A 72,089-nucleotide genomic window follows, 5' to 3' on the forward strand; every position below is an offset into this window, starting at 1 on the left:
CGGTCTTACGGTCCGTAAGGGAAGCAGTCTATTTATAGGGTGGCTAGGTTCGGGACTAGGCTTGCTGAGTTGACAGTTTTATAAATCTCTATTGTGACAACGAAGTATTTTAGATAATCGTCAATAGGGTTTTATCCCCCCTGAGTTTTAGGGGCCTGATCCTGATTCCGATTGTTCTGGAAATTTTAGGGTTTATGTAAAATCACTTGGGTGTCTTAATTAGGGTTTCCTTAATAGATAATTACCATCCTAATTATTAATTTTCATGAGAGTTGTTACATCCTCCCCACCTTAAGAAAAGTCTCATCCTCGAGATTTACTAGAATAGATGAGGGTATTTTCGCTTCATTTCTGATTCTAACTCCCACGTATATTCTGGTCCTCTCTTTGAATTCCATTTGACTTTGACCAGCACTAGTCGTTTATGTTTGAGAAACTTGACTTTTCTATCTTCTATCTGTAGTGGTTTTTCTACAAATTTTAGCTTTTCGTTTACCTCTACATCTTGAAGAGGTACTACCAGGGATTCGTCTGATAAACATTTCTTGAGATTGGACACATGAAATACATCATGTACTCCAGCTAATTCTTCTGGTAGTTGTAGACGATAAGCAACTGGTCCTATTCGATGGATTACTGGAAATGGTCCTACGTATCTTGGACTCAACTTTCCTTTCTTACCGAATCGTACTACTCCCTTCCAAGGAGAGACTTTCAAGAGTACTTTATCTCCGACTTGAAATTCTAACGGCTTGCGGCGATTGTCTGCATAGCTCTTCTGACGATCTCGAGCCGTTTTTAGTCTTTCCTTGATCTGAGTTATCTTGTCAGTGGTTTCTTGTACAATTTCTGGACCTGATAATTGACTTTCTCCTATCTCTGCCCAACAAACTGGGGTTCTGCACTTGCGTCCATACAGTGCTTCAAATGGAGCAGTTTCAATGCTTGAATGATAACTATTGTTACAGGAAAATTCAATTAAGGGTAGGTGGTTATCCCAATTACCACCGAATTCTATTACACATGCTCGGAGCATGTCTTCCAGAGTTTGTATCGTCCTTTCACTTTGTCCGTCTGTTTGAGGATGATATGCAGTACTTAAATTTAGTCGGGTTTCCATTGCTTTCTGGAAACTAGTCCGGAAATGGGAAGTAAAACGACTATCTCTATCTGATACAATGGAGAATGGGACTCCATGTAAAGATACTACTTCATCTACGTACAACTTGGCTAACCTTTCCATGCTAAAGGTTTCCTTCATAGGTAGGAAATGAGCTGATTTGGTTAATCGGTCCACAATTACCCAAATCGCATCATTACCTTTTCTGGTTTTGGGTAACTTAGTAACAAAATCCATTGTTATGAGACGTTGTTTCAGGTGATCTGTTGTATTCACTCAGTATTTCCCCGCTGACAAAACCTTTTTCAAACATGTTTCAGGTGATCTGTTGTAATCCAAGAAAAGTGTCGTGAAGCACTACAAGCTTAGAGAAGTGGCTCAGTATAAATGAATAAATGAAACATGTTTTGAGAAATAAAGATTTCCTAGTGAAATCATGTATTGTAAATTACAGGGTTTTATCCCCAAATTATGTAAACGGGCATTTTTAATACTAAAAGATCCTATATTAAAAAGACTTCCGCTGTCGCTTTAAATTAAATACCACGGGATTCCTGCCCCACGGCTCCCGAACCGGATCAAACCGGGCACGTGGGCCGTGACAATAATCATTGAAAGAGATAGGATCCGTACCTTTGGGAATTAATGCCAAGAAAGACGAGCCACATCCATGATTTATTGTTCCTCTTTCGTAAAAAGCCTCCATAAATTTAACTATATCCTCTTTAAGATTTTCCCAAAAAAAACTTTATAAATCCAAAATTAAAACCGTCTGGTCCTGGAGCTCGGTCGCTATCGCATTCCCATATCGCCTTCCTGATTTCAGTTATAGTAAATGGTGCAATTAAACCATTTGCCTCCCCATTTGGTAATTGTTTTAAATTTGGAACAAGGAAATCCGGTCTATTTCGTATCAGTTCCCGAAACTTGAAAGCAAAGAACCTTCGGGCTTCCATTTTTATTTTTTCAGGAACAGTTACCCAAGCCCCCTTAATATCCACCCCGTTTATCCGTTTATCCACATTATTTTTATTGATAAGCCCATGAAAAAACGCTGAGTTTTCATCGCCCTCCACCGCCCATTTTACCCTTGATTTTTGTTTAAGATCACTTGCCTTAGCTACTAAAATCTCATGAATCTATTTTTTACTATCAACCCATAATTGTTTTTCAGTATTGCTCAAGATTCTTTGTTCCATAGTTTCCTCCAAAACCCGTATTTTAGACTCTAATTGTTTACTGACCGATTCTTCTTTGTTACGTTCACTAATTACCCAAGCCTTTAAATCTCTTTTTATAAGTTTCAGCTTTTCAGCAAAAACAATATCCGGTGGCCCGATACAATTCACACCATTAATTGCATTAGTCACAACCCCGTCCAAACCCTCTCTCCCTAACCATGAATTATAAAATCTAAAAGGAATAGCGCCGAAATTACTTACCTTGGTGGACAGAGTGATTGGATTATGATCAGATTCACATCTTGGAAGTGCCATCACCGCCGCATCAGGCCACCGATTCCAAAACGAGGGAGAGACCAAGAATCTATCCAATTTGCTTAATTTGTCTCCCGAACCAGAGACCCTTGTGAATTTTCTTCCTCCCATAGGGTATTCCATCAGGCCGTTGTCATCGATGAAATCAATAAAAGCCTTAGCACAACCTGCATTGAACTTTGTATTGAAATGCTCTTCTGGGCATCGAACTGCATTGAAATCGCCCATAATCACCCATAATTCTTCCATAGAACCGAACTGCTCTGAAAATGCCCCATAATGCTCTCTTCTGTGGCAGAGTTTGTGGTGCATAAACATTAACAAAGTGTATCGTTCCCCCCCCCCCTTGTAGTTTCCCCGATAATAGAAGGAAATTTTGATGTCGAAAAACCCCAGTTTTTCTGAAGAAAACAGGGTCCCAATAGCATAATAGACCTCCCGATCTTCCATCCGAATTCACTTATTCCGACTCTACCGTGCCCCTGCCCCAAAATCGATTAACCGGAATTTTTGCCCCATCCTTCGATAACGTTTCTTGAATAGCCACAAATTTTGCCTATTGTGCCTTAATTAGTTCCCCAGTGCTAATATCTTATGATCTTCCTTCACCCCACAGATGTTAACAGAAATTAACATCATTGATTACCATTTTGTTCACCTTCATCTTGGACCATCTGTTCCAAACCTCGTTCGAACCCAGACATGGAAATCCCTACTGCATTCCCGATATCCACAGTTTCTCGGGTCTCAACCGTCACATCCCTGATCTCTGCTTCAGCAACGCCATTATTAACGTCTAATGCGGAGATATTGACCTCATTTGAAACTACCTCCGGATTTCTGTCCTCGACACTTACCTGATTATTTGGATCAGTAGGAGGAAAACGAAACTCGAAAGCGTTTTTAGTTTGAGCGACTCCACCAGAATTCCTATTATTGCGTCGTATCCTATTGCCCTGATTGAGCGCATTGTTATCTTGTCTCAATCCTGAATTTATGTGAATGGAGTTGCTAAACAATTGACTGAAATGAGTATGGGCCATAGTGGGGGATTCGTTAAGATCAAAGTCCAAGGGTAATTCTGCGGCCCGCCTACACCTCTTTCTGGACACTGGCCCAACCCAATTTTCCTCAGTGGGCCTCTCCTTATTACCCAATTCAACTAAGACAGATCCATTTATGTCACCAATAATGTTATTAATTTTTGTTGACCCACCAAACCCCTTCCCTATACCATCAGTTTCTCTCTCCAAAACATTATTATCCACCAAATTATTGGAACTTGTTCCCACATTGCCGCCTCCTATGCTAGTGGTGGAATCCGCAATCGACGGTTCATCGACCCTAGAATCGTTTGGGGTCCCCTGATCTTCTATCGTGAATCTTGTGCCTTCTGGCACCGGCGCGTCTCCTGTGTTCTCGTTTCCGATCTCTATAGTCGCCTGAACTCCATTGTCCTCATCTATTTTATTTTCGTCACCAACAATCTCTCCTTCTTCCACCTCTCGATCCAAATCTGGGTTGTGCTCTGTTACCTTCTCCACACTAATGGGAACATCTTCTACTTCTATAATCTTCCCCGACTCCTTGATCACAAAATCCGGAGCCCATTGCTCTTCTAACTCAATAACCCACACCGGGAAGCTCGCTCCCCTCCACTTGACCTCAATCTGCTCATGAATCTTCCACACATCGCTAGTAACCACAGCAACCATTTCCTGAGATAGATTACCATCACTTATAGAAGCCCTCGAGCCATGAGCTATCATACCAAACTGATCCACAATGAGGTTGAAGACTTCTTTATCCCACAGGTGTATAGGAACACCACAAATCTTTAACCACACTAACCTCTAGAATTTAAGCTCTTGACCTTCCCAAATCTCCATTGCCGAGAACCAAGGGAACCAAAGCTCCTTCATATCCTTAACAAAAACATTTGCAGAACGGAAGCTAGGAAAAGTTAATATCATTTTCATACCCCCCACATAACGGAAAATCAAATCATTAATATTGAGGAGAAGACGCAAATCGTTCAGCCGGCACAACCTTGTGGCATCCCTAGCAGTTCCGATCAGAGAGAATTTTCCACATGACCGATTGGATTGAAATTCTTTATCGGGAATCCAAACCGTCTTACTCCCCCCCCCACCTGATTCAGAGGGTTAATACTTACCTTTGGATTTGGGATAGGATCTGCCATGTTCACCTGTTCTAAAGGTTTCGAAGCATTTTTTGTAACAGGGGGAATCCTCCAAACCTTTGGTGGCATATTATGCCCCATGTTATTTTCCTTTCTGTTCTCCTCCTTTTTACCAAACTTTTCCACATTAACCTAAACTTTTGATTCTCCAATCATCACCGCTCCCAGTGCTTTCACCATTTTCTCTTTGTCTTTTACTCCTTCAAACCTTATAAAGGCAAAAAATCTCCCTGTTTTATCTTTTCTCCTAGCTAAGTATGCATCGTTTATATTCCCACATGAGCGGAACTCTTTCCACAACAAACCTAGCGTATAGAATATAGGAAGGTTTGAGATATAGAAAGAAGTAGTCTCACCCCCATCCATATTCTCTGTTTGTTTTTCCGGCCATTTTTCTGGCCGTAGGTCGCCTCTCTGTGAAGGGAAAAGTCAATAAGTCACTTATTAACTTTTTTAAAAAGTCATAAGTTGTTTAGAAAAGCTAAGCCAAACATGGCCAAAAGGGGGATGAAGAAGATGAGTTGTGGGCCCATTTTATTTATATATTTTTATTTCTTTTAATTGTTCTAGGGTAATATAGTCATTTCACACATACTTAACTGGAAAATCTAACACATGTTAGTGATAAGGACCATCCGAGTTTAAAAATTGCAACCACCGGGACCAACCTTGTAATTATTAAAGCCTTGAGACCAAGTCTGCAAAAATAACAAACCACAGGAACTAACCAGGCATTTAACTCAAAAAAAAGCATATTAAAAGTTTACTTCTAAAGAAATTATGCTCAAAAGAGTGTGTTATTCAAACTTTGGTTAAAATAATCTAATTATATTGGAAGTGTATAGTACTTATATGTCGGGAAGGAGTTGCCAGTGAGCTGGTGGAGTGGTAAGGGAAAGACCTGATGTTCCAAGTGACCCAGGTTCACAGTGGTTGGTTGTTTTAACCCATAACACCTATTGATTAGGTGTTTGAGATATGGAAAGTTAAGAAAGATCAAAGATGAAGGTGAAGCTAATGGATTAATGAATACAACAAGTGTTGTATTGAATCCAAACAATAAGATATATCAATAAACAACCTTAGATATCAGATTTGAGCACAAGATCAACAAGAGAAAGTAACAACACCAATATTCATTCAAGAGCCAAAAGCTTGAGTTTGTTACAAGGCATGAGCTATATATAGGGTGTTCCTGATTAGCCAGCAAATTTATAAATTTGTTGGAATCTTATCTACACTAAGTCAGGAACAATACTATTAGTGAATTACAAAATAAGCCCTTGCACATTCTAATTAGCTACAAACTATGACTAAACAAATCCAGCACAAGTATCAACGATCTTCAAAAGTTCTAACAATATCCCCCCTAGATCGTTGCATACTTGTCTTTTCATTCTTCAGTTGTGGCGGCTGGATTTTCAGTAGCTTGCTTCTCGGGCTCTGTTGGATTTTCTTCATTAGTTGATGTTTCTGGTGGTGCCTCTGTCTCGGTTGGTGCTTCCGGAGTTTCTTGATTAATTGTAGCTTCACAAATTGGTTGGTCCTCCTTAGTGGCCTCATATGTGGATGAGGCCGGAGGTGGTGATTTGGTGGTGGGTTCAGTAGTAGAAGCAGAAGATCCTTCCTTCTTTCGTTCGTGTTTCTTCTTCTTTCTTGCTTCCTTTTTCTTATCATCTTTTTCTTTTCCCTTCTCAATTTTATCAACCAAATCCAACATATCTCTTTTCAACTTCCATGCTCGCTCCACCGCTCTTTGAAATAATGCCGCCTCTTCCAAATTTGCATTTCCGGCTCCTACATTTATATGGCTAGCGTTTAGTATTGTCAGATCTGAGAGCCCAAACATGAAGACATCCATCGGATCCAGAATTCGGATATCCACATTTTCATTTGATCTTATTACAGCTTCACCGGTCTTGCTGTCATAGAACCATTTCTTGAAATTTGTGAGAGCGACAGGAACTTCTTCTGGGAGTTTGATCCTCGTGACAACTTTTGCTGGGTTGATTACCCACGTCACCTTACCCTTTCCAGTTATTGGATCGATGGTTGTTTTTGACACTCTGCGTCTTGGACGCTGCGGAGCATGATTTGGGAAGCCCTTGTTACATTCTTTGGCAATTATTCGCTCGAAATCCCTCCCGATTCCTCTTTCTTCATGGTTCAATATGTCTAGACGACCAAGTTCCCGTAGATCCCACCTAGGAAGTGAGAAAAGATCAAAACCAGTTTGGAAATACTGAATTACTCCACCTCGTCTTTTCACCACGAACATTCCTCGAAGATTATCATACATCCAACTGATAATCTTATCGGTAGCTTCAGTCTTTTCCACTGTGATAACTTGATAGAAATCCGGAAGTCGTTCTCTCTCCTTCTTGAACCATTCAGGGTGCTCAGGAGCAAATGTTTTTCCATTCTCTTGTTCATAGAGAACTTCGTCCTCAAGACCCCATTCAAGAAACTTTGCTGGCATATCTTCCCGATCCACAGCTTCTTCCTTACTTTCGTCTCCCTCCGATACTCTGTCGACTGACTCCAAACGCGTTTTCTTTGCCTCTGCCTCCTTTTCTTTTCTAGTTGTTTCTTCTACTATGAAGGCATCGAAGTCAAAGATTTCATCAAAAGTGAACATTGGCTTAGTTTTCATTTTCTCACACATATTTCGCATCATTCTATACATTTTCTCCAGCCCTGCTTGCTGGAATCTGATGAATTTGGACTGCTTAGCCATGTATGCAGTCATTTCTTTGTTTTTCTTCCTCTGATCCTTGAGCTTTTCCCTGAGGATGTTTGTGTCGTTCACTTGATTTTTCAACAGACAAATTTCTTTGGCTACTGAAGGCCCGGTGTCTTTGATTAGCTTGTCATACAGTTCTTGAAAGGGGCGAACCCTTTGTGGAGGTACTGGAGGCCTTGAAATCCTTGTTGGCTTTACAGGGGACACTTTGGAGGGGCCTTGACCTGCTTGGACTTCATCGGGATCGACAAGTAAGGTGTCAACAAATTCATGCATTCTTTGAATTTCCTCAGGTACCGTTTCTGGTCTTTCTGAGGAGGATATCTCTTTTCGTTTCAAACTCTTCTCTCTTTTCTCCTTCTCTTGCAGAGCGTGAATCGCTTTCAAATCTTTAATGTGCTGGCGTTGTTCTTCTAACTCGCCCGCCCTGAAGCCTGCCTCCATAAGTCGTTCAGTGCTTTCCGACCCCCTTTTTCTTTTGGGTGGTTCGCCTTCAGCTATCTGTTTTTCTTTTCTTTTACCTTTAGCACGTTCTTCTTTTGAGGCTGCTTCTGCTTGAGCTTGAGCAGCTCGCTGTTGTTTTTCCCGAACAGCTTCTTTGTACTTCTTGTAAGCTTCCTTGACTATTGGTAGTCTCTCTGCCCGGTACATCCAATCATGCAACAGCACCCATTCATTTGTCTTTATCTCAGTGTACTGACGGCTAGTGGGGACATGGAACTTGTAAACATTTCCATCGTTTGGAAGATCCTTGTGTTGATCATTGATAAGCATCTGAATGAATCTAGGATACATTGCCCACGTAGCTCCACTTGCATTTTCAATCATATGGTTGAATATTAATCCAAAAAGATTAAACTTCTGATTAATACATAAATTCAGCATAGCTGCCGACCATTCCAAGTTTAAACCGTCAAAGCCACCCTTTCTGTGAGCCAGACTCATAGAAATAACATGAACAATGAATCTCCAGTCTCTGGTGAGACCTCCTCTCTTGATCTCTTTCCTATGACTGAAATCTCCAACATATCCCATCCCTCGAAAACCATCCAGGATATCATCTTGACTTAGACTTAATGGATCTTGATCATTATCTTGAAACTTTAGAACCCGGCGTATCCTGTCTTCAGTCACCTCTACTTTCTTGTTGCGAACCGTCGATACTATCGCTCGTTTGTTGTTGATGGTTTATGGTTTTGCGTTTTGCCAGAATTCTTTTATGTGAATGTTGTAAACTTTAACAGCTGTCTCCACAGCATACCCGATTCTGCTGGAACGCACCCATCTACTCACATCTTCAAAATCTAGAGGCACTTCGTCCAGGTTGATGCTTTGATTGTGTTTCAGCGTTTTATCCCACTCGAGATTCTTTACCATACTGCACATGACACGTAAAACGAGGCAAGTTAGAATGAAAATTTACATGGGAAACTGTGCACAAGAAACTATATACAAAAGATTAAACAAAATTATATAAAAAGGTTAGATTAAATGAATTAATGAATTTAAAAATCTTGAAAAATTTAGCTTAAATTCGCTGCCAGATCACGGGCTGTCTTCGCTGATGCTGGTTAATGGGATCAGAGACTAGATCAATCAACGAAGATTGATCATCGCCGACTTCGCTGGCTGATCAGACTCTGATTATCTTCGCTAAGTTCGCTAGTGATCTGGTTTAAGTTTGTCGGTAACAAAATCGGATCATGTGCAGTTCAGGGTTAATTTCGCTAGCGAACATAGCGATGACAACGTTTCTTTTCCGGAAACGATTTACCAGCGAACACAATAGACTGAATCGCTACACGAGCGAATTAGACTATTTTGCTGGGTGCTCGAACTCGCGTTCGAGACTTTTGATCTTCCATGACCAGGGTTAAATTCGCTATCATCGCTGTCATTATATTTAAAATCGCTGGCTTCAAAAATTTCTTCTTAAACCCTTTAAAAACCCTAACATTTCATATTCAGACGATCAAGCACGAGTTTTGCACAAATCTAAGCATACGCAGTCACTTTAGTGTCGGATTCTACTCGGTTTTATACTTGTATCATCTGACATAAACAACAGATTTTTAATAGATCACGAACAACCAAAACCCCCCACAATATTCAAAATCAAAACCCACACAATGTATGAAGCTTTAACCATTAATCCGAACCTATCAAGAAGTGAAAGCATCGAACAAGAAGTGAAAACAGTGATTTAGTGAGGAAGATTACCTGATATTCTTGATTGGATATGAATCTTGTGTCAATTTTATTTGACTGTCCGGTGATAAACAAGAAAGAGATGAAAACCGTTGTTTGAAAATTTTGAATGGTAAATGACGGTTAAAAGAAAAAGAATTTTTATATATATGTGAATTTAGATAACCAGCGAAATTATAATTTCGCTGGTATCTTAATTCCGCCGCCAAAGGTGAGATTTCAAGCAATTTTTAATTTCGCTCGTTGATTTTAAACTTTCTCGTAAAACGTGCCCATTTTTGTTTAGAACATTATTTATTTCGAAATATTCACAATTTTGCTAAAATTTGGGCCATTTTGACTCCGAACTTCAAATTTCCAGCTTTGAGAGGGATTCACTTCATGCAAATTTTCTTGAAATATTTGACGCTTACCGAACTTACTTGCAGAAGATCATATTGCCAACACTCGCCAAATTCTTCATCTATTATTATTATTATTTACTAACCAGGGCACAAGAAAAACTGCCGGTATATTTGTCCACTTAAATCCATGCATCCTTCTTTCAACGTGCCTTCGGAGAGCGCTTTTATCATGTTTTCGGTAATATTGACAAGTCTTCGATGGCCCCCACACAAGCTATTGAAAATAGAATCATTACGCCCTCATGAGTCCCACATCAGGACATACCCCCGCGATCAAGGTATGCACAAAGATTCCTCATAACGGGTGAGTATATTGGATTCATTCTCTTCAACAATAGACCGGAAATCAGGTCTGTACTTTCGTACAACAGAGATTCCAAGAGCTATCGAGGGTTGAGATAGATAGTTTGGTGAACAGGTCAGATCCACCGTACAGCAGAGTTACCAAACTATTCTATCAAAGGATTTTGGCCAAAGATGGCGCTTATTATGGATTTTGGCCAAAAGTGGCGCTTATTAGGAAGGGTTTGGCCTTTTTTTTATAAGGCACTTATTATTAAAAGAATATCATAGCGTCTAGGTCAGCATGTATCTGGATGCAGCAGAAGAACGAGTATGATATCCTCCGAATGAAATACCAATATAAAGACCCGAAATCTCAGACTTTGGCAATCTATCAACGCAAGATTCAAGACCATTAAGCCATATGCTGCAACGTGTTACCCACTGAGATGCGTAATGCCTGAGACAAGCCAGAATTCTTGTGTAGACATTATGTTTTGCTCCCTAACAGCAGTTTACTCGTCGGTGTTGCTGAATCTACCGACACGTCGTTGCTTGGTACCCCGATTTCTTTTTGTTTTTCTGTATACGTAAGAAATGACAAAGTGTTAGCAATTTTTTATCACTTCCTCTCGCAGGAGTCAGATATAAGCATTCGTTTTTTTTTTCTTTTTTTTTGGATTTTCTGAATATATCCCCCCTAAAATCTTTATTTTCGTGAGTCCATTTGCCCAAAAATAAAATTTTAATAAGAAAATCTTTTTGGTGGGCAACGCTTTCCGATACTTGTTTTACTTTCAACAAACGTTTTTTTTTAATCAACATTTTGATCACAAGATTCATTTCCAGTCAAGGAAATTGACCATTTCCAACCAGGTTACCAACTGGTTGAATCGGGTTTTATCGAAGGCTTTCGTGAAGATATCGGCCCGCTGCTGTGTTGTATCCACTGGCACCACTTGAATATATCCCTTTTCGTAAGCATCTCGAATTGCGTGAATTCGAATCTCGATGTGCTTTGTTCTTGAGTGGTGTATGGGATTCTTCACAATTCCTAGACACGCTTCATTGTCGATGAATATAGGAGTCTTCATGATGTTGATTCCATAATCCAGCAACTGATTTTGTATCCAGAGAACTTGTGAACAACAGCTGTAGGCCGCGGTGTATTCTGCTTGAGTGGTTGAGGTGGACACCGTTGTTTGCTTCTTGCTTTGCCATGAGATCAAACGATTCCCCAAGAATTGACATCCTCCTGATACAGACCTGCGATCTACTTTACAACCTGCATGATCACTGTCAGAATATGCAATAAGATCAAAATTACTATCTTTAGGATACCAAAGACCTAGTTTCGGAGTTCCTTTGAGATAGCGGAAGATGCGCTTTACGGCGATTTCATGGGATTCCTTGGGATTCTTCTGAAATCGAGCACAAAGACAGACTACCCACATAATGTCCGGCCTGCTAGCCATCAAATACATCAGAGAACCGATCATCGAGCGATAAAAGGACTTGTTTACTGGTTTTCCTTGAGGATCCAGAGTGAGCTCTGTCTGAGAGGCGAACGGGGTGCTTGCAACTTTACAATCGTTCATGTTGTACTTTGTGAGAATATCCCGAATGTACTTTGCCTGATGAATGAGAATCCCATCCTCCTTTTGCTTCACTTCTAGCCCTAAGAAGAAATTCAGCTCTCCCATCATGCTCATTTCGAATTTTGCCTTCATTACGGTCTCAAATTCTCTGCACAACACCTCGTTAGTTGACCCGAAGATAATATCATCGACGTAGATTTGAACCAGCATTACATCCTCCCCGATCTTTTTAGTAAAGAGAGTCATGTCGATCTTTCCTCTGGTATATCCGCACTCTAACAAGTATGTGGACAAAGTCTCGTACCAGGCGCGTGGAGCTTGGTGAAGACCATAGAGCGCTTTTTCCAACTTGAAGTATCGTCCTGGGAAATGAGGGTCTTCGAACCCTGGAGGCTGGCATACATACACTTCTTCTTTCACTTTCCCATAAAGAAAAGCACTCTTGACATCCATTTGGAAAACTTTGAAATTTCTATATGATGCATACGCCAGAAATATTCTGATTGCTTCTAGTCGAGCAACTGGAGCAAATACTTCTTCGTAGTCGATTCCTTCTTCTTGACGAAAACCCTGCACCACCAATCTGGCCTTGTTTTTTATCACCACTCCACGATCATCCATCTTGTTTCGAAAGACCCATTTAGTGCCAATTGGAAACTTTCCTTCAGGTAAATCTACTAGTTCCCAAACTTTAAGCTTCCTGAACTGAGATAGCTCTTCTTGCATTGCCTGAACCCAACTGGAGCCTTGAATAGCATCTTCGATGTCACGTGGAACTGATTGCGATAGAAAAGCTGCGAAGAGACCTTTGTTGATGCTTGACGACTGCCCGCGTGTACGTACTCCTTCTTCTACAACGCCGATAACGTTTTCAAGAGGATGATTTCTATTTGTCTTGTATCCGGCATTTGTTAGAGATTCAATCTGCTACGGAAGGTTGGTGAAATGTTCGTCCACGTAAATCACTGGTGGATCATCTTCTTGAGTTGGCTCATCCACGTTCGCCTGTGAAGAAGAAGCACCATTGTCTTGGGTGTTCTCAGGCGAAGTGTCACCAGTTGCTTCATTGACTGCCAGAATAGGATCAGCGGATGATGGAGATAAGCGGGTGGTAAATGGAGTTAAACCAATAGAGTCAAACAGTGGTTCAACTTGAGTGTCTTCAACAGGCTCAGTTTCTGGAACTACATCCGGGATTTCAAAGGTGTTGAAAATCACACCCACATCATAGAACCAATTAGGAGTACTTCCGATGTTGGTGTAGTTTCCTTCTTGAAAATCGACATAGTAGGATTCAATCACCATCTTTGTTCTTTTGTTGTAGACACGGTAGGCCTTCTGTGTGGATGAATACCCCATGAAGTAGCAGATATCACCCACTGCTTCAAATTTGATGAGATTTTCCTGAGTGTTAAGAAGGGTGCACGAACAGCCAAATGGTCTGAAGAAGTCAATAAGCGGCTTTCTTTTGAAAAGAAGTTCGTATGCAGTCTTTCCGTGCGGCTTTACAATTAATGCCCTGTTTAGAACATAGCATGCCGTATTTACAGCTTCTGCCCAGAAGATGATTGGAAGCTTTGAGTCTACCAGCATGGTTCGTGCAACTTCGATCAGCGTTCTATTCTTGCGTTCAGCGACTCCATTTTGTTGAGGAGTTCTGGCAGCACTATATTGGAGATGAATTCCCTTTTCAGCACAGAAGGATATGAAGGTCTGATTTTTGAACTCAGACCCATTGTCACTTCTGATTGACTTCACTTTCAGTTTGGTCACATTTTCAATCAGCGGGATGAATGTTTTGAGGACTTCAGCTGTCTCGCTTTTTGCTTCAAGAAAATAGACCCATGAAAAACGAGAGAAATCATCTGTGATCACCAAGCAGTAAGAACTTTTAGCAAGACTTTTAACACTAATTGGACCAAAAAGATCCATGTGCAGGAATTGAAGAGGCGCAGTGATCGTATTCACTGCTTTGGACTTGTGCGATTTCTTGTGTTGCTTTCCCTGGGCGCATGCTATACATTTTTCAGAAAATGGGAATTCTTTAACCGGAAGACCTCTTACTAGATTTAACTTAGAGAGTTTATTCATATTTTTAAAATTAACATGCCCCAATCGCCTGTGCCAAAGCAGTGATTCCGATTCTGAAGCCTTAGAGATCAGGCAGGTTAGATTGTCGTTTGTCTTGGGGTTCTTCATATTGAGCACATATGTATTGTTCTGTCTTGGAGCAGTAAGCATGATCATTTCAGCTGGAACAACATAGCCTGGCTTCAGAAATAAGCATTCCATATCATTGAAAAGCACCGATATTCCTTTATCACAGACTTGTGAGACACTCATGAGATTGTAACACAATTCTGGAACGTAGTTGACGTTCTCCAACGTGAGGGCTTCAGATACTACATCTCCAACTCCAACGATCTTTCCTCCTTTCTCGTCTCCAGCGAAAGATACGAAATCACCATCAATGAAGCGAAAGTTCTTCAGGAGTTCCTTCAATCCAGTCATGTGTCTCGAACATCCGCTGCCCACATGCCAGATGTATTCCATGAGCATCCGAAGCCATTTCTGCAATTTATTCTGATATACACAAAAAAATATACACAAATTAGCTAGATTTAGGAACCCAAATTTGCTTCATCTGGCTTCTGTCGTGATTTTGACCCATATTGACCTCTTTTTGTTTCCAAAAATAGGCAGTTGATTCCACCAGATTTTTAACAGATTTCTTAAGATAATTTAATTGATATGTGACGTTTGTAAGAAAATCATGTTCTGGTTTGGAAAACTTCTTGGTTTTACAATGTTTCGCTGTATGTCCTAAATGACCACAGCGAAAGCATCTTTTATGTCTGGGTCGTTTGGTGTTAGAAGATGATGTATGTGATGAGAGTCTTGAGCTTTCTGCTTTCTTCATTTTCTTGTCCACTCTGCTTTCATCTTCTGGGTGTTCTTCATCACTGTCTGAATCGGATGAGCTTTCAGACATGTTGTCCGCACTTGAGCTTTGCTCTTCACTTGCTTCGTAACTTGACTCATTGTAACTTTGATCTTTGTTTGGACTTTCTGAGTCTTGATCTTCAATGGTTTCAGAACTTGAACATTCGGAGCTTTCATCATTGGTGGATTGATCTTCACTTGAACTTTCTGATCCTTGCTCGTCTTCTGAGGCACTAAAGTTTGAATCTTCATTGCCATGATCTTCAGAGACACTCTTTTCTGAATCCATCACACCTGTTCTAGAAGGAATAAATTCGGGAATTTCCTCTGTGAGGAATTTTCCAAAGCTATTCCTTTTTAATTCTGGCACAAATACAGGAGATTCACAAGCAACTTTATCATCACAACACGCATAATTTAAATCATGACATTCAGACACATAATGTTCACGATCACGGGTCTCAAATGTAGGCACATGGCCCTTACAGTCATCCGAAGATTTAAATTTAGGCACTTGGCCATTACAGTCATCCATCCTACTTAAATTATTACATTCATCCTTAACATTGTTTTTCTTAGAACAATTCCAGACGAACCAGTTAACGGTGGAATAACTGTCGCCTGAATATCCAATTCCTATTTTTGACCCGCCGCAGTCTCCATCCTCATCGCACACATCTTCTTCACACTCAATGGGATCTGCATTGCTTTTAGAATAGTTAGCGGTTGTCTCATTTTCATAAAACTCATTTTGTTCAACAGGGGCCTTTTCATTTATGAGATCATTTTCGGGATGGGGAGTCGGCATAGGCACATAGTTTTTGCTATGTGGTGGAAAGAAGAGTTTTCTTTCATTTCCGTGCCTATCCTTATACCCAATCCCGTCTTTCACAAACGTTGGTCGTTGGCAGTTTTTAATGTCAGTAAAGGCCTTTTGACTGACATTCCATTTATCTATTATAATTTGAAGTTTATTCTTTTCGTTCAAAGCTTTTTCTAATCTTTCTGTAAGATCATTAATGATAAAATCTTTTCTAAACACAAATTCTTTAAGAGTTTGCATCTCAGCTAAAGTTGAGTTCAACTTTCTCTGATATGCAGCCTCGTTCTGTTTAAGCTTGTTGTTAAATTTTAAAGCTTTGTCTTTTTGCCTTTCAAATTCTAGGTTCAAGAACTTGTAATGTGCCACGACATCAACGCATGCAGGTGAACATAATTTCTCTTTGAAACTCAGTGGAATACTGTTTACCAAGTCCTTGTCAGCCTTTTCCTTTGATGAATCTGCTTTCATGGCTGCTGCTGGGACCATATCCTTTCCTTTCTCAAATGTCTCTTTCGAAACACGTTTCTCTGCTTGACCACACTTTTCTTCTTTGTCAGGCTCCACTGAAGTCAGAATGCTTTTCAATCCCTTGTCAGCAGCATTGTCTCCTGTCGGAATTCCAACTATCTGCTTCTCAAACTGCCTTGGTGAGGATTCACCTGAGATCTTGGCCATCGGGGCTTTGTTAACTTGCTCCTTTGCTTCAGTGATTTCTTCACTCCAATCGTAGTCTTCGACGACTAAAGCTTTTGGCGTGCTGGGAGACGCATTGTTTTTGTTTTCTTCAACTGTGATTTGCTTTATAGCAGGAGTGGTTTCACTGTTTCCTTCTTTCAACAGAGGACAATCGCGCTTGAAATGTCCTAGATTTTTGCAGTTGTAGCACCTCAGCTTGGATTTGTCAAAGCCAGCTTTTCCAAGACCCAAACGCTTGCCTGTCTTGTCTTGAAATTTCTTTAGCCTCAAAGTGATCATGGCCATTTGCCATTTCAAATCCATGTCCTCCATATCATCTAGATCAACCTGATACATGTCTTCAGCAGTGAACATCTCCTTTTTCAGTTCCCCAGACATTAGGGCTTCATAGCTGCTCAGGAATGTGTTGAAGAGTGCCATGTTTTCAGTGGACACTTTCAACGCTTGAGTATCAACAGTGATAGTCTTCTCAACAAGTTGTGGGGCTTTTGATGCGCTTGCGGAAGCGTTCGCGTAGATTAAGTCAGAAGCTTGTGGTGTAATGCCCCCTGAAGCAAGAAATGCCACAGTCTTCAATCCAGCTGAGGTCTGAGTTGACTTTGGTTGAAATCCAGCAGTGTTCATCTCTCTTTTGTTGACATCCATTTCAAAGGCTCTTAGGGTGTTGATCAGATCAGACAGAGTGACAGGATTTGGATTGTTGAGGAAATCCTTCTTGATCATCATGCATTGTAGGCTCCATTCTTTGGGGAGTGAATCAAGCAGTTTCTTTATTGCAGCACGATTTGTGACAGGATTTCCCGCCTTCTTCATTTTGGTCATCATGTTCAGAAAGCGACTGATGTGGTCAGAGAGACTTTCTCCACGAACTCCACAAAACATGTCATATTGTTTCTGCACCATATCTCTCTTGCTTTCGATCAACTCCTCATTTCCTTCATAGTACTCAATCAATGCATTCCAGAGTGCATTGGCAGTTCGGTGTTCTTCAAACATGTTGCAGTCGTTGGTTGACAGTGCCATGGTCAAGGTAGCATGAGCACGACGATCACGTTGGATAAGAGCCTTGTCTTCATCAGTGAAGGTAGTTGCATCATTGTTAGCAACTACTGCATCTCCTCGAACAACCGTTGGTATGTGGGGCCCAGCGGTGACAGAGAGCCACAGATTGTAGTCCGTGTACTCGAAGAATGATTGAATGCGAGTTTTCCAAGTGCTAAAATCTTCAGCACCTTTAAACTTTGGTGGTCGAGTGGTAGTTCCAGTCTCAAGTTCCGCTTGAGCAATTGGACTTAGTTGATTCAACGACATCTTTGCTTGTTTTAGACAAATTTGAGCTGACCAGGGGTTAAATTCGCTGACAAGTCACAGAGAACCGGTAATGTACTTAATTTCGCCGATGACCGAAGATGCTTGATCAACCTCACTGACAAATCCTCAACCTTTGCTAGTATCTTGGGGAGTCCTGCACGAGCGAGCACGGTAATTTCGCTGAAAAAACACAACACAGACAGTAGTTAGGTTAATTCCGCCGATAACCGTGATAAGAACGCTGTGGTTCAGTATCACAGTACTCGAAGTCGCCTTCGATAAGTTCGCTCAAGGGACACTGGACACTATTTCGCTAGAAATCACTAATTTCGCTCGAATGATAGTCGGCAAATTTAGTGATTCAGCGATGAGTTTCTCAACGATTTGTTTAATTCGCTGTATTCAATTGCTATGTTCGCTATCTTCAAAAATTAATTTCGTCACATTCAAAAATTGTTCGCTGGCTTCAAGTTATCTTCGCTGGACAGAGGGTTTAACACGAACTAAAACCCTCTAATCACTCAAAAACAACTCAAAAACTATGTTTTGATGAATCAAAATGTCCAAAATGACTTCCTAATCAAGTATTAACAACAACCTATCGATTAAACACACCAAATCAATCCATTTTAAGTTCAAAAATTTGAAAAACCTTGAAACTTTGAAAAACCTTCAAAACAATGAAAAATCTCAACAAGAACACAACAACCAAGAGCACAAAGACTCTGATACCAAATTGTAGATCCCAAAACGTATCCGGATCACAGTGGTTGGTTGTTTTAACCCATAACACCTATTGATTAGGTGTTTGAGATATGAAAAGTTAAGAAAGATCAAAGATGAAGGTGAAGCTAATGGATTAATGAATACAACAAGTGTTGTATTGAATCCAAACAATAAGATATATCAATAAACAACCTTGGATATCAGATTTGAGCACAAGATCAACAAGAGAAAGTAACAACACCAATATTCATTCAAGAACCAAAAGCTTGAGTTTGTTACAAGGCATGAGCTATATATAGGGTGTTCCTGATTAGCCAGCAAATTTATAAATTTGCTGGAATCTTATCTACACTAAGTCAGGAACAATACTATTAGTGAATTACAAAATAAGCCCTTGCACATTCTAATTAGCTACAAACTATGACTAAACAAATCCAGCACAAGTATCAACGATCTTCAAAAGTTCTAACATTCATGCCTCCACCGCACTATCGTGCCTTCGGGCGAGTGTTCATGGGCTTCAACCATAGGTGAGGGGTTTCTCCGGTTTAGAGGCGAGTGTGTCACGATGTGGTGAGTTTCGCCAGTAGCCCATTTGAAAGATTCGCCCTCGTTTCATCAGTTTGACATCCTAGTGGAGAGTTGGAGAAGGTCTTGGCCGCTCAACCTTATTGTCTCAACTATTACATGTTCATAAAACGTCTTTTATATCCTTGCCTAAGATACAATCATCACCCAATCTTTGTCATGAACCATCCTATTCATACATTCATGAAGCCTTTAAACACCTTGGGAGGGGGGGGGGTTTGGGTTCAAGTCACACAGACGACAGAAATAAAAGAAATTTGCCGTTAAGAATATGTTGTATTTCACTTAGCTCCTATATTAATTAAGATCCTATGGAGTAATTTATTTGAATGTGACACAACATTAGAAATAATAAGATGGTCCGTTTAATGATCTTCCAACATGTCCCCTTAATGTTAGTATTAAATTCTTGATCTTCTAGCCTTCCATTCTTCAATCGAATGTTAGTATTAAGTTCTTTATCTTCTAGCCTTTCATTCTTCACTTGAACTCTTGGACCTCTTCTTGGGAGGGAGATCTAAATTCTTTGAAGCCTTTTGATCACTTTTTCCTTTAGTTGTTATCTTCAACATTCTTGTTGCCTTACCAATTTGTATAAGTAGTTTCCTCCTCTTAAACTTGAGATGGTACCAACCAAGTATCTCCAAGTATCTGTTGTACACGATCCTAAGAGTTTTCACAATCTCATCTTCATTCTTCAACTTTTGTAAACCAAACTCGTAACCCATATGGAGTGCCACTTCAACCCACACATCATACTTGTTCACTAAATCAAATCCTCCAAATCTTCCAACTGTCATATATAAGTCTAGGAGACTTGTCATCAAACCCAAATGATATATTAGTGGTATTGGCATGTAGATACTAAAATGTAGAAAGTCTTTTAGGAACCAAGAGACGGTTCTTTCGAAATCTGCCTCAAACTTGGCTTTGTGCACATAAACTTGAGTTGTGATATGGATTAAACTGAAAACCTAGGAAAACCTAGACGCAAATAAACTGATGGACCCGAGCTATTGATACCCAAACTATTAAACAACAACTAGCAAATAATCTAGCAAGCCCAACTCACATCTCAGTTTGTCAGGAAATGATGCACACTTTACCTAGTTGATTTTAACGGTTCATTTACCTTGTATTATCTCTACTCACAAGCTCTAGAAGGGAAATGTACCGATTAACGGGCAAAAAATGATTTAAACGAATCTAGGGTGTACCTCTACATGTCAAGACCAACAAAATCATCAAATACACCAATGATCACAACCAAGATCAACACACAAGTTCACAATCAACAGTAAATCAAGACATGCTCAATAGTTCATCTAAACTTAAGTGGATATAGAAAATTAGCCCATAATCATCGTCAAAACATCTAAGCGAAAGTATACGTTCGAATGCATCATGAAACAAACAAGTTTGAATGAAAACCGAATGTTCAACGTGGAAGCAAAACCATCTGACAAGTAATTTCATGATTCCTTAGCTTCCAACTTCAATCCCTAACTCCAAAGCCTTCAAAAACTTTCAGTCTCGTCCCCAAAATTCGCATAATTCAAAGTCCCTCCCAAGTTTGTCTATACGACTTATATAGCAAAAAACATAAGTTTTACGATTTGTAGGTCGGTCGTAGACAACATAGTCGCGACGCTTTTCTAAATTCAGATTTAATTTGTACTTAATCGCGGACCATGTCACCTTTCCTTCACAGTCCGTGACACCTCTTTTTGATTCTTGATTAATTTTCACTCATCAAGAACTGAAAAAACTTCCCCAATACGGTCCTCGATAACCAGAGTTGGCGGATTTAATTCTTTAGTTTCCATCTCTTCCACTTTTTGCCAACTCTACGTTTAAGCAACGTTTTCGCTTCCAATTGACTTGTTTCTTCACCAATTCCTACAAATTTAACAAATAACCGTATAAATAACAATTCCACATGAATTTACAGCGAAAACCCATCAAAATGTAAGGAAATTGATACCAAAATATGTGTAATTACGAGTATATCAGGTATATATTATATTGTCCATTCATTTTTAATGGACAACACAGTAATGTTGAGCGTCATATGGTGGCTCAGAGACGAGACCCCGGTTGCTGACACCTTCTAACGCGTTTTTTTCATCTTAGCAGACCAAGCAAAGATGTCGACGAGGTAATGAGACCTTGGAACGTTCATACTCTCCCCGTATCCTTGGTTCACTCATTTTTTCTTTAACAATATTTTATTTTACATAAGAAGTCTGGTGAATTCTAGTGACCGAAGGTCAACAAACCCTTTGTATCTCTTAGTTAAAAATCATCAATATATATATATATATATATATATATATATATATATATTGTAAAAAGTTTAAATACAAAGGGTTGTTAACGTACAAAGTGTAAAAAGTTTATATGTACACTAGAGTACAAGTGTGTTGAAAAGATTGAATGGTTGATGGCTTGATGCGATAGTAGGGGTTTAAATTTCTTACAAGACATGAACATAAAAAAAACATTCATGTTGGGTTTAGTATAAAGTATAAACGATTTCGAGTCAGTTTCAGGTTAAACTCACGAGCCCGTTTAGCTAAAGTAGCAGGTTCGTGTCAACCCAACAAGTTCACGGGCTAACCTGTTAACCCAGTTATTATTTTATACTATTTTCTTAACATGTCCTTTTTATCATATTAATTTGATTGTGTATCTTATGCTATAGTTTAAAATTACCAGCCAGGATCGGCTGATTTAACTAAAGAATGTGCTTGGAGCTACCATCTTTTTTGGGGCCCAAGTTTAACATTGGGCCCATTTATAATATATGTAATTTAGGTGATAAAAATTGTATCTTGTTACTTATGCGAGATGTTTGGTTTCTGTAAGTTTGTTTCAACTTCTAGGTAAATTAGTAGACTAAGACTTGATTAGTTAGGCAAGTTAAGACTTAGTGGGACATGATAAATAGGTGCTACATAATATATGTTGTTTATTAGCTTATATAAGTTTGTTCTTATTAACTTTTATGTCAAACATAATTCAAAAGTAAGATTTAACATGTTTAAAATGGTTTGAGCCAGATTATATAACAATTATATTTAAAAAAAAGGTACTCGAATTTTTATTTTACTTAGGGTGATTAAGCCGACCCTGCTATCAACCCACACGAATACGGTCCACAACACCCCTACATGAGGAGAACGACACATTCAAAGAAAGTCTGGGGTTCGTTTAGTACCATCAATATTTATATAACATATTTTTGTAGCCAGTGATCTCTAGATCAAGTGGTGGAAGACTTGCATATCTCTTGGGAGATGTATGTTCAACTCCCACTTGGTGTAGAGTGAGACACTGGTGGGCAATGACATGAGACCCAGAGAAATCTGAGTTCGATTCTTGAGCCAAACGAATTTTACCGCAGGTGGGTTACTGGGTTTTCCCCAGAATTGATGGTGGACTCGGATTACTCTCATAGTACTCCGTTTGATTCAGTGAATGTCTCAAAAGTTCTTGTGATTGATTCTGTTGGCCGTTAAAAAAATAACTTTGTCACATTTTAATTTTAATGTATAAAAATAAAATAAAAAATATTATAACATTGTAGAGGCAAAACCTCCATCCTGGTTTTCCACAAACAAATTGGGTGAATCTCTACCACGCGATTGTCCACACCATTCTTACGCAAAACGACAATTAGTTTTTTCCGTTAGCGGCGGAGAATTCGGCAACCTTTTTACTCAGGTAAACCCACTAATTCAAACCCTAATTCTTTATTTCTGAATTGGGTCTTCGATATACTCTGTTGACTCTATAATTTGCATCACACCTAATTGAAATACAAATAATAATAATTGGTTCCTAATTTGGGCCTGTGAAAGTTTATGTTTTTGGTTTCAAGATTTAGTGATTCCACTTGTTGGAGAAAGAATTATATAATTTTATTTTTTTGTATGTATATGATGATTTGACTTGGTTAGATGTTGAATTAACATGCAATTTAGGTGAATAAATGAATTATATGGGATTTTTTTTTGGGATACGATGATTTGGCTTGGTTAGATGTTGGATTTAACATGCAATTTAGGTGAATGAATGAATCAAACATTATAAAATAGCGGTACTCTGTTTGTATATAACGACTAATGAGGGCATCTAATATTATATAACATTTTTGAGATCAATATACTGAGTTTAGGATCTGAGTTATTGAGTTGCTAGCTGCAGTGGCCAAGCTTGAAAATTTCCACCGGGGGTCGAAGTCACCAGACCTAAAAATTCTATATAAGTAAATTTTATTTTTATAAAACCGGGGGATCTAAAACTTATATACCTAAAAAATTCTATACGAAACGTACATACATAACACTACTGAGCGAAAAGTTCGGGGCTAGCTACGCCCCTGGCTAGCTGATAGCCTGATACAGTCAAAGTAACATCTAATTCAAGATTTTGTTTTCGCTCGTTTGTGGGCGTCATCAATTATGATAAAGTATTATAGGTTGGAATCTTAGAATGTTTGTTTGTGAATTTACATGTTTTTAAAAAGACTGGATTGCTTCATTGGATTGATAAGGTGATTCTCTCCTTTGCATGCATCTTTAGCTTCATTTAGATGTGTACGATGATGAACTATGTTCTCTAATTATTAGTAAACCCATGTCTACTCTCTCATAGATTCCTTTAAAGTCTTTATTTTTTTGTTAAAGATGCATCTCTCTGTATATATAAATGTGTGTATAACTGTATTGTATATGTATATACTCAAAAACATTCTATCATACAACACTTGTACCACAATTTGTATCATACAATTTCAAATATGTCTCCACTGTGTTATTCCATTATTGTATCTTCTTTAACTGTCTCGAGTGTTATTCAGTTATCGTATCTTCTTTTATGATGCTAACTTTAGTCATTGTGATACCAGATTTAAGTTCATCAAAGTCTGTGGTTGACACAGCATCATGTCCTCTGCTGCTCCTGAGATTCCTGGTATTTGTCATGATTTTTGTTTTTGATATTTATTCCGATTTATATATTTGATACACTTGTGTGTTTCTTTAATCCCGCTAATAGGAGATCACTAAATATAATTTTCTCATCGTTGCAACTAGCTTCAGTGTCAACAAGTTTTGGGTAACGGGTCAAACCGGCGAGTTGTAATTAGTAATTATTTAGTGCTGGTTGACCCACAACACTTTTGTCTACTTTTTTAATTTCTTTTATCATAGTTAATGCTCCGAATATGATCATAAAAATTAAAAAGTTTCTTATTACAATAATAATCTAAATGTTTGGATAAAGCAATCTAAGAATTAGTCGACATTATGCATATAAATAACATTCTAAGAATCTCTAAACCGTTTCTTGTATTATGTTTCTATTCATGTACCATCATGGTGTGCTGTATATATAGTTTGCCATTAATTAATAATTTTGTGAACAAACAGACGATAATCAAAGTGATATCGGGCAAAGCGAAAAGGATGGTCAGATTCCGTCCCCACCTCCTGCAACTGCAAATGGCGTATCTCATCCTTCAAACGTCCAATACCCAACATTGGTATCTTTTTGGAGTTGCTGAAAGTCCTTATACTATGTTATCATTTTCTTATCTGTTCATTACATGCTGATTGCTCTCATTTGGTAGTAACAATTGCTTTTTTGTTTTTCAAAGTATACATTTTTTTGTAATATAAATAATATTATGATTTTGAAAAGATTACTATTATATTTAAAAGAAGTATTATCTAAACCCATTAGGGTTCTTGATCTTTGTCTATATACACGTGTAATATTGTAGTGGGAGGTTCAATGGGGAACACTAAAAACGTGGGGAACTGAGGGGAACCGACTCAAACGAACTCCGATTGGACCCGTTCCAGCTGCATTGGAACTGGCTTGCCGAACCCTATAATATATATGTATTTAGGGCTAGGATTTAGCTTTTAGGGTTTAGGGTTTGGCTTTTAGGGGTTTAGTTTTAGGGTTTATCATTAGGGTTTAGCTTTAGGTTTTAGCCTTTTGGGTTTATAGTTTAAATTTTATGGTTTAGCTTAGGTTTTAGTCTTATGGTTTAGCTTTAGGGTTTAGCTTTAAGGTTTAGGATTTAGGGTTTGAGTTTAGGGTATCTAGTTAGGGTTTGACGAGCCGGTTTCAATGCCACTGGAATGAGTCCAATCGAAGTTTGTTTGAGTCAGTTCTCCACTTTTTTAGTGTTCCCCATTGAACCAACCCTAATATTGTATTATAAAAATCATCTCAATATAATGTCTCTCTTTTACCTTCAAACTGGAAAAATAAAATAAAATCGTGTTTTGTGGATTTGAATCTTGTACCTTGTTTAGGTCTATTTGTTTTGTTACTGCTTTTGTTTCTATTGAAGTGAATGGTGCCCTTTATATATATAATCTCAGGGGCAAGTGGCTTATCCTTATCCAGACCCATACTACAGGGGTCTGTTCCCTCCCTATGAAGCACAACCATATCCAACTCACCCGTATCCGGTGCAACCTATGGTATGCTGACTCCTTGTTTTCATTTGGTTAAAGACCGAGTCTCGTTTTTCTTAATTAAATTATGTGTTTTGAATATGACTGCAAAAAGTATATAATTACAAGAGTTAATTGTTTTTTTTATTGAGTCAAATGCCATTTTCGTCCCTGAGGTTGGCCAGTTTTGCGACTTTCGTCCAAAGGTTTGTTTTTCCGCATTTGGATCCAAAAGGTTTGAATTCTTGCCATTTTCATCCGGTTCGCTTACTCCATTCATTTTTCTCTGTTAAGTCAGGGGTATATTCGTCTTTTTTGTTAACTTAAAGGGCAATTTGGTGTTTTTCAGTTTATGTACAAGCATTTAGCATAATGTACAAGTATTCAAAAAAGACGAAAATACCTTTTAAGTTACAAAAAAGATGAAAATAACCCTGCCTTAACGGAGTAAAATGGATGGAGTTAATGAGCCAGATGATCTCCATTCATTTTTCTCTGTTAAGTCAGGGGTATATTCGTCTTTTTTGTTAACTTAAAGGGCAATTTGGTGTTTTTCAGTTTATGTACAAGCATTTAGCATAATGTACAAGTATTCAAAAAAGACGAAAATACCTTTTAAGTTACAAAAAAGATGAAAATAACCCTGCCTTAACGGAGTAAAATGGATGGAGTTAATGAGCCAGATGAAAATGACACGATTTCAAACCTTTTGGATCCAGATGCGGAAAACAAATCTTTGGATGAAAGTTGCAAAACTGGCCAAACCTTAGGGACGAAAATTACATTTTACTGTCTCTGTTTTTTTTTTTTTTTTTGGTTGATAAAGTGATTTAGGAGGCATTTGGGATTTCCTTTTAAAATGATGTGTCATTTGGGATAATCAGTTTGAATACACTGCTTTCTAACTATCCAAAACATATTATTGTAAGATAATCGGTTTCATCCAAACTGATATTCAGGTTGGAGATGCAAACCCAAGGACTTCTTATGTCTGTTTTGTGCATTAAAAATGCACTTTGGTGACTTTTGACTCGTTTGATGCAGTTTAGTTATTTTACCCATTTTGACCCGTTAGAGATAAAATATAACACGAATCAAACCCTTATGTAAATGGGTCAAAACGGCCACCTAGTCTACAGTTGTTTAGACTTGGGTTCATGTTCTGAAAACCGATTTATATTTGCGTGTACTGCAGGTACACCTTCAGTTGATGGGAATTCAGCAAGGTGGTGTTCCTCTCCCATCAGATGCAGTTGAGGAGCCGGTTTTTGTTAACGCTAAACAATATCATGGCATCTTGAGGCGGAGACAATGTCGTGCAAAAGCTGAATCTGAAAATAAAGCTCGCAAGTCTAGAAAGGTGAGCTAAAATGTTATCTTGTGTACCACATGCATGTAGGTCTGGTCTATTAAGCTGTATTAGGGTTTAAAATTACCAGGATGTTATATTTAAAAGTGGAGAATTGGGCCAAAAATTCATATGGGTAGGGCCCAAATATCCATGATGGTTTCCTCTTGTATATGCTTGGGTCTACACAAAAATTACAAAAATTGAAATTACCAAAACAAAAAATCCAGATTACCAACACAGATTACTTCTAATCAAGAACAAATCAGAAATACGAAATAAAAAAATTTCTAATCTAGCCGCTACCTTTCTTTTCCTTTCTCAACGCCTTTGTCGTCAAGATCTTCGCAAACCATTTCCTCTGAGCGAGCACTCGAACCATATATGCAATTTCCGGATTCATGTCCCACTTTTTGTGGGGGCCGAAAGAATCTGAAACACGAGATTGAAGGCTAATGTTGGAGTGAATAAAGACAAATTTTGTTCGCTCTTTTTCAATTTAAATGATTTCGCTTGACATTATGGATATAGAAGTATGTACTCCAATCTCTCTTCTCTGAAGAGCTACTAATCGGTTGGGAGAGTACTTTTTTGCTACTTCCGCCAATTCTGGAGTCTCCGATCCTTATGTAGCCCACCAATCAATTCCGTCAATGGTCTCGACATCGGCTTGCGTTGCGGTCCTAGAATAAATTTCTTTCTTCATATGAAATGTCAGTATGCGACAAATTGTTCTCATAACATCCTTTCTTCATCTTCATTTCCACAATTCTATGAAACACTTCCATAATTTTATGATAAACACTATCTAAAAAAGCTGACATCTGGTGGCATGGCAAGAAAGCTCATAACCAAGGCAAAAAAATTATACTCGGTGTTATGGAAGCGTTTCATAGAATTGCGGAAGATGAAGAAAGGATGTTACAAGAACAATTTGCGACATTTCATATGAAGAAAGGAATTTATTCTAGGACCGTAACGCAAGCCGATGCCGTGATAATGAATGGAATTGATTGACAATGAATGGAATTGATCAGTGGGCTACATATGCATCGGAGACTGTGGAATTGGCGGAAGTAGTGAAAAAAGTACTCTCCCAACCGATACTATTAGCGCTATGGCAGAGAGAAATTGGAGTATATACTCCTATATCCATAATGTCAAGTGGAATCGTTTAAATTGAAAGAGAACGGGTAAACCTGTCTTCATTCACTCCAACATTAGACTTCAATATCGTTTTCAGACTCTTATAAGTCTCGCCCCAACAAAAAGTGGGACATGAATCCAAAAAGCGCATACATAGAAGGTTCAAGTGCTCGCTTAGAGGAAATGGTTTGGGAAGATCTTGATGAAGAAGGCGTTGAGAACGGGAAAGAAAAAAGGTAGCGGCCAGACTAGGAAATTTTCTGTTTTGTTCCTGATTAGAACTAGTGCTGTGTTGGTAATTTCTGTTTTGAATTGGGTACACCAAACTAGACTCTATGGTACACCAGAATGAACCTACCCCCTTCTTACCGAATATGTCCCCTCCAGCGAATCACGTACCCGGTCCTCGTTCCTGTCCTGGGCGAACTGCGATTTAGGTAACTATGGTCCCATTAGTCAAAACAAAAAAAATACCTGCCCCTCGCTGGAGGCATGCACCACGGTCGCACTCGCACCTTTAGTGGAAACGCACCTTCTGTCTACCTGAGGCATAGCGTTAACCATGGTTAATGGCCACGTACTGCACTTGGGCATAGGAATTTTTCTTGCTGATGTGGTCTTCTGGAAGTGGCTATGTATCAAAACAGGATAGGTCAAAATAGGGATGAGCATTTCGGTATTGATACCGAATGGTACCTTACCGATTAGATTTTGGTACCCGTTTTTTGTCATTTTCGGGATCGGCACTTTCGGTACGGTACTACCGTACCAGTATTTTACCTTCAAATACAGTAATGAGCATTTTCGGTAGCGGGACCCATTTTTGACGATTTTTGGGATCGGTACATTCGGTACCAGTACCGAGCTCATCCCTAGGTCAAATTGGGTTATAACGTCAAATGGGTAATCATGAGCCAAAACAGGCTCATGTTGTGTTGTGTTGACCTGGACAATTTCTTCATGTCATTGTAAATTATTTATAAACAATTCGTGTGTTATATATCAATTATCATTTCGAAAACTTTTACAACATCCATAAATTTCTTGAATAAAGTGATATAGGAAGTTTCTATGCTATTAAAAGTGCACTTTGGGTGACCTTCAACCTATTTGACCCATTTATTATTGACTACCTTTTATTTTAAGTTTACCAATTTGGGCAATTGTAGATGAAACATACCCGAACGCAATCTATTATATATAAATGCGTCAAAATTGCCACCTCTTATTAGTCGCATTTAAACTAAGCCTAGTACTCACCCGTGTTCTTATTTATTAGATATAATTTTTCGCATTAAATAATATTGAAAAAAACTTTAGTTATAACTTATAATCTAATATTGTTAATAAAGTTTTTTTGTTAAGATTTAAGCATTTGACCCGTATCCATTTTAGCTTGGTTTCAAATTAAAACCTTTGAAGATATAACACAACTCAAATAGGGCCCGTTTTTAGGTATATGGGTCAAAATTGACATCTCTACATAACTTTGATGCTCCATGAGCTTATCTAAATTATGCGACCTAATATATGTGACAATTTTTCAGCCATACTTGCATGAATCACGACATTTGCATGCACTGAGAAGAAGCCGAGGGTGTGGTGGTCGATTTGAGAAAAAAGATAAGCAACAAACGGAGGGTTCTGATGACAATTCTCAGGTGAAAAATATCAATCTCAACTCAGATAAAATCTAGAAAATTACTTCAAAAATTATTCAAGCTTTTCTGCAGAATCTGGTGTATAGTCTAGTCAAGGTTGGCGCTTTCTAGTTTTCTAGTTTTCGTGTTGTGTTTTCGTCGTCTTTCATACCCTCGATCGGTTTTTGCTTTTGTTGAACTCAAGTTGTATTCCGAAGTAGCAAGGCGGTATTTTTTTTTGTATTTTGATTATGTTGATGTTATGGCTGATATATTGAATAAGTTGTGGTATCTTTGTACACCTATCAATGTATTGAGTGGCCTTTTCTTTCATGGTTGAAGCTAGAAACAGAATTTTGGCTGGTGCACTAGTGACTAGATGATCATACCCTAGTCCACCATCATTTGAATTATTTAGAATGTTGTAAATTTTCTTTCATGGACAGATGTACAATTAATTGTATGGCTTTATAAAAGTTCCTTATCATGTTTTTGAGCTAGCAGTGTATTGGTAGGTCTCATGAGTTTTCCAGTATCGGCTTCTCATGGTTTAAAAAAAAAACCATCCAGAAACACCTTAGGATTCATTTGTTTGAGCTAAGAAAGTGTATTTGAGCCGGCATGCTTTCACCGCTGGTCCATGGTTGGCATACGCATCAACGATTTTCAATATGTGCATTATCTTGAGAGGGCTGGCAATTGGGTACATGTTAAGACACGATTAGACCTGTTAGATTGAAAAATACACCCTTTGACTTTTTTAATTTTTAAAATAATTAAAATTACAATGTTAGGATCTATCATTTATTCATCTTTGTACATAAAACATAAAACTGTTTTATAAACATGAGGTAGAAAGTAGTTAAACGAGTCGTAATCATGTTTGAAACTTATGTTGTGCGCGCCGTCAGAAACCTGTTCAACCTGTTAAGATACGATTTGCCAGCCTCAGACAGACTTTTTGTGATATACTGATAATGGTCTTGGTTTATGTTTGATGTCGGTCTTGTTCCTACATGTCTCTAGAGGACGGTTCTGGTCATATCGACGATCAAATTTACTTCCATTATAAATTCTTGATTTTATATATCGATGATTAAAGAATTTAAAGTACGAATTAAGATAATATAATGGAAGTTAAAAGATTATTCATTCAAATAACCCAAGCTAAACCGGCTAGATTGATAGTTGTTAATTTGATTGTCCAAATTGGGTGACCCAGTTTATAACCATTCGGGTGACTCGGTTTTCGATTGTTCAAATAAACCATAACCTCAAACTTACGTAGTGTCCAATAATACAATGTTTTTATTCCTTCTTAAAACACACATGCAACTCATGCTAAAGAACATTACATAGTCATCTTATTTGCTGCATGGATGTTGGAAACAACGAAACGTTGCTTGTAACACAAGGTATATGCTCTTTAAGGACCCAGACTAATAGACCCGACTCGTTAATGAGGAATATTACATAATGAAGACGTTTTTACGCCACAAGATTTATCCAGAAAACACCACTCAAGATTGGATATGTACTTGGCTCGCTAACCGCACCATATACACATAAGATCAAAAAGCCGGGTTTCACACGAGGCCTACATACACGCGATATCTGCAAAAAGACTATTTTTGTGACTCAGACCTCCAAATCACAAAAAGCATGCATCTTTAGAGGGTTAGTAATTTAAAAGGCAGTTGATTGCGGCAATTCCTGCATGCTGAGTGGGACTTCTGCATCATCGTTGTAATTGGTTTGATGTCTGTTACATGTGTCATCAAAGTCGCTCTTATGGAAGATGAGATTGGCTACAGCTCTATCGATAACATTTGTATTTGATTCAGCATCTTCTGTTTCTCTGGCCCTGAAAACAAGATAGTTGAATCAAGTTATGTTTCATCGGTCAAAAATGTAAAACAGAACACTATTGATTAAAAGGAAAGAGGTCAGGCGGGTCGAAAGTTGTTTAAAGTGTATTTTTTAATGCATAAAACCTTCGAAATCATTAAATTAAAGAAAAAGCAGATTACTATTGAAAGAGTAAAGTACACGGATGGTCCCTACGGTTTTTATCAAAATTTTGAATTTGCTCCCTAGCTTTCCAAAAGTACACAGATGGTCCTTGTGGTTTGCACTTTGTAGCACATTTAGTCCCCAACCAACAAAGCTAAAGCTTTTAGAATTTCCAAGTTAGGGACTAAATGCGTTACAAAGTCCAAACCACATGGACCATCCATGTACTTTTGGAAAAAGTTGGGAACTAAATGCGTTACAAGCTACAAACCACAAGGATCATTTGTGTACTTTTAAAAAGCTTAGATCCAAAATTCTAGTAAATCACACGGAGCATCCGTGTACTAAATATGATGGCAGCTTTGCAAAAGAAAAAAAAATGGACTATTGAAACATCTATTTACTACGTAAAGTTGAGTGAAGAATACAATGTTATGCATACCTTAAGGTATCATCATCAGAAATCATCGAAGATTCGCCATTTTGGCATGAGTTGAACGGTTGTTTTGAGCTTTCTGCAAGCCGGTAGAAAGCATCCCGAAAGCAAATGCGAGTTTTGTCAGTGAACTGAAACGAAGATACAAATATTTATAAAGGGTGTTCATAAGTTTGCGCAACGTTTGAAATTTCAAAAATACCCCTATAAGTCTCACCTGTGCGGTCACCCTTTCAAGATCATTCAATACAAATGCCTCCATTGAGTTCTCATTGCTAGTGTACTGCTAAGGAAGATTAGCAAATAAAAACGTTAATTATTATACGAACATAACAACCTTTGACTATGCGGGTCAACTCAAAATGCTCAGCTCACCTTTGGCACTTGATAAGTTGTTGAAACGTTACCATTAGCCCAGTCGGCTGGCGGAGAGAAGTCGTGTGTTTTGAGGTATTTCGAGCTTCCAATGCTTTGTCCATGGCGTGCAACATATTGTGAATTTACCATTTCGCCCTCGATGTTGTCCACATTGTTGCCTAGAATTGTGTTGTCATGGGTCTTGGCTGAATCGTTAATTGGATCCTCTTCAAGTAATGAACTGCTGCAAAAGTTATACCATTAGAACGCAAACTAAGAAGATAAAATGATCAATTTATTACCATTTGGATGTGCATATTTAATTTGATTAGAAAAACGAGTTAAATAATCAATTTATTACATATAGCGAGGCAAAACCTTCAAGGGGTAGTGTAGTATTTCCCACCATAACCTCTTGAAGGCCAACACAAGCTACTGTTTATCTGATCCTATTGGTTAGCAGGGTATTGGTGGGGTCCCATAAGTTTACCCGGGTTCTCATTGTACCCAGAAAAAAATATAGCTACCCAAGTTTTACGTTCACTTCAATAATCAGATAAATTTATTTGACCAAAAATAATCAACAAATGTCGAAACTAATCATATTAGTGAAAATGGATCGGAAAAAAGTCAAAACAAGACCTCACCGCATCCGATTAGTTTCTTACCATCCAAAAGAATGAATCTTGAGGACAAAATGGAGCACTTGACCCAATTTGTGTCACTCCGAATCCCAAACTCTTGAATTTTAATTAGTAGTAATCGAAGACATGTAATACGACATTAAATCAAGGATCTTAATCCCAAAAGTTGAGCATGTACAAGAAAATGTCATCATCCATGTTATTGATTCTGGCTTCTTCCTCTGCAAATTGTTGAAAATCTGCTTCATCGTTCCACAAAAGGGATCCGCCATTGTTGTATAGTTCTTCATGGGTCATGTTTATGTTGGAATCGAAATACTTTTTCGGATTAGAATTCCCAAAACTAGTCATTCCCCACTGTAACAAACTTTCTTGTGATGGTATCGTCTGTGCTTTTTCATAATCCTTTGGAACAACAAGATCTTCTTCTCCGGTTCCGTAATACCACTCCATAGTATTATTAAGCACTACAGATTAAAACAAACCATGAAGGTCAAAGATCAGCCAGCTAATAACTAGTAACTGAAATCAAATAGTAACTCAACTGATTTTAAATGCACCTAATACGAACTTCGCGGGTTTGGGATTAGTCTAACACCAGTTCGGGTCAGTTTTGGGTCGAACCCGCAAACACATTTAGCTTAGCTAAACGGTTCATGTTCGTCTCAACCCGACAGGTTCGTGGGTTGATCCGTTTAACCCAACTATTTATTTTTTTTAGTGCTCTTATTAACATTGGAAAATCCTACTAGTTAGTTTTTTTCCGGGTCGTGTTCGTGTCAACCACAAATACACGGGTCGTGTTCGACTTCATGAAGTGATTTCGGGTTCGAATAAAGTATGTAAATTCCGTTTTTCTAGTCAGATTCACCTGGTCAACCCACGAACACAACCAACTGGAAAAACAAATAAAAACATACATACAAACTTGCAAAAACAACTACTTTTATTTATAAGGTCAAATTCCAATAATTAATGAAATAAAAAGCGAGACTTTTTGATCAAATCAAGATCATATAAACTTGCAAAAATTAACATAGATACATGCATCAAATCAAAACAAGAAGTTTATCATCAAGAATAAAACAATACATACAAGATGAAGAACTCACCTGAAGATGATGAAAACGAATGAGAAAATAATCAAAACAAGTGATGGAAGGTTGTAATTTGTAAATAAAAGTGTGTGTGTTTGTGGGTGTGAATTGTTTGAATGTGGTGTGGTGTGGTGTGAGGTGAGGGTCAAGTTAGAGAATTTGTGGCTGAAAATGGTGGGTGAGAATTAGTGGTTAAGAAGACACCTCCATCTAAATCTGTATTCTCTGTGAGCCACGTGGTTTAGGTGGGACCCATACTCACAAATCTTATAATAATCTTTTTCTAGTTCTGTCAAGTGATTTCTATTCTATTATTCGAGATGCTTTCCTTTGTGAGGGAATAAAGTAATCATATTTTTTTGTTTAAAAAAATGCTAGGTTTTTGTAAATAGTGCGGAGCTACTTTTACTTACATGCCATATTTTATTTTATTTTATTTTTATAAATACTAAATACATGTGAGACACAATCATCCTTTTGTATTTACGGCTTTACACTTGTGTAACATCAGAAAATGTAATGAACTAGTTGGACAGAGTTTGATAGTTTTTTTTATTGTGGTATGCGGCGTGACTTTGGTCGTTATTGGCTCAACTCATTGGAATCTATAAAAGCGAAGATCGATAAAAACGAATATCAATGCCTAAAGTTCAATGATATCAATAAAAAACCAAAACACCACTGAAGTAGTAAGAGGGTGTTTGGGATTACGTTTTGAAGTGGTTATTTGATTATGCGTTTGTAAAACATAAATAATCTAAAAAAGTGTTTGGATGAAAAAGTGATTATCTTTTTCCAAAACGCAGTTTTGGAGAAGCATGTACCTACATGCTTTTTCAAAACGCAGTTTTGAAAACGCATAATCTATTTTGAAAACGCAACACCAAACACCCCTTAAATCATAAAAGAAAAAAAAGAAGAAAAAACCCTTTAATCATAAAATTTTCATCATATAATATAATATAATATAATATAATATAGTATAATATAGTATAATATAGTATAATATAATATAATATAATATAATTTAATTTAATTGCAAACAGAATAAACCTTTGTAGTATCTATAACTTCAATTCACATTAACCATTAACCAATTGCATAATTTTTAATATTTTTAGGCATAAAGGTGTTGTAACTTATTATTTAAAGGTTCTTTTTTTTTAAATGGTATTTTTTTTACTTTCAACTCAAAACTATTTGATTTTATTTTTCTTTTTGACCCAAAAATTTTCATCTTTATTAACCAAAACTATTTGATTTTTTTACTTTTAACCCCAAAACTTTTCATCTTTTGCAGCTTAACCTCACAACTTTTTTACTTTCAACTTTGGTTCTCTATACTTTTCATTTTTCGCAAAATTTTTGTTTTACGTTATGCTCCAAATTTTGCGAGTTAACATTACGCAACGTGCATGTGTGGTTAAACGTTTTTATTTCGTCTATTTTTTTCCGTTTGACAGGTTTATCGTAACATGCGGGTCCTAGATAAACTTAGTTATTCTTTTATATGTTTTACGTTTCGGTTTAGTTTCTTCGTATTAACACGCCGTAGATGGTCAATGAGAGTAGGGTACCATTGGTGTTCGCCCCCGTCGCAACGCAGTGGTGCTTAATACTAGTTTATTAGGATTTGGTGCTCCTTTTGTATCACCGATTTTTTATATTCTTCAGTTTTAATATAGTTTCATAGGTTTCTGGAGTTGTAAGTCTCACTGAAAGCAGCCTTTTTGTCCTCTGCAGTGGCGGAGGTTAAACAAAAAATCAGTGGAGGCCAGACTCTTAAAAATAAAATGTTTTACACTACAAGAAATGAAATTTTTTGGTAAAATTAACACTACGAGCTAAAAATCAGTAAGGGTCAGTGACTCGGGGCATCCCCAGGCCACTATAATCCTCCACCCATACTCCAAGAATAAAAGTAAGGTTTGTCATTACCCACCCTCCCTAGATCCTACTAGTAATCATGTATAAGAGTGGGATTTGATTGGCTAGGTTTTTTTAGTTGTCTATATAGTTCCAAAAAAATTCATAACTTGTTAATCAAGGAAAAAGGAATGGTTGCAAATGTGAAAACAATGTAAACATATTTTACATTTCTACCATTAGATTGCATGGAAAAATGAAAACCGGCCCAACTAAAACTAACCTGAATTTGATTTTAGAGTAAACCGACATTTTGGTCCCTGTGGTTTGGCAAGTTTTGCCATTTTAGTCCAAATCTCAAACTTATTATATCTGGGTCTCTGTGGTTTGCATTTTATTGCCATTTTAGTCCAAAATTCAAAAAACCCAATTTTTCACTGTTGCAACCTGTTTTTTTCCTTGTCTGAAGGGGCATTTTGGTCATTATGCCTGCCCAACCACCCACCCCACCCCACCCCACCCTCCTTTACTCTTTTAATAAATTAACACAAAATTAATTATGTATTATATATATATATATATATATATATATATATATATATATACATACAGACATTCACACACATACAGACCTTTTTGAGTTTATCAACATCCACCCCCAACCTCTCGATCTCTCCATCTCGATCTCCGACCAGCGGCGGCGCATGGTGACGACCGGCAGCCCCTTTCCTCCTGCAAAACACCCCTAAACCCACTTCTACCTTATACCCTTCCAACCTCTCAATCCCTCTTGAATGCCACCACCGCCATATCAATAATCCATATCAATAATCATTATCTTCATCGGTTCTTCATCTTCAACCCCTTATCAACATACAAAATCAAATCATCATCATTTTCATCGATTCTTCATCTTCAATTCCTGTTACAGATCAAATCATCATCATTTAACCTAAAACCTAACAACAAACACCCACAAAGGGAACATATTTATTGCTGGAAAAAAAACCAGGGGATTTTGAAAGCTTATCATACCTTTAGGTGAGATGGTTGTGAGTCAAAAGCAAACGCCAGTGTTTAGAAACAGATTTGAGGAAACATATTTGAAGCGAAGGATGGAGGTAACAGGGAGGCGGAGAAGAATCTCGGTTAAATGGTCATCGTTGGACCCAATCAATGATCCAGATTGAGTCGATTTCTGATCGGAATCCTCCATCACTGAAAGACAGTGATGTATTGCAAAATACATACTTTTATCGTGTATAGTTTGTACGTTTTATCGTTATTTTTAGCTTAGTTTAGTTTAGAATTGCGTGCTATTGATCTACATTGCGTTTTCCAGGTCTTGATACATAAAATGTGGGAATTGGAGCAAAACCGAGCTAAAGTGTCAAATGTCAAGTTCCGGATCCAATATACAAAAGTGTTAGAATAATTTGGAAGATTTTGGAAGTTGGAGCTGAGTTTAGGAGTCAACATTCTGTGAAAAATACCCACTCGCGTAGCGCTAGGGTAACAAGAGGATCAGTCGCGCTACGCGACTGAGAAGGAGTTGACTTTTGCTGACCTTGAGGCGCTAGCGTGAAGATGAGACCAGTCGCGCTACGCGACTGGCTTGAATGACGCGCCTGATTGCTGATCGGCTAGGGTTTGGTATAAAAAGGAAATTAATCATCATTAGAACATAACACACGAACCAAGAAACCCTAGGCGACTTTGAGAGCAGATTTTGGAGTTTTTCGAGGCGATTTAGCTTGCAAGAATCATCAGGTTGAAGCACGGAGCGTAGGAAAGAAGATTATTCGGGTCTTATCTCCCGGTTTTCATTATTTTCTCGTTTTTGATACTTTGATTATGAATTCTTGTTTTGAATCTGATTTGTTTATGTTAGACACTATGTTTCTTGGCTAAACCCTAGATACTACCTAGACTAGATGATGGTTTGATTTACGTTCTGGATCTTTTAACGGTTTTTATTGCTAGACTATGGATTGATTTTGAAAGTAACGTGTTCTAGATTTTCTGATTTGGTGCACATGCGTATTTACTTTTGATTGTGGATTATTTGCTGTTTCACATAGATCTTAGTGACGGTCTTTATCACAAAATAGGTCTGTGTTGATTATTTGCATCCTTGCGGGTTCGGGTGATCTTTGGGTAAATCGGCCGATAGCCTTAGAAACAGTAATTAAAATACAATTAGAAGTGAATATTCTGCTTAACTTGTCGCTGAGAGGCTCGAGTTAGTTATTAGGTCGCGGTGCAATATATAGCTAAATTAGATTTTGAGAGAAGTCGAAGTTAGTTCCCTAATTGCAGTTGTGTCTAGTAAACCAAGTCAGAACCTAGAATTGCCTTAGATTATCGCGCTGAGAGGTAGATAGTCATATTAGGGCACTTTTAGAGTCGTTAGAGGACTGAGAGGAAATCTAACAGTCGGTAATCATAACAGCCTTGTAGGGTTTCCTAGGTTTCTTCCTGAGAAGGGTCGGGAAGTCTTAGCATTGAAATACCTTAAGGTTTAGTATTTAACGATCCCGGCTCCATACAACAATAAAACCGTTAGAAGTCCATTCGTAGTCAAACTGGATTCAAGTCTAGGTAGTCCTTAATCTCATCTGAATCAAAACCCTAGTTTTCGTTTGTGTTTTAGTTAATTTCAATTTAATCATAATTTTAGGATTTTAGTAAAACCCCCCCAAACACAATATTCGTTTAGTCGTGTCAGTGTCTAGTCTAAGTTGAGTCGTTAACGTAATTCGTAGAGTCCTTGTGGGTTCGACATCCGGACTTACTTTTCTGTGCTAGAGTCGACCGGTACACTTGCCGGTAAGTAGTTTAGTCAGGTTAAAGAGTCTAGATTTTTATTACTTGAGTCTTAATTTAGGGTAATTTTAGTTTAATTAGTTGAACTACTTTTTCCACATCAAGTTTTTGGCGCCGTTGCCGGGGACTCTTGGCAATTGCGTTAATTGCTTAATTTGGACTTCAACTGATATCGTTACGTGCTTTTGTGTGTTTGTGAGTCGTAGGAGTCTAAGTAATTTTAGTGTCTTTTTGTTCGTATTTTTCGAGTCTTTTGTTGGAGTTGACTTACTTGTTTTATTCTTGGTTTTGCAGTTCATGCCCCACACGCGTTCGCAGGGACTAGTGAAGCCACCAATTGACAAGTCTTCCGTCTCCACACCAATCCCTCAGGTTCGAAAACCCCCAACTTCATCTTCAGCCCTCTCTGACTCTACACTTCCATCTAAACCACCGAACTTCGACTTCACCCCGAAGTCATCACCCCATAATTCCCCACCACCCTCCCGTCACCCTAGTCCACCACCAGTTCACTAAATGGCCGAAAACCAAACTGTCCACCAGCGTTCCACCGCGGGTTTTACCGCAAACTCACCCATCACCCTCCCTGAAATCACCAACAATAAGTCTTGGCAAATTCCTTCATACATCATGACTGCCATTAACAACTCTTGTCAGTTTCACGGTCGTGATGATGAAGACGCGCCAGCACATATCAACCGTCTCACCCGTCTGTGTAGCACATTCGGCATCGAAGGTGTGAATCTTGATGCCCGCTATCTCCAAGTCTTCCCCTTTTCGCTTGCTGGCCGCGCAGCCACCTGGCTTGATTCGCAGCCGGCAGGTACTTACACCACTTGGGCTGGACTTAGAGATGCCTTCCTTGCTAAGTATTTCCCACCTGCGAAGGCCTCCCGCCTTCGAGATCAGATCCATTCCTTCAGAATGGAGCCTGACGAACCTTATCACTTAGCATGGGAGAGGTTTCAAACATTGCTCTCGCGTTGTTCCCAACATGGACTGTCGGATTGGGCCTTAGTAGAAAAATTTTATAATGGTCTTACCCCTGAGTGCAAGGCCCGATTCGACACATCCGCAGGAGGCCACCTAATGGGAAAGAAAACTGTGGCTGACTGCAACGACCTCTTTGAGAGCTTCGCTCATGCTGATATAGATCATAGTGCTACCGACAGGAATTCCAATCCTGTGATTACCTCCTCATCCTCTCGAGGAGTGAATCAAGTCGTTTCAGACTCAAAGGTAATATCTCAGCTTGACTATATCACCAAAGAGTTGCTAGAAATTAAGAAGAAGGTAGATAGATGCGAGGTTTGTAGAGGGGGACATGACACCATAGATTGCCCAACCATCACCCTAGAGCAGGTCGAGTATCTAGCAGGTCAAAATAGGGGTCCAACTAACCCGTTTAACAATAGTAACTCTAATTGGCGTGCTAATAATTATCGCTCCTCAGGTAACCCCCCTGGTTTTCCGTCAGGTCAATACCAAAGTAGGGGGCCAGGTTTTTATTCTAGTGGGGGGTCGGGTCAAACAGGTCAATTTGCTAGTTCAGGTTCAGGGGGGCAGTTTAGAGGTGAGGGGTCAAACCAAGAGGTTCAACCTAAGAGTGAGGGGTCAGGTGGTAGTTTGTCTAGGATAGAGGACCTTCTTTCCCAATTATTGGTTAGGGATCAGGCTACCCAACGTACCTTAGAGGACCATGCTACGCTTTTAAAGAATAATCATTCAAATCTCTTAGACCTTCAAATGCAAGTTGGGGATATTGCACGCCAGTTGCAAGAACGACCTCCCGGTCAATTTTCGGGCAACACAAAGCCAAACCCATCTGGTAGTGTGAAGGCAATTTCGACCCGTAGTGGTAGGACCTTAGGAGAGGTAGTGAGACCCGAGAGTGTTGAGATAGAAGATGAGGACCCCGTAGATGAGGAGATTGAAATGGAGGCGCCCGGTAAAGTGCAACCTAGGTTAATCCCAGAAAGTACCGCACACACCGGGGGGCCTTCGAGTGAGAAGAGTGTAGGAAAGAAACCCGTTCAGGTTGTTCCTTCACCCAATGTTGATACTTCCCGTGCTCCGTTTCCTTCCCGCCTTAAAAATCAAACCTATTCCAAAGAGTACGGGAAATTTTTAGAGATCTTTAAGCAGCTTAGGATCAACCTTCCATTCATAGAAGCTCTCCAATCCATGCCCAAATATGCAAAATTCCTAAAAGACCTTCTAAAACGCAAGGATAGGTTAGGAGAGGTTTCTAACATCCCCCTTAGTGGAGGATGTTCAGCCGTAGTGTTGAACAAGGTTCCGGAAAAATTGACGGATCCGGGCCTTTTTACCATCCCGTGCTTGTTTGGGAGTGATACTGAGTGTAGGGCCCTAGCCGACCTAGGAGCGAGTATAAACCTAATGCCGTATTCTATGTATGAGAGGTTAGGTCTAGGAGAGTTGTCACCTACACGCATGTCTTTGTCGCTAGCCGATAGGTCCGTTAAGTATCCACGAGGCATTATTGAAAACCTTCTAGTCAAAGTGGATAAGTTCGTCTTCCCCGTAGACTTTGTTGTTCTTGATATGGAAGCCGACGAAAAGGTTCCCATCATTCTAGGACGCCCATTCTTGTGTACCGCCAAGGCCATCATCGATGTCTTTGACGGGAAAATCACACTTCAAGTCGGTGAGGAAAGAGTTAGTTTCGAGATAGCACGCTCCATGGACCACCCTAGTGGTTCCGATGATCTTAGTAGTCCTTGTCATTCGGTCTATTTCATAGAGTCTTTCTTATCATGTGTCGACCATTGCTTTGACTATATTAGTGGAGCCGATTTAGTTAAGAGTAAGTTAGATGAGGTAGTTGATAAGGTAGAGGAGGTTGCAAATGAGAGTGAGGAAGCAGAAGAGAACGAGTGGGTCCCCGAAGTGCTAGAGTTGAGTGAAGTGAAAAGTGAGGTTGAGAGTACACCATTAGAGAAACCCGCCCCATTAGAACTCAAAGTTCTTCCATCCCACTTAGAGTACGCTTTCATAGGTGAGGGTTCTGATTTTCCCGTCATTATTTCGTCTAAGTTAGAGGAGGGAGAGAAGGGTAGGTTGTTGGAGGAAGATGAGAGAAGTGAGAAAGAGGTGGTAAGTGGTCCTAGTTTGGAGGAAGCGATAGGACCCAAGTGTGGGGATCCACCCGATAGGAGAGTAGATGATCTTGGAAAAAGGGTGAAGTGTGTAGAATCTAAGATAGAAGCGTTGAGCAAGGCTCAATGTGGGGATAGTTTTCGATTTGAAATGTATAAGTTTAAACCGCCCGATGATGGTTTGAGAGGTTGTGACAGGTATGCGGGTGTTCGGATAGATTTGGATAATAATAGGTATGATGGTGCTACAGTCCGTGAGATATGGTATGGAGGTGAGCTGCGTCTACATGATCCTCCGTGAGTGTTAGAAAAGTTGATAGCACACTTGTAGAGTTTGTAGATTTTGAGTCTTTTTCGTAGATTTAGATTTTTTTTCGTGTTTTGTGTTTTCGTGTTTACTTGGTTATTGAGTCGTTTATTTTGTACCATGAGTCTAAATTAGTGGTTCTTGAGTCGTTTTTTTTAGAGTCGGTATTGCTTTGGTTTGTGCTTGTTTTTGGTTATGCAGATTAGAATATGTACCACCCGTACGCAATCTTCATCCGGGTGAGTTTGGAGCTGCTATTCGAATATAAGGCATTTATCAAGCGTACCAGTGTTAGAGTCAAAGCCGATCGCGAAGGAAATGCTATACGATCGTTAGTTGGATTCAAGACTCGTTCAACTGGCACTGACTTTTGTCCTAACCAGCTAAGTTTTTTTTTCCAACTCTCTCTCTGTATTTTTATTTTTTTTCGTTTTTAGTAGTTGTAGGTAGTGTCAAGTCGTGTTTTCGTTCTTGCATTAGGGACAATGCAATCTCTAAGTGTGGGGATGGGAATACATGTAAATAATCGAGTTTTAATTATAAAATCCAAAAAAATTAAAAAATTGAAAAAATACAAAAAAATTGAAAAATCAGAAAATGTCTTTCGAAATAAAAAGAAGTTTGCATTTTTGAACGGAAAATGATAGAAAAAACAAATTTTTGCTCGGGTGTGAATAATAATAATATGAGATTATAATAAATCGAGCTTGCGTCTAGTTAGGGATATGTGGGTAGGCCCGGGTTTTGGTTCTAAATCCCTTTGAGTTAATATACCTTAATTGTCGGTCTGCTAGTGGGTTCTCGCCTGGGAAATATGGGAAACTAAAACTGGCAAAAATAGTATAAGGGATGCCGTTATAAGCTAAGATAGTTAGAGTTTTTTATCATATCTCGCTGAAAAATGAAAAAAAAAAATAGAATAAAAGTGAGCTAGAAACTAATGAAAGTAACACAGGCCTATGTAATATGTGGTTGGGGATAGCGACTCTACAGCCGGATTACCGCTAGGGTGTGTGAAATCGACTTACCGAATAAAAGTACCGAAACCTATGTAATCTGTGATTGGGGATAGCGACTCTACAGTCGGAATACCGCTGGGTTAGGGAAAGCATCGTCTAGACTCACGATTGAAAAAAGAAAAAGCAAGCTGAAAAAGAAAAGAAAAAAGAGAAAAAAAAAAGAAAAAAATATAGATTTGATTTCAAACTCTCTTTATCTTGGTATAAAACGGTTAGGAATTGGTCAAATGATCGTTCTTTTAGTCCTATAAGCTTGAGTTGGGAGTAGGTGGACTGTTGATTCTAGTGTGAGACCCTAGGTGGATTGACCACACTTAAATTAAATTCACATGATAAGGGTTTGGGATTGGATTCGGGTTTAGAGTGGATAAAGTATATTCGCAATCGCAGCTAACGCAAGCTTTGGTTTTAATTAATTATACCTATATTTTTGACCCGAGTAATTGTTCGTTTCTGATTCCGTTGCATAATTCTTTTTCGGGGACGAAAAAAGAGTAAGTGTGGGGATATTTGATGTATTGCAAAATACATACTTTTATCGTGTATAGTTTGTACGTTTTATCGTTATTTTTAGCTTAGTTTAGTTTAGAATTGCGTGCTATTGATCTACATTGCGTTTTCCAGGTCTTGATACATAAAATGTGGGAATTGGAGCAAAACCGAGCTAAAGTGTCAAATGTCAAGTTCCGGATCCAATATACAAAAGTGTTAGAATAATTTGGAAGATTTTGGAAGTTGGAGCTGAGTTTAGGAGTCAACATTCTGTGAAAAATACCCACTCGCGTAGCGCTAGGGTAACAAGAGGATCAGTCGCGCTACGCGACTGAGAAGGAGTTGACTTTTGCTGACCTTGAGGCGCTAGCGTGAAGATGAGACCAGTCGCGCTACGCGACTGGCTTGAATGACGCGCCTGATTGCTGATCGGCTAGGGTTTGGTATAAAAAGGAAATTAATCATCATTAGAACATAACACACGAACCAAGAAACCCTAGGCGACTTTGAGAGCAGATTTTGGAGTTTTTCGAGGCGATTTAGCTTGCAAGAATCATCAGGTTGAAGCACGGAGCGTAGGAAAGAAGATTATTCGGGTCTTATCTCCCGGTTTTCATTATTTTCTCGTTTTTGATACTTTGATTATGAATTCTTGTTTTGAATCTGATTTGTTTATGTTAGACACTATGTTTCTTGGCTAAACCCTAGATACTACCTAGACTAGATGATGGTTTGATTTACGTTCTGGATCTTTTAACGGTTTTTATTGCTAGACTATGGATTGATTTTGAAAGTAACGTGTTCTAGATTTTCTGATTTGGTGCACATGCGTATTTACTTTTGATTGTGGATTATTTGCTGTTTCACATAGATCTTAGTGACGGTCTTTATCACAAAATAGGTCTGTGTTGATTATTTGCATCCTTGCGGGTTCGGGTGATCTTTGGGTAAATCGGCCGATAGCCTTAGAAACAGTAATTAAAATACAATTAGAAGTGAATATTCTGCTTAACTTGTCGCTGAGAGGCTCGAGTTAGTTATTAGGTCGCGGTGCAATATATAGCTAAATTAGATTTTGAGAGAAGTCGAAGTTAGTTCCCTAATTGCAGTTGTGTCTAGTAAACCAAGTCAGAACCTAGAATTGCCTTAGATTATCGCGCTGAGAGGTAGATAGTCATATTAGGGCACTTTTAGAGTCGTTAGAGGACTGAGAGGAAATCTAACAGTCGGTAATCATAACAGCCTTGTAGGGTTTCCTAGGTTTCTTCCTGAGAAGGGTCGGGAAGTCTTAGCATTGAAATACCTTAAGGTTTAGTATTTAACGATCCCGGCTCCATACAACAATAAAACCGTTAGAAGTCCATTCGTAGTCAAACTGGATTCAAGTCTAGGTAGTCCTTAATCTCATCTGAATCAAAACCCTAGTTTTCGTTTGTGTTTTAGTTAATTTCAATTTAATCATAATTTTAGGATTTTAGTAAAACCCCCCCAAACACAATATTCGTTTAGTCGTGTCAGTGTCTAGTCTAAGTTGAGTCGTTAACGTAATTCGTAGAGTCCTTGTGGGTTCGACATCCGGACTTACTTTTCTGTGCTAGAGTCGACCGGTACACTTGCCGGTGAGTAGTTTAGTCAGGTTAAAGAGTCTAGATTTTTATTACTTGAGTCTTAATTTAGGGTAATTTTAGTTTAATTAGTTGAACTACTTTTTCCACATCAGACAGGTTGTAGGGGTGTTTTGGTTTTAGGTTTTCCTGATTTTGCTTCTGGTGTTCACCATTTTTTGCAAGTGATCGGAATCCTCCATCACTGAAAGACAGGTTGTGGCGGCGGTGGTGTAGAGAAAGAGAGAAAGGTTGGTGATGGTGGCGGTGGTGAGAAGGGGGAGGAGGAGGTGGTGGTGGTGGTGCATGTGGCGGCAGAGTGATGGTGGTGGCGGCGGGCTGCAGATCCGGTGGTGGGGGTGTAGATGAGGGAGGAGATGAGTGGTTGTGGGTGTCGGTTTTGTAGATGAGGCCATCCTCCTTTGTGAATGTCTGTATACGTATATATATAATATATATAATTAATTTTGTTTTAATTTATTAAAAGAATAAATTAAAATGACCAAACTACCCCTGCACTAAAGGACAAAAAAGGGACCTTAAAACAGTCAAAAATGAGATATTTTGAGTTTTGGACTAAAATGGCAACAAAATGCAAACCACAGGGACCCAGATGTAATAAATTTGAAATTTGGACTAAAGTGATAAAACTGGCCAAACCACAGAAACCAAAATGGCAGTTTACTCTTGATTTTATGAATATTATGTGACTTAAATTGTAAGGTATGCATTGCAACTTGTACTTAGAAACCCATATATCAATTAACCCGACCCGAATAAACTCAAGACCACCCGAATCTTATTTAGGTCGAGGTGCTGGCTGAAAATGGTGGGTGAGAATTAGTGGTTAAGAAGACACCTCCATCTAAATCTCTCTTCTCTGTGAGCCACGTGACTTTAGGTGGGACCCATAGTCACATATCTTATGAAAAAAGTATGAATCTTTTTCTAGTTTCTGTCGACTGATTTCTATCTATTCTATTTTGTACCTCACAACATTGGAACATTTATTCGAGGGAGATGCTTTCCTTTGCGAGGGAATAAAGTAATCATATTTTGTTTAAAAAATTGTTAGGTTTTTGTAAATAGTGCGGAGGAGCGACTTTTACTTATATATATATATATATATATATATATATATATATATAGGGTAAGGATAGTGTAAAAAGTGCTTAAAGTGTGAGAAGTGTAAGAAGTGTATTATAACACTATATATAATACTATATAACACCATATAAACATCGTATAACAATATGTAACACCATATAATACCATATAACACTATGTAACACTATATATCATTATATAACAAATATAACACTATACATCTATAATAGACATGCTATCAGACAACCTATAGTGTTATATTTGTTATATAATGATATATAGTTTTACATAGTGTTATATGGTATTATATGGTGTTATATATTGTTATACGGTGTTTATATGGTGTTATATAGTATTATATATAGTGTTATAATACACTTCTTACACTTCTCACACTTTGAGCACTTTTTACAGGATCCTCTACCTATATATATATATATATACTAGGTTATAAACCTGTGTATTACACGGGGTTGAATAAATAAATTTTATATACTAAATAATAAAACAATATATCTTTAAAAATCTCATTTATTGTACGAGTTGAATAAATATAATTTTATATATTAAATAATAAAAAGTTATATCTATAAGAACCATATTGTACGGATTGAATAAATGTAATTTTATATACCAAATAAAAAAGTTATATCTTTGAAACCACGTATATTATACGAGTTGAATAAATGTAATATTGTTTACCAAATAATAAAATAATACATCTTTAAAAAACCTCATTTATTACACGGGTTGAATAAATGTAATTTTATATACCAAATAATAAAAAAATTACATTTTTAAAAATATGCGCATTACACGGTTTGAATAAATGTAATTTTCTGTACTAAATAATAAAAACTATATATCCTTAAAAAACCACGTGTATTGTACGAATTGAATAAATCTAATTTTATATATCAAATAATAAAAAGTTATATTTTAAAAAAACCTCATTATTACATGGGTCGAGTAAACGTAATTTTGTACAGTGAAAATAAAAATATTTAATATATTAATACAAAGTTTGGTTTTCGTGATAAAAATAGATTATTCTGTTGTTGCAAAATTTGTTAACGAAATCTCAATAAATTTAACCCTTTATTTAAAATTCCGTAAATATATAAATGATAAATAATATTAGTTAATTTTATTTTAAGTTTCATAAAATCTATTTGATACCAAACTAAAAAAAAACGTTCAAATATAATTAATTCAAATAAATAATATTATAAATGAGATGGAGATTAAACTAAATAATAATTATCCATAAGATATTAAACTAATAATATTTAGTAGGAGGGTTATCTATAATATAAGATATTAAATTAAATAATATTTAGTGGAAGTGTTATCTATAATTAATTAGAAGAGATTATACTAAAATAACAATTATCTATAAAAGATAGCCTAATATGATGACAAGTGTCCCTAAAGTGGTTTCTTTTATTATATAGTACTAGCGGTAAGACCCGTGTGCAAACACGGGTCGTTTCTTAGAAAACCATGCATAACACATATTAATAGAACATATATGTACATGTATAGATATTGTAATTTTTGATTTTAAGGCTTGTAGTGATTCCCCATGTGTAATTTTTAGTTTAAGGCTAGGTACTGTTTTCCACCAAGAAATGAAGATAAGAATTAAAACTCATATAAGTTGCATGTGACGTAATTAAATTAACGAATGATGGTAAGTAACTGAGAGAACATGATGAAAGGAAATAACATTAGTATGCAACCACTTGACCAAAGTCAAACCACCGTTTTTAAAAAAAGTCGCTTTGACCAAAGTCAAACCACTGTTTGCAAAACTATGATTCTTAGTGGTTCAAAAGTCTGTTTGACCAAAGTCAAACCACTGTTTGCAAAAAATGCAACCACTGTTTTCTCCACAAAACACTGTTTAACCCAACAGTGGTTTCAAACATCTGTTTTCATCCACCTGTTGACCAAAGTCAACAGATGTATCAATCACTATATCAATAGATGTATCAACAACAATGGTTTTAAATTGATGAGCATTAGTTATGAACAAATAATAATAAATCATATTGAAAAAATAATACAAAATCATACAAAATCATATTTGCTTTCATAGTTCCTACATGAAAAGCATATAATACTTCATTTATAATCACCAAGATTCCATTTTTATGCATAATCACTTGAAAACACATAGACAAAACACGCCATTTAGACGACTCGTTTCAAGACATGAAAACATGTACACTTTCGGTTCTCAGTTGAAGAAGTCCTCGGGCAATGCTGCTAGTAAACACGAACACAAATCTTTTGTAAAGCTTCGCTCTGGCACCATGTTAAATTTAGCAAGCGGAAGCTTCGTTTTGATGTGTGTTTCGACGAGTTTTGAAATCCCCCATCTCTGTGTCCCGGGCTGTCCATTTCGGGGTTTCAAAGGCGAAATATTAAACCCTCCACCTAAATTACATATATTATAAAAATTACAACTGTAATTATGTCAACAATATGAAGAACCTAAAATTTTATTTAGCTACAAAAGGGAAAGATTTTACTCTCAATATGAGCGCGCACATATCCAGGTTGTGGACCACAGTTCTCATGCTCCCTTGAGCAAAATAGTACAACTGCAGATAACAAACATACCTCAACATTTAAAATATGAATAAACTTGAAAAAACTAAGCAATATATACTTGGAATAAGTATGCACTAACCATACCTCCCATCATCATTTCGGCGTCAATACCGTACATAACAAAGGTCGCGTGGCCACACAAATCTGAAACAGAAACCAACACAAATAATTGTTATTTTGGACTTCAAATAGTTCAGAATTGACCTTTGATATCTAGTGTTGTTGAAACCAACAACATTATTTATTGATAAATGTATCTGCTGAATTAAGGATTTAATTCACAAAATTGATATTTGCACGGAACTGAATTCATTCACAGACTTTACACATTCACGGTTGAGTTTGGTTATCATTTGCGGATCTGTTCTAAACGCATTCAATTGCAGGATATTGTCTATCCACAGAAGTTTATTTACTTGAGCCGTTACGGAATTCGCAAAGCTATTCACTGCCAGAATTATTCTTTCGCAAAACTGTGTCCGCAGTTGTTAAGTCACAGAATCTGAATTACAAAATTAAGTGTGTTAATCAGCAGAATTCAAGTCTCGCCATTCGCAAAATTCGGTTCCTTTGCTGTACTCAAAGTATTGTTTAGTGCATTCGTCCGAATCCGCAAACTTGAGTTTAAGTCATTCGTTACAGGATAATTCGCTGAAAACATTCCTTCGCTAAAATCGGAATATATTCGCTGCAGTAACAAAACGTTAATACGCAGAATCCATTCGTTGCAAATTCTTGTTCATTCGTTGAAATAAGATCAATCGTCGAGTTCTGTCCATTCGCAGACTCATACATTCATTCATCCGAATTCAGATTCGAGCTACATCTGCTGATTAAGTGTCAGTTCGTTGCAAAGCTGTTAAATCAGTTCACTCGCTGGATCGTTAGCAGCAATACGATTATAATTCAGTTAGCAACAACCTCTGTTGAAACCTCTGTTTTTAAACCACTGTTTTTATAACCTCTGTTTGGCTAAAAATTCATCCACTGTTGAAAGGTATCCTCTGTTCTCATAACCTCTGTTTATCCTAACCACTGTTGTCTATCGACAACCACTGTTGTCTATCGACAGTGGTTAGGATAATGTTTGTCGATAGACACAGTGGTTAGGATAAACAGAGGTTATGAGAACAGAGGATACCTTTTAGTAGTGGATGAATTTTCAGCCAAGCAGATGTTTTAAAAACAGTAGTTTAAAAACAGAGGTTTCCTAACATAAATGAGGTTTCCAACACAATTTCAAAAGGCTAATACCGATTTCAATTTATTTAAACAAACAAAATAACAATTTGACCTGAATTTTGGAAACAGATCATGTGCGGTCCGTAGCGTTCAGCTTGCTCGGCGTTCATAGCGTTCAATTTGACCTGAATTTTGGAAACAGATCTATAATGTTCAGTACACTAACCTCATATCCTAATTTAAGCACTTTTTTACATAATTTATTACAGTGATCGATACTACTGTACACAATTTCAAAAGGCTAATACCGATTTCAATTTATTTAAACAAACAGAATAACAATTTGACCTGTATTTTGGAAACAGATCATGTACGGTCCGTAGCGTTCAGCTTGCTCGGCGTTCATAGCGTTCAGCTTGACCTGAATTTTGGAAATAGATCTATATCTAAGTTCAAAAGGCAGTTAACGTTGAGTAGACTAACCTCAGATACTAATTTAAGCACTTTTTTTACATAATTTATTACAGTAATCGATACTACTCTACACAATTTCAAAAGGCTAATACCGATTTCAATTTATTTAAACAAACAAAATAACAATTTGACCTGAATTTTGGAAACAGATCATGTACGGTCTGTAGCGTTCAGCTTGCTCGGCGTTCATAGCGTTCAGCTTGCTCGGCGTTCATAGCGTTCAATTTGACCTGAATTTTGGAAACAGATCTATGACGTTCAGTACACTAACCTCAGATCCTAATTTAAGCACTTTTTTACATAACGGGAAAGTGGCACTACTTGAAATTGCTCTACCTGCTGAACCGATTAACAAAGTTGCAATATTGCCAACTTTATCTTTTTTTACGCCTTCCGAAATGTATCGTATGGCAAATAGTTTGTAGCAGCATACAGGAGACCTAAAATAAACTTGGTGTGAGGCCCTAGTAGAATTCCGCAGGCTCCTCTTCCTTTACAGTCTTTAAAAAAGCGTCTACAAGATTGTTGTACATGCCCCTCGGAAAAAAACACAAAGTTAAAAGATAGGCGAGTCAGGACATTTACAATAAAAAGCGCTTTTTTATAGTTATTAGGGAAATTAAAATTTAAATTTTAAAGAATTTACTCATGCAAAAATATATTGCGGGACTTATGTGCTAATTAAGCATAAGTCTATTGGTTTTGTCATAATGGTCATAAGCCCCTTACATTATGGTTGGTTGTGATTACAAAAAAAGATATTATTATGATAATAGTATCAATATTTATTAAGGATTTGAATTAAAAGATTGTATATACAAAAAATAAACTTTTGGCGGAATCATCGAGGCGCGGCACTAGGCGAATCAGATTGCTCAAGAGAATCCATAACAACTATCTTGCGATAATATTTATTACCTTCGTTATCCCATACTAACAAATAATACAATCACGTAGTTATCACAGATTTCTTGTCCTCCCGAACAATACAAATCCGACAACCTAGACTTTTAATTGAGTTTCTAGACTTCCTAGCTCGATTTGATGTAGACTGCAACTAAACTTGCAACATACGTTAAAATAAAGTCAATACTAAAGTATTGGCGAGTACACAGGTTTGATATGTAGTAGCCTTATATATTAAAAAAAAGTGCTGCGAATTTCCACATGCATAAACGTAATACACGACATATATACTCACAAAACTGATACTACCAGCTAAGTCCTCGATGCTCGATTCTTCGATGGCATAACTAGACCCCGTCGGGCGCAATAGTACTATACTAGTCGTGGTGGGACGTCACGAGTATAAGTCCTAGCACATATGTAACTAGCATCATGTATATCTATGCATAACAGTTATTCGCAAGTGATAAATTGATTGATTTAATAATTCGTTTGATGAGTTCGATTTGTTAGGAACGTATGTTACACCCAAAATGCGATAAAAAGGGTTCAAGTATACTCACAATGCGTATTTGGTTGGATTCGCGGGATAATGTCTGAGAATGCGCTGATTACATGAGCGTTTGATAGCGCGTTAAATGTTAACGGAATACACAAGAACGAAAGATAATCTGATCGAATGCTGGCCCATTCGGATGGGCTGCTATCCGATCGGATGGGCTGTCCGATCGGATGGGCTGTCCGATCGGCTAGCATGTCCGATCGGCTAGCCTGTCCGATCGGTTAGCCTGTCCGATCCGCTGGGCTGGCAGATCGGCTGGCCCGTCCAGCTGTATTCGACAAAAATTTGAAGGTTTTTCGGTGGTTTTAGTCGAGACGTTGCTGTGACGTGCTAAGCACTGAAATTCCATCAAGTCCAACTTGTTCTAACGGCCAGGAACCACCCCGTTCCATCAGATCTGGCCGTTTTTGACGGATTTTCCATGTATAACCCGAAATTGGTCGTCTCATCGTTAGAAATCAGATCTTGGACCAACACGACACTAGAAATGAGTAGAAGGTCGGTATAAGCTCCGATTCCACCGATCTTAAGTGCTTTGAGAGTAAAAGAGTTGAAAGAAAGTTGGAAAACCATCTTTCAATCCTTTTATTCATGATTATGTGTAGATCTGTTGTGAAAATGTTGTTTATTCTTGTGGAAATCCTTCGGATCTGAGTTGTTCTTGGTGGATTGAGGCCAACACTTGAAGTTCATAAGAACTTCATGATGACATCACTCTAGAACACCTCAAATCCGTTGATTTCACGGTTAAAAGTTGAGATTCGAAAGATAGAAAGGTGGAGGAGTACGTATAGATCAAAGCAGTACAAGTTTTGAGTTGAAAACTTACAAGAATCGCGAGAAATCGAGAGATGAAGGGGTTGGAACGTCTGGTCGAACAACAACAGTCACAGCAAGTGTGCTTGATGTGACAATGGGGCATTTATAGGAAAAGAGGAGGAGTGGTCTGGATCGGATGGCCCGTCCGATCAGTTGGCCCGTCCGATCGGCTGGCCCATCCGATCGGCTGGCCCATCCGATCGGTTGGCCCATCCGTCCGGACGGCCTACCCGTTCGGAGGTCCTTCAGCGAGCTACGTTTTGGCGTTTCGATCCACGTGATGCGCGTTGCGATAGTTTTGGTCACACATTTTTATATACTTATTTATTATTTATTTATTTATAATATTTAATCACAAAAGGGTCGTATATACGTATTCATGTTATATATTTGTAGGATCGTTGTTGGACCCAAACGAGTCGATCAGAAGAGTTGTTAATCCGATTCAAAGGCGGAATCAATGAAACGGACGCTCAATGTAATTATAATGCCTCTTATATTGATTTAACACTGATTACAACCTGAGAACAATTTGGCAGCACTTCGTTACAAGTTCCAGATCCCATTGCCAAATGAAAGCACAAGTGCACTATATATACTCGTGTTGATTTCGCTTGAAAGGTACCAAAGCCATTTCGAGCGGAATCAACTATTTCTGATTTCGCTTGAAATGGTCTTGGTCTATTTCGAGCGGAATCACGCTCTAATTTACTAAAATCTGTTTCTCGATCCTCGTGCATTGTATATCCTATCCCAACTCATTACATGATACAAGACGAAGTCAATAGACGTAAATGCACTAACAGACTCCCCCTTGGATATTGACGAAGTCTTCAGTGTCTAGTCTTCAGCATGGCACCTCTTTAGTCTTGATCATTCTGCCTTCTCATCCAAATTGTAACATTATAAGCATCCATCAATCTTTCTCTTTGATCAGCTTCTCTGTTTGACTATTAAACCAGGATCTCATCACTGGCTCTATCATCAACAGCTTCATCAGGCTCCCCCTTTCATCAAGCTTTCCTGTTCTCGGGATCGACACCTAGCTTTCCTTTTACAAGCTTCTCCTAGCTTCAAGCTTATCTTCAAACTCCCCCTTAGACTCTGCTCTCGGGATCGTAGTCTAAACTATCTGCAATCACTCATACATTTATAAGTAACAACATTTTAGACTACCAGGAATCGTATCCTGGCAAATCAAATTCTCTAAATCATTTCTCATGAATTTGGCAGTTTCATTGAATCGTATCGGAAACTAGCTCTATAACAATATAAGCATCCAAATCCCCCACAGTTAATCATCCAAGTCCAAACTAATGACCTTGGAGATATCACAAACTTTTTTTGAATTTTTGATTTTTAATATCAAGATTCAAATTAATGAACTTGTTTTATTTTCAGAAACACAATCAGCTTACTTAGATTTTGAAACTCAGCATCTCAGATATCAGTTGTCGAAAATACAGCAGAATCAAAAATCTTTTTGTATTTTCTAAAAATATAAAGCAGTAAAGAAATATGTACAAACATATATACAGACAATATTTTAGTTTGAGTATGCGTCAGAGGATCGTATCAGTTTATGACAAGTCACAAGTACCGTTGAGCTTAATTTCACTTTAAGAATTAAACAATTCACTTAGATTGTCGATATACTGATCCACTTAAATTTCACACAAATTTCAACTGATTCAGGATACGAATTAGGTGTTTTAAGAAATTAAACTCATTCATGTGTCCCACCATTTGAATATACTCCCGTATCCAGATCCCAATATTCAGTCTTACAGGTGAGTATACCACATATGATATCTGTAAGGGGTTAGATGCGAGGGCCGTGAGAGCTCAGGTCGATACTTCCGTATACGCAGAGAGATGACGGCTTCGACTTTTAGGTGTGTCCCTTTTAGAGGATCTTTTTGATTCAACAGCACACGATTATCGTTTTGCAATGGTTCATCGTTTTTTATGCTGAGGGTGGTGCTATATTTCAAGCAATGCGGAAAGTATTATTCGGGGACTAGGTCAGAACTTCCATTCAGCAGAAGTCCCGGAATAATACCCCAGATATCACTGAGTATAAAGACCTAGTATTTCAGAAAGAGGGACCTTTCAAACGAGATTTCAGGGGTTACCTATATATCTAAGTAGTGTTCCCCACAAATTAAGCAAGCTTGAATTTAGGTTTGTATCCCGAAAAAGTTTACTAAGTGTATAAAAACCTATCGGCATATCATCAGTGAGACTGTTTAACGCTATTAAACATTTTAATTCTTTAGCATACTGTAACTGTCTACTGATGTACTATCATTTCCTCTTTTTACGCCAAACTCAATTTTTTAAATTTTATCATGTTTTTGTCTTTTTCAAATTTTCTAATGTTTTTGGATTTTCTGACAATTTTTCTTCCCCTAAAATGCAAAATCATTAAAAATTTAACAACACAATACTGATAGCTTTGTCTCGCCATCCATTTTCTGCTTAATGCGCTCTGTTTTGCAAAAAAAAATCTAATATGAAGTACTAATTACCCCCATGATTTACAACCCATTGATCTTTTACAGTTTGAAAACCGTTTTTCAATCTTGTGAAAGTAATCATGTTTGTTCAGCCGTGAGGGTTTCGGCGTATTCAATCAACACATATTTTTTTTAAAAACCGATAAACTCCCTGTTCAACCAAACCAGGGTTCAGCAACCTCTTCCTCCTCTTCATGTGCCAGGCTGCTCCAGTTTTCATTCTCACAGTCTTTGGATTTCTTGAGCACCTGCACATGCAACAATTTAATCATTTGAACAATGCGACCCAAGCCTGTTTAGACTCAGGTAATTGAACATGAATCTTTCCAGGTAAAACTGGATAATTTCTTTCATTTTTCTCAAAAACATTATCAATTTTAACTTCAACTTTTTCATCTTTTACTGAAATCACTTGTTTCTTAACACTCCATTTCTGTCCTTTTGGAGTACCTCTTTTGTAAAAATGTGAATCTTTTTGAACACTTTGTTTTTGAACAACATTTGGTTTCCAAAACTGTTGAGGTTTTGTCATATCAACTGATGTTTTCCAACTTTGTGTTGTTCTGAATCTGGGTGTGTGAGAATTCCAGGTCTGTCTTGAATCGAACCTGTTCAGTTTTGATTTCCAATTTTGATTTGAAGAAAACTTGTTTATATTGTACCTCCAAGTTTGTTTCGAATCAAATCTGGTTGACCTTGGTTTCACACCCTCAGACTTCTGTTTTTCAACATCAACAGGCTTTGGATTTGGACACTTTCGTGCAACATGTCCAATTTGATCACATTTAAAACACACTTTCTTTGAAAAATCCTTGGCCTGTTGTTGTTTCTTTTTCTTAGCATCAAACTCCTCATTAGACTGTTGTCCGATTTTGAGTTTTTCCTCTTCTGCTAAACTTTTTCCTTGAACAAAACTTGTTTTTGCCTGAACATTTTGTGTTTCATTTTTCTTCCAATTTTGTTTCTTTTTATAACCCAAACCAGCCTTCATGTTTTTCTTCTTAAAACCCGGTTTGTTATAAAAAGATTTATAACCTTTACCAGCAAACTTTGGAATCTCAGACTTCTCAATCTCAACCATTTTGAAAACTTTATCAACCTTTTCTGAAATCACATTCTGAATCGGGAATACAACATCTAAGAATAATTTGTCTGATCCAATCATGGTATAAACCATTCCCTTTGAATCATCATTCAAATTTTTTCTCGGATTTTGTGTTTTTCAGATATCCATCATAAAGATTTCCTTCATCTTCATCCTGTGATTCAGATTTACCTTTTGTAGACTCATCTGTCAAAACACTATCAACAACCTTACTTACCACCTCTGAATCATCAGCTTCATCAGATTTGGTGTAAGTCACATCGATACTTTCAGGTAATTGGTCAACTATGTTCAGACCTTTTGCCACCTTTTCCTCATCATAAAAAGTATAATTGTTTCTCAATGGCGGTGGTACCTGATGAAATTCTGAACCAATACCTTTTTTACACTTGTAAGTATCTTTGTTATCTGGTGTGATGTTGAAAATGCGTTCGCGAATGTACGAAGAGTTATGATAACTTTGAAGTTTGGTAATAACCTTTTATTTTTCAGCCAGAACTTGTTTAAGATTAGCAATTTCATCAACACACTTGTTTAATTCAAGTTGCTTTTCTTTAAACTTTCTTTCATACATTTTTTTAGTGACTAAAGTTTCAGACAATCTTTGATCAAAACATTTGACTTGGCTCTTCAAAGTATCATAAGCTTCTTGTACTCTCTGACTCGACCACTTTAAAGAATCATACTGTTTTTGTAAATCTTGAAATTTAGTTTCTTTTTCAACATAATCAACACATTTAGCAGTACACAGTTGTCTATAAACATCATTATCCTTTTCAAGACCTTGACATTTCTGTGTCAATTTTTTAACTTTTAGTTTCAAAATTTCTTCTTTGTCAATCATTTCTTTACATTTTGTTGTGAAAACATTTTCAAGTTTATCTATTTCATTATCTTTTGTTTTTATAATGTCATCTTTTTCAGTACAAGCTCTGCATGTTTCCATGCATTTCTTGCATTGTTCAGTCGGTTTTAAGACTTTAGACTCAGAATTTACCTCAGTGATTAGCACATCGGTGTTTTCAGCTGTCTCTGTTTGTTTCAGCTCTTCCTTCTTTTCATCACTAGCAGACTTCAAATTCTCAATCTTTACCTCAGTCTCTTTCAACACCGGTTCTTCTTTCTTCTTCTGTTCTTCTTCAGCTTTCTGTTCCTCTTCAGCAACAAGCTTCGCAGTAATCTTCACTTCTTCAACCAGCTTTTTCAACTCTTCTTCTTTTCTCTTCTTCATTTCTACCACTTTTGGTAAACTCGCTTCACAAACTTCCTTTATCTTGCTTACCAAATCCGGCAAATATTCTTTATCAGATAATCTTCTTGTGTTGAAAGTAGCCTGACTTGGAAGCAATTTTATTACAGCTTCATAATCCACTTTTGATGGGTCAACAACTGGATTACCCCATGGATCCATGTAACATTCCAACTCATCATTCCATCTTTTGGCTCTTTGGGCTTCTTTGAATGGTTCCCTGAATTTTTCGATTTCCCATCTCGCGTAATCAATTTTCCACCATCTGTCATGATCAACATTAGCTACAAATGCATATCCAACAGCATCTTCTTCAGGGAGATCTTGACTCCAGTCGTAACCTTCATCGTCATGAATAACTGCCAGAGCTCTTGATTTTTCTTCAGGCTGCTTCAATCTTGGCGGTTCTGATTTGTTTTGATGATAAATCGCTTTCTTGTAGTAATCCTCTTTGAACGGGTTTTCAGAATCATCAGCATAAGCATTTCGGCATTCACGCTTAAAGTGACCTTTCTGTTTACACTTGAAACATGTCACTTTTGACTTATCAAAGCTTAACTTGGTAGATGGTCCACCAATAGACTTCCTTCCTGTGATCTCCATGAAACGTTGCGCCCGACGAACTGCACTGGCCATACACCACCTTATGTCGATCAATTCCATCTCCTCCGGATCGATCTGGTCATAATCTTCCTTTGTCAGATTGGTGTTGCCTATCTTGCCTGCCACAAGACTCTCATACGATTCAAGTACTGATGCTAAGAATACCATCTGTTGTTTTGCTGACTCTTCGCTGAAATTCTGACAATTCTTCAGATCCACTGCAATATTACACTGAAATAAATTCTTTGAATCAGATTGGCTTGAAGTTGTTGAAGAAGATCCACTGTGAAAACCACTGTGAAGACTTTCACTGTTCACTGAATTTGAGCTTTCTGCAGAAAACGCTGTTCTTGGAGACCCAGCCTGTGTTACATTTCCTCTGTAGTAAAGCTCCACATTCTGCTGATGAGCTGGATTGTTGACTTTAGATCTCTTTATCTCCAACTCATGGCTTTCAAGTCTTTCGATCAGCAAATCCACTGTTAACTCTTCAGGCTTGATTGTGTTTTTCAACATTAGAGCGAAGTATTGCCAATCTTGATCATTTGGCAATGAGTCAAACAATTTATCAACCAGCTCCTCTTGAGTGTATGTGATTTTGTATCTGGCCAGCTCCATCTTTAGATGTCCAAATCTCTCGATCATTTTACAAACAGATTCATTTTTCATGCAACCAAATAGATCAAACTCTTTACGCAATAATTTCTTTTTGTTTTTTACAATCTCATTACTTCCTACACATTTTCTCTGTAACGCTTCCCACAAACTTTTCGATGTTTTCTCTTGTTCAAGTAACGAAATAATATCCTCTCTCACTGACTGTTTTATCAATGTAATCATTTTGTATTCAGCTACAACATTTTTTACATCCATTTCTGTGAATTCTTTTTCATCTATTAACTCTCCTCCTTCTTTTACCGGTTCTGTATTTCCATTTTTCAATTTTAACCAACTTTCAGGAGCGAAAGCTTTTACCCAACCCTCAAACCGATTTTTTCACCAGTTATAATCCTCAATCTTCATTAGCTTCGGTGGTTTCTGTTGACTTCCATACATGTTCTCATACTTCAAATTCTCTGAAATCTCCTTCGAATATTCTCTCATATCCGATCTTCTTTCTGTTGATTCTGAAGTGAACGCGTTGTAGAATGTGTTGTAAAATTCTTCACCACTGCTCGACATCTTCAATCACCTGAGACGAATACAAACAAACACAATCAGTTTAAACAGTATCAAATAATCTGAAATAACCTGACACTCGGTTGTCGTGAAATGATCTTGACGCGAAAAAGTTCACTTTCAAGTGAAATGTGAATCTCAAGCGAAATCAGATTTTGGATGAACACCAACTCTCAAGCGAAATCAAAGACTATAAGCTTCAAGCGAAATCACTTGTGATATTCAAGCGAAATCAAACTTTTTAAACAGACATCCACTTTCAAACGGAATCAAATCTATGTTTTCAAGCGGAATCACAGCTGGAGCGAAATCAGAAAACTACTTCAAGCGGAATAGCAGGTTTGGAGCGGAATCAAATGCTATTTTCGAGCGGAATAGCAACTAATCAATTTCAAGCAGAATAGCCCTTTTTGCTGTTTGAAGCGGAATTAGTACAGTTTTTGGAGCGGAATCACGTTTTGAAGCGAAATCAGCTTGACTTTTCAAGCGAAACCTCAATGTTCGTTCGAGCGGAATCACAATTTCAGTCCATTTTTGCCACTTTTAAAGCGAATTTTAGACTGATTCTTTCAAGGCTTTGTTAAAACATACTTTTACACCGACTGTGAAAAATTTGGCCGATTTTAACCGTGAAAACTTGTTCAGATTGAAAAAGAAGATGTAGAAGTCAGAAAACTGATGATATCAAGCTAAACTCTTCTTCCTGAGCTCTGATACCACTTGTAGGATCGTTGTTGGACCCAAACGAGTCGATCAGAAGAGTTGTTAATCCGATTCAAAGGCGGAATCAATGAAACGGACGCTCAATGTAATTATAATGCCTCTTATATTGATTTAACACTGATTACAACCTGAGAACAATTTGGCAGCACTTCGTTACAAGTTCCAGATCCCATTGCCAAATGAAAGCACAAGTGCACTATATATACTCGTGTTGATTTCGCTTGAAAGGTAGCAAAGCCATTTCGAGCGGAATCAACTATTTCTGATTTCGCTTGAAATGGTCTTGGTCTATTTCGAGCGGAATCACGCTCTAATTTACTAAAATCTGTTTCTCGATCCTCGTGCACTGTATATCCTATCCTATCTCATTACATGATACAAGACGAAGTCAATAGACGTAAATGCACTAACAATATTTAATTATCCAAAGTCGCGATACAATAACTAGGTTTCGTTTCGAGTATTCAATTTCCTTTCGACACTTCACGGTCATCGAGGAGGGTAGAATAGGTCCTCTCTCAATGCCATCGTGAACGTTAGATGTATTTTAAGTAATGAGTTGCACTGCGAGTGTAAGGAGGGTATCACGGCTATCAAGGAGGGTAGAATTGGTCCTCGCTTGACATCTTCGTGGTTGTCAGCAAGTGTAACGTGATGTGATAGTGATAGAATATGCGAAAATATGCGAAAATATTGCGATGTAACTGATGTGGGTACATTATGATCCGAATCTCTGGTGCTTGGCGTAACGAGTATATCGAGTAGTAACAACGCATGAAAGTGCGGGTTGTTACAGTCTCCACTGCTTTAGGAAATTTCGTCCCGAAATTAATCCACCAGTAGGGTTGTAAGAGTTGATGCGAATGAGAGTAGCGATTAAAAGCGTCTAGATCAGCGAGCGATCGATTAAGATTCGACGAGTGAGAGTGTTGCGATAACCAGTGATAGCAGCGAGTAGGGTGATTTGCAGGACAAAAGATGATGACACACTCCAAAAGTGATTAGAGAGCGTTTAAAATTCTTGAAAAGTCGATTGATTAGGAAAAAGCTTGCTTATAAAAATCTTCTCACATTGCGGTGTCAACTGTAGCGTTGTTCGCACTAGCACGATGAGAAGGGTTTTGTTAGGTTTCTAAAAGATTTTGAAGTGACTGAAACTCATTTTAAGAAATTTTCTCACCACACGGTGTTGACTTGGGTCGATTGTCACACTGGTGTCACAAGAAAATCTCATTTTGTACAAAGGTTTTGATTAGTTTTTAGAAAAAGTTTGTTAAGAAAAGATCAGTTTTAGAATTTGTGTAATCAAAGCCTTTTAATTATACCAAAAATTTTAAATTTGAGGTCGGCCCCGCATGGCACTTTCCCACGAAAGTTCTACAATATGGTTAAAACACTTATATATAGGAAGTACCAGCGGCATATCCACCATGTTTTACTCATATGGCTTCCGTCTCGTGAGGCGGTGTCATATGTGTCGACATAGTACAGACAGAATTGCGATGACTCGATCCAAACGAGAAGGGTTGGATCAAGTCTTGAAAGGGCGAGCTGAGCGATGAAGTCGTTTTCGAACTCGGTTCAGCGACCCAAGTGAGGTAGTTAATCGATTGATAACACCACGTAACACAATAAGCGAGAATGACAGCGATAAGCGAAAAGCATGAGCGATAGCGTCAATTGATTGCGACAACCGTCGAGCGATAAGCAACAGTCGATGCGTTGCAAGCGATGGAGATATGCGATTCGATTAGATTCAATAACACCACAATTCTAAGCTAACACTAGCCCACATGGCCTTTTTCCACGAAAGTCTGCTAATACGGCTAAAACATCACTATGTCCTAGCCTTATTAGTTTCGTCTCGTGAAGCAGGGTCGTGAGTGCTAACATAGCGCAGATAACACAGAAAACACAAATAGCGATAAGCGTTGAGAATATCAAAGCGATGAGGTAGGTGCGAGAAGCGTTACAGCGAGAAGCGACGAGTGACGTGCGATACTCGTCAAGCGATTCACGATACACAATTCTCAGCAAGCGATACATAGTAGCGGTAGAGGTTGCGAGATATGCACAATACATGATTGCGATTTCGAGTCACATTAATAAGCGTTCGAGGTTAAAACACATAATAAGCATTAGCGCGAGACACCAATTATACGATTTCAATTTGAGATAGATTCCAGCAATAATGCGATTGCGAGCGTGTTGACTTACGAAAAGTCTTGCGAGCACACGCTTTGGTTTGCGATTGGGATTGTTACGCCTTGCGATGTATGGCTTAGTGTGTCGAAAATAATTACAATAGTATAATAGGTCTACGTTCCAACTCCACATGTCACTTTCTTCACAAAACTTTGGTTAGCACAACGAAACACCGCCATGTTTCAACTATGCGCCTCTGTCCCGTGGATAGGTGTCACATTTCGTCAGACATGGTCAAGACGCTTATATATAGGAAGTACCAGCGGCGTATCCACCACGCTTAACCATGCCCTGAACGTTAAGGCATCATTGAGACTCACTACAATCTCCGTGCACTAACCAAAATAATCCCGTGTGCACCCGTGATTAACTTGATTCTTGCAAGTTTATCGTACTTTATCTCAAGAATGCATGATTGGGGTAAAGTATATTATTTAGTACATAGTGCTAGCATTTAGATGATGCGCGAGTATAAGAGAAATAGAATCCACACATAAAAGAGATTAGCGACGATAGTCGTATTATTACAAGAACATTAGAAGCAAAATAACGTTGCTGTGGAGGCCTTCTGTGGAGACTGCGGTCGTTGCTGAAATTCCTCAAAGCTGCGGTCCCGTGCGACAGTGTTGCGTAAGATGACCGTACCAGTTGCAATTTGCGCAGTAGCGACAGTTAGCTTCTGGCGGGTGATGATACGTACACTTGTGACACAGGGGATGGGGTCCATTGTAAGCACGTTTCATTTGAACTAGAGCTGCTCGGAGAGGTTCTGGTTGTGATAGCCCAGTTGTTGAAGTGTCTGAACTCATGGTCTTCCGTTTACGACTGGGCTGAGCTTCCTGAGATGATGCGGTGTCGTCGGCGGTTTCGTCTGATGATTTGCTGGGGGCATCGCCGGAGGAATCTTCAGAAGAATCATTGGTAGATTCGCTGGAAGAATCGTCAGAAGAGTTGATGATGTTTGCTTGATGAGCTTGTTTGACAGGCTTCTTGGAGAAGAATCCGTCCAAGACTCGTTTGTCGTTAATTTCTGTGGCCAAACGGTAGGTTTCTTCGATGGTAGCAGGTCTTGTAGCTTCGACAAAATCACCCACACACTCAGGCAAGCCGCGGTTGTACTTGGGAATGGGTTTTTCTGAAGTGTTGACTTGGCTTGGGCAGATTATGCTAAGCTGTTTAAACCTTGTGGTGTAGCCAGCATTGTCACCTTCGTCTTGCTTGATTCCCCAAAATTCGTTTTCTAGCTTCTGGACTTCGTGAGGAGGACAGTACTCTTTCTTCATGAGTTCTTTCAACTCATCCCAGGAGAGGGCATAAGCTGCGGTGATCCCACGTTTGTTGCGTTCGGCAGTCCACCAGTCGAGTGCTCGCGATTGAAATACTCCGGTAGCGCACGTAGTACGGAAACTATCGGGACACCCACTTTGACGAAGGGTAACATCGATAGAATCGAACCACTGGAGTAGTTGGGTCACACCTCCTTCACCTGTGAATTCCTTCGGACCACAGACTTTGAAGTGTTTGTAGAGAAAAGTAGATTGCGGCGCTCCCGTCTTGACGTCTTCCGTGGTTCGAGAGTTGCTGAGAGAGTGCACTTGAGCGACAATTTGAGGAATGAGCTTGACCACTTCCTTGGTCACAAGCGAGGCAATCCTCTTATCGGCGCTTCGTTTGGCTCTTCTCCTAGCCGTTCGTCTCGAGGTAGAGTTGTTGGAAGGCATCTAGACAGAGAGAGATTTGGAATGAGATTCGATCATAATGATTTTGAGTTTGCGGTGCGATTGAGCGCGATCAAAACTTGTAACGTGCAATATAAATAAATTTCACATAGGAGCCATATAGGACACACGAGATTCCTAGGTTCTCACACAATGATTTGTTTTTATTTAGATACAGCTAGTTATAGTTTATACTTACACGCATTTATTATGGTTTAGAATGCGCGAGGATGTGTCGAGAGAGAGAGAGAGAGAGAGCGTAAGCGAGTAGTTAGGCATTTGTTTTGTTGCGAACATTCGGTCTTCGTTTTAGATTGCGATGGCTATGCGAGTTGCGCGTTTTGTAAAACAGGGAGCGAAAATTGATAAATCGTAAAATAAACACATAAAACGTAACTAAGTTCATCGAAGCGTAAAACCGGCGAGTCATAGGCTTAGTAAAGTAATCGGAGTGTCTCGGGTGTTTAGGCGTCGACTACCCAAGGTAACCCAACTATACCCAACAAGTTCGTGCACGCGCGTTGACCTAGAAGACTTATGCTTCCACTGGGATGCAGCTCATGGCATTCGTCCTCTTAGCCATCGCGTGGCTCGAGTCATTGTGGTGGTTGAGTCCTTGGTGAGAGCTTTTCAAAAACCATTTTAGAGAGTTGAATGGTTCATTAAGGTACGGATTTCACCCCTGACTTAACAGCTTCGTTCCCAATTGTGGTTGTGCTCATCGAATGAATCCGAGAGCTCCACTAGAATTTCGAAATGGAGGCTTTCGTCGAGGTATGGATGTCACTCCTAACTCAACGAAAGATTCTCGTGCTAGAAAATGCGCTGAGTGAGCAATCCTATCGAGAGTTATTGGTTTTCACACCTGGTCTCGACTGGATCACTCGGTTGTGAGATGCGAGTATTTTCGAAAACATGTGTATTGTGTCAGCCTTAGGAAAGGCTAAGTAGTATTTCGGCCTTAGGAAAGGCTTCTTCGTGCGAAGCTGTAGTGTGCGGTGTTCACACAAAGTTGTAGTTTTTAGAAATTCCGACCGAGAGTTATCAAGTAGGCCCAATTCAAACCCTACTGGGTTTGTACGAGTCGACCCGGACTAGGTCGAGTCTTGCCTAATTCCCTATAGTTATGGCTCTGATACCAATCTGTCACACCCCAACCGATGGCGGAATCATCGGGGCGCGACACTAGGCGAATCAGATTGCTCAAGAGAATCCATAACAACTATCTTGCGATAATATTTATTACATTCGTTATCCCATACTAACAAATAATACAATCACGTAGTTATCACAGATTTCTTGTCCTCCCGAACAATACAAATCCGAAAACCTAGACTTTTAAGTGAGTTTCTACACTTCCTAGCTCGATTTGATGTAGACTGCAACTAAACCTGCAACATACGTTAAAATAAAGTCAATACTAAAGTATTGGCGAGTACACAGGTTTGATATGTAGTAGCCTTATAGATTAAAAAAAAGTGTTGCGAATTTCCACATGCATAAACGTAATACACGACATATATACTCACAAAACTGATACTACCAGCTAAGTCCTCGATGCTCGATTCTTCGATGGCATAACTAGACCACGTCGGGCGCAATAGTACTATACTAGTCGTGGTGGGACGTCACGAGTATAAGTCCTAGCACATGTGCAACTAGCATCACGTATATCTATGCATAACAGTTATTCGCAAGTGATAAATATATTATTTAATAATTCGTTTGATAAGTTCGATTTGTTAGGAACGTATGTTACACCCAAAATGCGATAAAAAGGGTTCAAGTATACTCATAGTGCGTATTTGGTTGGATTAGCGGGATAATGTCTGAGAATGCCCTGATTACAAGAGCGTTTGATAGCGCGTTAAATGTTAACGGAATACACAAGAACGAAAGATAATCTGATCGAATGCTGGCCCGTTCGGATGGGCTGCTATCCGATCGGATGGGCTGCTATCCGATCGGATGGGTTGTCCGATCGGATGGGCTGTCCGATCGGCTAGCATGTCCGATCGGCTAGCCTGTCTGATCGGTTAGCCTGTCCGATCGGCTGGGCTGTCCGATCGGCTGGGCTGGCCGATCGCTGGCCCGTCCAGCTGTATTCGACAAAAATTTGAAGGTTTTTCGGTGGTTTTAGTCGAGACGTTGCTGTGACGTGCTAAGCACTGAAATTCCATCAAGTCCGACTTGTTCTAACGGCCGGGAACCAACCCGTTCCATCAGATCTGGCCGTTCTTGACGGTTTTTCCATGTTTAACCCGAAATTGGTCGTCTCATCGTTAGAAATCAGATCTTGGACCAACACGACACTAGAAATGAGTAGAAGGTCGGTATAAGCTCCGATTCCACCGATCTTAAGTGCTTTGATAGTAAAAGAGTTGAAAGAAAGTTGGAAAACCATCTTTCAATCCTTTTATTCAAGATTATGTGTAGATCTGTTGTGAAAATGTTGTTTATTCTTGTGGAAATCCTTCGGATCTGAGTTGTTCTTGGTGGATTGAGGCCAACACTTGAAGTTCATAAGAACTTCATGATGACATCACTCTAGAACACCTCAAATCCGTTGATTTTAGAGTTAAAAGTTGAGATTCGAAAGATAGAAAGGTGGAGGAGTACGTATAGATCAAAGAAGTACAAGTTTTGAGTTGAAAACTTACAAGAATCGCGAGAAATCGAGAGATGAAGGGGTTGGAACGTCTGGTCGAACAGCAACAGTCACAACAAGTGTGCTTGATGTGACAATGGGGCATTTATAGGAAAAGAGGAGGAGTGATCTGGATCGGATGGCCCGTCCGATCGGTTGGCCCGTCCGATCGGCTGGCCCATCCGATCGGCTGGCCCAGCCGTTCGGCCGGCCTAGCCGTTCGGCTGGTCCATCCGTCCGGACGGCCTACCCGTTCGGAGGTCCTTCAGCGAGCTACGTTTTGGCGTTTCGATCCACGTGTTGCGCGTTGCGATAGTTTTGGTCACACATTTTCATATACTTATTTATTATTTATTTATTTATAATATTTAATCACAAAAGGGTCGTATATACGTACGTATTCATATTATATATTTATTTATCCAAAGTCGCGATACAATAACTAGGTTTCGTTTCGAGTATTCAATTTCCTTTCGACGCTTCACGGTCATCAAGGATGGTAGAATAGGTCCTCTCTCAATGCCATCGTGAACGTTAGATGTATTTTAAGTAATGAGTTGCACTGCGAGTGTAAGGCGGGTATCACGGCTAATAAGGAGGGTAGAATTGGTCCTCGCTTGACATCTTCGTGGTTGTCAGCAAGTGTAACGTGATGTGATAATGATAGAATATGTGAAAATATGCGAAAATATTGCGATATTGCGATGTAACTGATGTGGGTACATTATGATCCGAATCTCTGGTGCTAGGCGTAACGAGTATATCGAGTAGTAACAACGCACGAAAGTGCGGGTTGTTACATTTCAGGCTGTTACAAAGCACCAATTTGCGATAAATCACAACTCAAGCCACCAATTTCCGATAAAACACAACTCAAACCACCAATTTGCGAGTAAATGGTCTAAATTTCCACCTCTAGACGAAAGTTATTTCATTTGTAAATAAGAAAGGTCAACTTTTTTACCTAGACCATGAGTCGGGTTTTGACTTAGGTATGACTCAGGTAAGCACATATGGTGAAGCTCATTCCAGCAACAACACACCTGCAATTAATGACTCAGGTATACGAAGCTTTGACTTTTTTCTGAGTTTAGGAGTCAACCTTTCTTGATTGTATCTTACGCAAATAACTGCACAAGATGTTTACGGGTCAAAGAAGCAGGTTATCCAAACGCCAAAAAGTAATTATAATGCATTAAAGATGCAACTTGAATTATAGAAAATGAGGATTTACATCTCATAAAGATCCGACTTGTTTCTTGCTCTTGCTTAGTCACTTGCTTCAAACTTGCTCTTGGTTGTTTTCATATTAACCCGTTTTGGCAGCCCTATACAACATCCCACTGTACTGTTTCATCACCGATGCTGTCCCGAAACAGCCTCCCAACAACTCTCAAATCACACCGGTACGCCACTTCTCGATAACAGCCCTATACAACAACACAGTAAATTAATTACATGAGTCGCTACATTACATAATGATTGTTCCTATAGTTACAAGGGAACTAAAGCAAAATTTTTAAACAAATAGATATAGTGAAACTTCGGAAACAAAAGTCTCTTCAACCAGTTGAGTATCAAACTCTACAACGTTCAGTAAGTCACATTTACCAATCCAATTATTCATTCATTCTAGATGTCAGCAAAACCGCAAAAGTAATAAACTCAATTCACTTAAGGGTCGTAACACAATACCTCATCATCTCTTTCAGTAATCAAAACTGATTCTGCAATGACTTTCTATGAATGAACAGACGTTCCAGATCAGTTCTGTGGACGACCAATTCTGCACTGAATGAAGCTTTTCTGCAGCGAGTGTCCAGATATATGCTGATCTGCAGTGAATATTACCAGATACGATTCTGCAATCGAACAAATTCTGCGATACTGTGAATGACTTATAATAACATTAATAATAATCAAACTACAGTTATGATGAAGCTTAATCACATAATTAACCTAGTTCAATCTGAGATCAAATCCCTAAACATAACACTAAATCCAAATCCAAAACTATTGGAACCAGTTCAAAACTCTTAATTCACAACTAAAATTTCTAACAAAGTGGCAACATAAAGTCGCAATCATTAAACAAAATTGACCTAATTCTAATGTCAAAAACGAAGATCGAAATGATGATCAACAACAACATTTAGAGGATAAACATGACTCACCATTAGGGTCTTCTATGGAGAAGATGATTTGGGGTGTATGAGGTTGATTCGAATGAACAAAGGATGAAATAGAAGTGTCTTCTATGAAAAGTAGGACTCACCGGAACCCTAGTCTAGGTCGCCGAAACAGAGGATGAGAAAACCCCTAAACTAAACTGATTCTCTCCATAGCTGAAACACATACTATTACATAATTATTGTGGATTTGAAGATGAGAAGACCGTGAAAGTCGGCTTCGAAGTCTTCCCTGTAAACATATTTATTTTGGATTTGAAGATGAGAATGGATTGATTTTAGAGAGAGAAAGTTAATCGGAGCCCAGATTTTGAATTTTAGAGAGAGAGTTGAGAGAGAAATGGATTGATTTCTGAAAGTGAAGCTCAGATTTTGAATTTTAGAGAGAGAGTTGAGCTTTTTATAGGTCAGTTGTTTAAATTTTGAATCTGGAGCCATGTTTAAATTTTGAATTTGGAGCCATGATTTTGAATTTAGGCAGTGGTTTGGATGAACATCAGTGGCTTGCCCTTTTGTATGAACATCAATGGTTTGCCCTTTTGTATATGTCATCAGAGGTTTGGAAGGCAGAGGTTTGAAAAGGTGAAAGTGGGCTAACTTTGAATTTTAAAGTCTTTATATATTAGCCTTTATGATGTAATAATGACATAAGAAAAGCCTTGTTGGACATGCTCTCTAGCTGACACATCAGCTTTTCTTATGTCACTTGGATTTCTCCTTTTATAGAAAGTATAGATAGATATAGATATATAGAAATGGGTTCGGGAGAAAAAGCTTAAAAGTGTGAGAATGGTGAGAACGCATCCTGGCCCAACACGTGTCCCGCGACATAGAGAAGGGCGGAGGGACTTTTTTGTCTTTTCATTCTTCTTTTATTTTCACAACGTGGTATAATATTTTCTGGCGTCTAAATTTTTTTTTGGCGTTAATTGTATTTATTAAACTTTTTGGCGTTGAATTAATTGTTTTTGTGTCACATATATAATTTTTTGGCGTTATATCGTTTTCTGATTAATATTTTGGCGTTTGTGGTGTTTTGTATAATAATTCACTACGAGTAATTAATATTTGCATAAGATTAAAATAAGACCAATTTTTCTTTTGGCGTTTAGTGAATTTTTTGGCGTTTTAATACCCTTTACAAGGTGCTTTGCCAGCAGCTGTTCTCTCAGTTTTCATTCTACTAGCGTTTTGGTGTTTGTAGTTTTTGGCGTTTTATATAATAATGTATTTTATTTATAGAGAATTAGATAACAAAACAGCATATAACTTGATATCAATAAAATATCAAATGTAAACAAAAATAATAAAAATGGTAATCTAATTTTTCTTTCCAATCTTCAATGTCATCAGCCTCTTCCTTATTGAATTTGTTTTTGGCGTTTTGAACCTTTTTTGAATAATTTAGCTAGATGCCAACTTTCCTTCGTAAACCTCGTCTTTTTCAGAAGAAGCTGCTTAGTGGCATCCTGTTTTTTGGTGTGATATTCTTGTTTGGTGGCATGTCATTAAAGATCAACTCTTGCTTGATGCTATTTGTAATAATGGAGTCCAAAATATCATTTTACACTTGTGTTGATCCCTTTATTCCATGCATATAATCATCAAGAACAAAGCTCACATGATGGCATATCACTGTCATCAGTCTCTTTTTCTTGAATATTTGTCCATCTCATTCAGCAAAATATTATTGAGTTAACCCCCTCAGAAAAAGAATCCATTTTACTGAAAGCTTTGCCATCTGTGGCATTTTAAAGGGAGTGGTTTCTAGAGGATATGACGTTTTTGTGTTTTCTGGGTGTGATTAATTTCATTGTGTATAGACCCCTCTCTTATAGAAGTTTTTTGGCGCGTAGTTTAGACATGACTTTTTATTGTAATAAATGATAGTAATAAAGTAACTGCCTTTTCAGTTACTGTTTTTGTATTTACTGTGTTGATCAGCTTTTATCAGTTTTATAGGTTATAGATGCTCCATCTTCCAAGTTTGGTGTTTTTTTAAATGGCATTATGCAGACCAACATGACAAAATACGATAACGGAGTAAATAAAATATTTTTATCAGTTTTATAGGTTATAGACGCTCCATCTTCCAAGTTTGGCGTTTTTTTTAAATGGCATTATGCAGACCAACATGACAAAATACAATAACGGAGTAAATAAAATATTAAGCAGGAAAAATATTTTTTTTTGTTATTTTTAGCGTTTTGTTAGGGTTAACCATTTTTAGTATTTTTTGGCGTTTTGCTAATAAAGACAGAAATATATCATTTAATTATCTTAAAAAAAGAAGATTACATAGAAGAAGAAAAAAAAGAGGAAAAAAATTAAAATCCTTCGTCAGAAGGTACTTTATCCGAATAGTATCCATCACCTGCGTCATCTTCTTCCTTCTCGGAGTCTTCATCTGGATCTTCATCCATGTCATCACATTCACCTTCATCAGCTTCTTGTTCCTGAAGATTCTGAAGCCTCCACCTGAACATGTCTTGCATTAACTCCAATTTTGAGTCAATTTCTGTGTTGGTACAAGTGGTGTTAGGCAATTCTTCCATGAAACCTAGTCGCTGCTTTGTCCTGATGTTCTCTAGCCAGTAGACTTCCTGCTTTCCGTTGTCGTATGTAACCGTCACCATGTCTGTTTCATCATCAAAACGCCAAGATGTCATGACAGGGTCTGGCTTCACATCTCCTTTGAGTGGTCCAAATTTGCTGGTTAATGCTTTCATAAGCATATGCGTTTCATGGCATT

General features: G+C 38.2%; 2 protein-coding genes and 1 long non-coding RNA gene across 6 annotated transcripts; 1 reads left to right on the forward strand and 2 right to left on the reverse strand.

Moving 5' to 3' along the window:
• The first annotated feature begins 22,724 nt into the window (after window positions 1-22,724).
• On the forward strand, window positions 22,725-30,236 carry LOC110890602 (nuclear transcription factor Y subunit A-7). Its single transcript, XM_022138214.2, has 6 exons — window positions 22,725-22,867; window positions 24,054-24,118; window positions 24,577-24,689; window positions 25,543-25,644; window positions 26,813-26,977; window positions 29,659-30,236. Exons 2-6 carry the CDS (start codon window positions 24,091-24,093, stop codon window positions 29,806-29,808), a joined length of 558 nt encoding a protein of 185 aa, XP_021993906.1. The 5' UTR covers window positions 22,725-22,867; window positions 24,054-24,090; the 3' UTR covers window positions 29,809-30,236.
• A 777-nt stretch (window positions 30,237-31,013) lies between these two features.
• Window positions 31,014-34,463, reverse strand: LOC110890601 (protein LNK3). 4 transcript variants are annotated; one of them, XM_022138213.2, is made up of 6 exons: window positions 34,314-34,463; window positions 33,380-33,668; window positions 32,576-32,798; window positions 32,418-32,483; window positions 32,207-32,331; window positions 31,014-31,615 (listed from the first exon to the last, which is right to left on the reverse strand). In XM_022138213.2, the coding sequence occupies exons 2-6, from the start codon at window positions 33,652-33,654 to the stop codon at window positions 31,438-31,440; spliced, it is 867 nt and encodes a 288-aa protein (XP_021993905.1). In that variant the 5' UTR covers window positions 33,655-33,668; window positions 34,314-34,463; the 3' UTR covers window positions 31,014-31,437. The 4 variants fall into 4 exon arrangements, with proteins under 4 accessions (XP_021993905.1, XP_021993904.1, XP_021993902.1 ...); XM_022138212.2 differs by having other exon boundaries at window positions 32,418-32,486; XM_022138210.2 differs by having other exon boundaries at window positions 32,418-32,486; window positions 32,576-32,801.
• Window positions 34,464-68,055: 33,592 nt separating this feature from the next.
• LOC118483670 lies at window positions 68,056-69,020 on the reverse strand. Its single transcript, XR_004871000.1, has 3 exons — window positions 68,844-69,020; window positions 68,383-68,578; window positions 68,056-68,278 (listed from the first exon to the last, which is right to left on the reverse strand). It is a non-coding gene; the product is annotated as an uncharacterized LOC118483670 (long non-coding RNA).
• Window positions 69,021-72,089: the final 3,069 nt, after the last annotated feature.

This window comes from Helianthus annuus, chromosome 11, assembly GCF_002127325.2.
Source record: "Helianthus annuus cultivar XRQ/B chromosome 11, HanXRQr2.0-SUNRISE, whole genome shotgun sequence".
Taxonomy (NCBI): domain Eukaryota; kingdom Viridiplantae; phylum Streptophyta; class Magnoliopsida; order Asterales; family Asteraceae; genus Helianthus; species Helianthus annuus.

What these genes read in the sequence shown, in the direction of transcription:
- LOC110890602 (XM_022138214.2), top strand. Translation starts at nt 24,091, where the DNA reads ATGTCCTCTGCTGCTCCTGAGATTCCTG. An exon ending in TGCTGCTCCTGAGATTCCTG is followed by an intron (nt 24,119 to 24,576) that starts GTATTTGTCATG and finishes GTGAACAAACAG; the next exon opens with ACGATAATCAAAGTGATATC. An exon ending in CGTATCCGGTGCAACCTATG is followed by an intron (nt 25,645 to 26,812) that starts GTATGCTGACTC and finishes CGTGTACTGCAG; the next exon opens with GTACACCTTCAGTTGATGGG.
- LOC110890601 (XM_022138210.2), bottom strand. Translation starts at nt 33,654, where the DNA reads ATGGAGTGGTATTACGGAACCGGAGAAGAAGATCTTGTTGTTCCAAAG. An exon ending in TTGAAAGGGTGACCGCACAG is followed by an intron (nt 32,332 to 32,417) that starts GTGAGACTTATA and finishes TCTTCGTTTCAG; the next exon opens with TTCACTGACAAAACTCGCAT. An exon ending in TCTGATGATGATACCTTAAG is followed by an intron (nt 31,616 to 32,206) that starts GTATGCATAACA and finishes TCTTGTTTTCAG; the next exon opens with GGCCAGAGAAACAGAAGATG.